Here is a 61047-nt window from a genome sequence, read left to right on the forward strand (position 1 = left end):
GGAGCACGTGCTCTGGGCCGTGCCGAACCCACACACTGAGCGTCTTTGTGGCCTTCACAAGCGCGCGCTGTTTCATCACACTTCAGTGGGGGGGGCTCTTCTTTGTGTCATTTGTCATTGGAGTTGACAGACTCTGGAACATGCATCAATTGAACGTCTAATTTGCCCAATGGGAGAAAAACTAAACCGTAAATGCTTCACTTTAGGCATCTGTTTCTAATTTGTATCGGGTCTGGATTGCCAAAACAGTGTAACCTGGTTAAAAAGGAAAGCTCAAGGTGAATTAAGGAGCTTTTCCAGGCTACACACTGTCTTCAAAGGCATTGCAACGCGTTCAAAGCCAGTAGGTCTGACCCTTTTAAGAAAGCGGCAGCTCTGGGAGAGATATGGATCCCACAGCCTCTGCCAGACGAAACACCACGCCTCCCTCCGGAGCGTCTGTGCAAAGCTAGTGGAAAAAGGCGGAGGCTGCTGCTGTACTCACACAAGCACAGCACATGGTTTCTGGGAGGATGCATAATTCGTTTGGCATTGGGAAAACCAGTCTAAAAAGAGGGGAAAAAAAAATAAAATTAGGAGAAACGGCTGGCTCAGATCGAGAGGGACAGTCCGAGCCCGGGGATGGAGGAAGGCTTTCTTCACCAACATCTGTGCGGGGGTAGGCAGGGCATCTGGCGTGTTCCAGAATAGTTTTATTATCCCCCACCCCCTCCTTTTATAAACAGTTGCAGCTGCTGCACATGTAACGCATCATAATGATATTCCTGCCACTGTAAATCGCAGTAGCGCCAGGGCTGTGACGAGCCTGACAGCAGCGCCTGCCTGAGAGCGAAGTCTATTCTAAGCTCAGCATACAAAACAGGCTGGACTTTGCCTCTAAAACCGCAAAAATAAAGGACACTTCCACATTCAGTTGCAGTTTAAGCAGCAGTCCGAGGATGACACACAGCAGCAGGGAGTTGGCTGCATGTTTAAGGTGCCCCCCTCCCCCTGGGATTCCCCAGTCCTCACTCAGGATGCAGGGATTCGGGGGGGGGGTATTCCAGTAACCTCTGGGGAGGAGGACCTGCCACGTCCCACAGCAGGACTGCGGGATTCCAGTTAAACCGAACGCCCTGAAGCGCCAGCCACAGAAACCGCAGCTCCTACACTATTTTTACATGGAAAGATATTGAATACAAGGGGTGTGCACGGGAGACCACAAAACTGTGACTAACTTCTTCGTCCTTCAAATGCCAGGCTAGCTTAAATCACATTCGCTCTAAGCTGAGGTTAGGGAATGTAATAAACACACTGCTAGTTAAAGTATAACAGTGTTCCAGATGGCAACGATTTACCAATGTGGAATTTCCCCAAAAACGCCAAAGCTGTGATCTGAAAGGTCCATACGGGGTCCCCCTTTGCACCACCTACTGGTCTTTCCAGGAAGACACACCAAGAGGACTGCGTTTGTCTGCCACCCCTGTGCAATATCCACCCACTCCCCTCCCACTTTATATCAGAATAAATCGGGTCTCCGGTTTCATTTGCTGCCGACCCTAAAGGAATGGACTCGGCGGACCCACTTCTCTGCTGGCTTTTATTCCAGCTGAGCTAAATTTCCTAAATCACAGCCTTTTTAATTATTTTAAACAGTAGGGGTTTTAAGTCAAGTTCCTTATAAACACGTTATACTTAACTTAAAACCCCTACAGTTTAAAATAATGAAAAGGCTGTGATTTAGGAAATTTAGCTCAATTGAGAGCTGGGCTGGAACAAAAGCCAGCAGAGAAGTGGGTCCTCGGGTGGGAGGCACTGCTCTACAAGGTTTGAGCCACAGTCTCGTGGGGTATAAAACCAGTTACTCCGAGGGACCGAGCTACAGCTGCTCTGGAAAAGTGAGTGCTTTTGACTGGAGCAAAAAGGACAAATAAAAGACACGTTTGCAATTTTAAATTACATTTACTTGTTCAAAAACATTCACACAAAAAAATATAACAGCAGAGTATTTCAGTGGAAAGTATACTATACACAAGAGCTGCACCACTTGATCCACACAACCCAGAGCAGGGGGAGGGGGATACAGAAGGGCAGGGAAATAAAGCCTGGTTTTTAAAACCACCACACCACGGAGAAAACCTGAGATGCCACCCGCCCCGCCTGCGTCCCAACTGCTGTGTGCGGTGCCACGCCTTACAGATTAAAAACGCTCGACAAGCACAAAAATCCCACGCATTGGAAATAAAGACTGGGACATTTCAAGCCTCCCCCCTTCCACCGGAGTTCACTTCCAGTGTCGTCCAAGAGGAAACTGCACAGAAAGGCGGGACCAGTGGGTCGGTCAAAAACTCCCATTTAAATCTGTGCGTTAATGGATCTGGGCGGACCAGTCGAGGAACACACAGCTGCGTTACTCATTGAGTGACAAAACAGGTTTAAAAGTTTCCCCAATAAAAACCCAGGGCCGGGATTTCTGAAAATCTAGATCGGCATTAAAGCAGCAGAGAGACTGGATATACACTGCTGTCAGGCAATACTGCTAAAGGAGGCAATAATGCCAGCCGGACAGCGCGATTAATGACCGGTCACTCCATGTTAATACCAGTCATAAGACGCTGGACGAGGATTGGGTGGAGGTCCAAGCATGGCTCAAGTCCGAGATGACAAATGATTCAAGTCTTTAAAGAAAAATTGCAGCACCATCTGAGTTTGGAAAGGTTTCATTCCAGTTAAATCTTAATTTCACCACTTGTAATAAAGTGCCAAGAACGACCCAAACGGGTGTACACGATCCATATAAAAGCACTTTGAATAGGACTGGCAACACTTAGTGAAGAGGAGCCAGATTTAAACTGAAGGCTAGCCATGGTTCAAGCATTGGGGGGTTGAACTCACCCTTGAGTCGTCGCTAATTTAACACCAAGTAGTCCTGAATTAGGTCTGACCTTAACAGCATCAATAATGCTCCCTTTGGAAAATCTAATGTGTACGAACAAAACCCGATCCACGCGAACACGGCACCGCAACTCAGGACCGTGTGCGTTTCTTCTACAAAGGCCTGCGAGTGAGGTGGAAAAAAGACTGAAGAGCGATGGACCGTGTCAGACAGAGGCTACAGGGAAGGAGGTGCAAGAGCAAAGAACAGGTGAAGTGATCTGAACACAGAGGGGAACGAAGGGAGGACTCGGCCCACTTGACCACACGCCCGATTGAGTGCAACTGAACCATCACCACCGGTGCCAGAGATTCAGAACGAAAGAACAAAAACAAGAACAGGACGTCATTTGCGCAAGTGATTTTTCACCTTTATTTGGGTTGTAAATGATGGCCTTTTAATTCTTCGCCCTCCGCTGCCTTGCATTACACTTACAGGATTCAGAAAGAAAATCCAGACACAGAGGAGCAATGTGGGGGGACATACAAAATGGTCTTGGGCACAAAGGGACAGAACAAAAATGACACTGGCCTCTGGAAATCAGACAAAGAGAGCAGTCACACTAAAACAAGACGAGAGGCGAGAGGCGAGCGCCGAGGCACCGAGAGACGGAGAAGAGGCCGGTCTCGCCGCGTCGACACAGGCACAGTCTGAAGAGCAGCAACCGAAATCCCTCGAACACCCCCCCGACCTGGGAATACTGCAGAGGTTTGGCAACGTTACGTTTCATATATGGAAGAAAGGCACGAGTAGGACCGGACCGCTGGCGAGAACGCGCTCCGGGACCGGCTGGTTACGGGTCTGAGGTAAAAGCCAGTTGTGTTCAGACGCGCACAACTGTAGGAAAGAGTCGGTGTCCAGAATTCACTTCCGTGGAAGAGACGGGGGGGAAAAGGCAAAACGACCCGCTTTCCTCTCCAACTTTTCCAGATCTCCGAATTCAGGAGAACGACTGCATCTTGAGGTTTATCAAATAAATTGTGTAAAAATAGAAATGTGTACCATTACTGCTGCACATGAATTAAAAAACTAAATCTAGACGAGACACTACATGCTGTACACTATACACGGCATTGTCACCCTGCGGAACAGAGTCAATAGGGGAGAAAATTAAAATAAGTGAACGAGTTGACTTAAATTTACAGAGACAGAACAACATACAAAATAAAAACGCTTCCTGTCATTAACTAAAAATTGTTAAATACAGGCAGCAAGAGATGGGAAGCAAAATAAAATAAAAATCCCCTATTTTCACACAAAGTAAAGCATCAAATATTAGGGTTTAGCCTAAAGGGGCATAAAATAAAACCCAGAAACTTCCAACACAAGTCAGTTTGGCGACAGCAAATATAACCAGAAATCCTGGATTAGATTTAGACCGCTTTCATTCAAAATAAAAATAAAAAATCCCTGCATAACATGAGGCAAATTGTAAAACAAAAAACATCAAAAATAAAACCCAACTTAAAATATACATGTACAAATAAAATTAAAGTTAAACCTCACATTACAAGGCAAGTGTCGAATTGAAACCTTACGCGTCCAAATGGAGAAGCGGGATTAGAGCCCGAGGGAGGAAAATCAATCGCATTAATACCAGTCTCCCAGTATATACACACACCTCACAACCAACTGGAGTCTAAACCCCCGCTGGGAAAAGCCCCCGAACCGAGACCACCACACAGCACTACCGCACTCGTGTCAGGATCACCGCTACGCCGCTGGGACGATCCTTACAAGGGAAAGCGTTCTCCGGTTCTTGTTGGTTTTCCTCCCTCTCCCTCGCTCTCCCGCTGCTGCCACCCCCGCCGCTCCCCTCGGAGGCTCAGTCCTCAGAATATCCGTTTCCGCTTCAGGTAGGAGTCGGCGTAGTGCCCCCCCAGGCCCTGCGAGTGCTGGCCCACGTACCCCCCCTCGGGGCTGGGCTCGGGCGACGGGATGAGGCGAGAGAAGACGCGCTTCTGGCCCCCGACCGGCGTCTGAAAACAAGAGGGTCTGGTTTAGAAAACTGCCACAGCCACCAGTCTGTCTACAGCAAAAGGGTACTAAATTGAAGTATTCTGCTTAGATTTGACTGAAGTATAAGGGATAGTTCTTTATACAATTCTATACTTAAAGCCCCTAGTTTAATATGAATAGGTTCCGATTTAGGAAATTAGTTCAATTAAGAGCTCCAGGACTAGGGTTGGGAATCACTGGTCTATAGTATGTCCTGTATCCGTCAGTCTTTATGGACACATTGTGGCTCAAATCATTACCGAGGGAGGTCAAAAGCACCCCCGCTTCAATTCCTCACACACAAAACCGCTTCGAGTCGAGGAAAGAAAACTGGCTCCCGAGAAAGACACCACAGATAGTTTCTCTAGCTGGAGCAGACCTCGACTGGCATCTTGGCACCATCAGCGGCCGCTTCCACTTTCACAGCCAGCCTGACACCCGCAGCAACCAGGAACCGAGTCCCGCAGGCCGTGAGCGACACGATCCTGAGAGCAGGCCCGTCTTAGAGCACCCGAGGGTGTTACGAGCTTCCCTTCGCGTTTGAGGAAACGGGGCTTTTGCCGCCTCCAGACCCTTACCGACACTCGTCTGATACAAAATAAAATTAGTTACCTTCAGCACGTTTCCGGGAGGCGAGGAGTAGCCGTACAGGCCCCCTGTATGGGACATGGGAGGCATTCCTACCGCCTGCAAGTGAAAGAGAAACTGGTTTTAATTCAGATTCACACAGACGAGTCAGTCAGTCAGTCCTGCTCTCCGTCCGACTCCGAATCAACAGGAGGGCTTGGTTTCAGCGACAGGAAACTGCAGTCCTGCTACGCTTCACACCGGTTCTCAAGTCCACGTGTTCGTACAGGATCAGAAAACGCCAGAAGAGTTTTTGTGTTGGTTACAAAGACAAAACCAGATACAAGAGCTAACGTGACTAGCGAGCACGAGACCCCCGTGACCCCAGACGAGACCCCTGACCTTGTTGAGATAGGGCGGCTCCAGGGCGGCGCCCACAGCGCTGCTGAAGTACGCCGGGGGGGAGCCTGGGTGCTGGGAGGACGCTGCCGGCAGCCCATAGCCACTCCTCTCGGCGTAGCCAGACTGGTACGGGTTCTGCAACCAAACAGAACACGAGGTTAGGGTTCCCCTCGTGTCCGAGACCAGCGATCATGTCCGCACCCCCCCACCCCCAGCGGGTTCAGGCTCCTACCTTCTGCCGGTGATGGCCGTAGCCTCTGGAAGCGCTCGGGTGCGTGGACTCGGGCTGCTGGTACGCGTGCGACACAGGGTCCTGCCAAGCAGACTATTTCCATTAGTTTATTTGTTTTAAAGTCAATCTGTATGTTTGAGATGCAAGAGTGACAGATTTAAATGTAACCCTGGCACGTCACAAAATAATGCGACTGCTAGGAATCTGGAGCCGATTTAGCTCCTAATTTGGGGATTTCGCTCGGGGCCGCTTTGCCACAACATCGACAGGAACGATGCGGACCTCGATCCGACTGGCTTGGCTCACTTGGGTCACAGGGGAGCAGGCTCAGCGATCGGAGGGGGGGGGGGGGGGGAAAGGTAAAATAGCGCACGCGCGCCACTGACCCATTTGTAGTCGCCGTACGAATAGGAGTCTTGGTACCGCACGCTGGCAGGGGGGGAGAAGTCCGAGTGGGAGTTCTGAGCATTCCTGGGATTGGACATGTTCCCCAAGACTGAGGGCTTTTTCCGGTAGGGATGGGGTCTGGAGTGGGCACCTGGGGCGGAGATTTAAAAGGTCAGTACACAATGGGTTGTCACACACGCCAATAATCCCCAGCATCCACAAGACCTCCGATCACCCGCAGGTTCCCGAGGCCGAGGGACGAGTCTGGTTGCATTTCCCACCTGAGCCCGACGAAGGGAATGCGCTGTAGAGGTTGAGGAAGGGGTTCTGGGGGATCTTCATGTCTTTCGGGGGCTCTCCCAGTATGGACACCTGACAGGAGAAGCGAGACAAGGATTTACGCAACTCATCGCACGGAAACAATTACACACTGAAACACACACACACGGCTGTGTCACAGTGTGGCAGTCACCCCCGCCCCGAGTTCTTACCCCCGGGATCAGAGAACCACTGTCCGCAGGCAGGCCGGCGCCGGGCTGCTGAGGGATGCCGCCAAGGATGGGGTTGGCGATGCCCTGGAGCACGGGGGGAGGGGTGGTCTGGGGGTAGTGCCCCCCCAAGCCAGCGGGAGACTCCCGGTCCAGAGACCCACCACCGAGAAGATGAGGAAGGCCGAGGCTCCCCCCTGGAGGTTTGATCGGGCCTGGGGGGGACAGGTCTGCGGGGAGGCCGACCGTAGACAGAGCCCCACCTGAGAACAGAGTGGCGGGGATTCGGGTCAGACCGCACAGGTTTGTATGTCACGTCAGATGTCATTGTCCATATACACGCGTGTGCGTGTAGAAGCATGGGGGTTTACTTTCAACAGCACGCAGCTTCTTCCAAATGCACGGTGTCTCGTGAAACTGTGCATGAAGTGAAGACCTTGGAAGCCATATTGGATTGATCAAAAATATTAATCACTGGGCAGAGTGGAGAGAAAGAGGCTCTAGCCAAGGTCATGTGTGCAAACTATCACCTGTTCAAGGTAGGTTAATAAAACAAGATGGCCACCACAAGCAAATCAAACCACACCCATTGTCACCAACTAACCTGGGGCCAGTTCTCCCAGCATCGCCATGCTCTGCTGAAGGGCCGTCTGAGCTGGTAACCCAGCGAGGGGATTCTCTCCCAGTATCCCAGTCTGCAGAGACAAACCGGACAGGCTTCACAATGCAGTCAGCTTTTAAAACACATGGGCGAGACGCACTGGGATTCTCATCAGATGCATTTAAAGTTAGATCTGTTAAACACCGCAAAATAAAAACCAAACTGTAGCGCACAGCACACACACTGACTTCAAACCACACAGCCCTGCGTCTCTGGCTGCCATTTCACACAGTGGAAAGGTCAGCTGCGATCTTACTATGGAATAACTGAAGTTTCACCGACTTGGCAGCTTTGGGAAAGTCTTACTTAAATCATGAAAGTGTAAACCCCGGGATTAGCCTTCCCAGCTCCAGAATAAACCTGGCAGAAGGAAGGTCTCCGCCCTCCGATGTTATTCAAAGTTATTTTGCATTCTTTATTAAAAATCGGTCAAAAACATCCTTCTTGCAAAAACACATCACATCTGTTACAGCTGCAGGACAGAGCTGCTCGTGTCACAGCATGTGCCCCCCACCCCAGTTCTTCACCCCCCCTCACAGGGACAATACTGCCATTGTGCTGAAGCAACACGTGATAACTGACCCTCTAGGAGGACAGCGGTGCTGAACACAGGGCTTGAGAGGAAGCACAGAAGTCGTCACACACACACACACACACAAGCCCTCTGGCCAACTCACACTCGGGCCCGCCTGGTTCTCTTTATTGTGCAGGAGCTGAGCCCACACAAGATTCTGCAGAAGCAGAGGGTTCCCAAGCAATGCATTCTGCAGAGGCGGCGTGAAGGGAAGGAAGAAAAAAAAAATATATATATATATATATAGATGTATAGAGAAAAGGCAGTCCATCTCACACTTCCAAGAAAAAGATCAGAAAAACAGAACCAAGAGGCCGGCAGTTCAGCTCTAAATCTGAGCGGTTAACCGGCCCACCCCAGGCGAGACCCGATCATCGTGTGCAGCCCGATGACAGCGGAGGGACAGGACTGAACCCCTCAAGGTCAACTTTCCTCACATTAAAAACTAAATGATGCAATAGCCTCCGCTGCCATGGGCACGGGCCCGAGACTTGGGGGGAGGTTTGCGTTCGACTGGCGGCGCAATGAATACCCGTACCTGCTGGAGCTGGGCCTGGTTCTGCAGCACCAGCTGCAACAAGGCGGCGGTGAGCGCAGGGTTGGCGAGGAGGGGCATGGAGGGGGCGGCTCCGAGGAGACCTGCACGAACACAAACACTTTAACACAAGGCCACAGCGGCCGACAAGCTGCTCTCAGTTCCTGTCTCGCTTCCGGTGAAGGAGCAGCGATGGGCTGTTCAGAAGACGCTGCAGCACATTTGGGGAACACTTTGGGGAACTGCATTCAAGAGGGGAGTGAGCGCCACCTAGTGGAGTTTAATAAACCAAGTCCTGCAACAAAGAGCTTTGTGGGGAGATTGGTAAAAAGCAACTAAACACTTCATGGGATCGATGCGTTTTAAATAAAAGCTTTTAGAACACATTGCGTCACAGGGCAGTGCAGCGCAGGGAGGCCCTCTGGCCCGGGGGCACCGGGGTCTCACCGTGCTTCCTGCCCTGTTGCAGGGGGTTGAGCAGTAGCTTCATGGTGGCTGGGTTGTTCAGGCTGGTGAGGATCTGCATGGCATTGGGCTCCGGGAGGAGACCCTTCCCCCGATTCAGGGCCTGCGGACAGACGGGCAAACTGGATCAAGACGGTGCAACAAGTGTTGACATGAGCAGACGGGCCACAATAATACAAAAAGTTAGAGAATGTATCCGTTTAAAAGAGAAGACTCCACTTCAGAGGAACATTAAAAAAAAAAAAAAAAAAAGTTTTAAAAGGAGCTTCCAGGATATCGGCGTTACAAAGTGCGTTAAGGTTGCCGTTCTGTGGGGAGCCAGGTCAGCCAGAGCCGTGCGGCGAGATTAACCGGGCAGCGGGTCCTACCATGGTCTGTGCGGCGATCAGCGCGGCCAGCATGCTCCTGCCCGGGGGGCCAGGGGCGCAGAAGGACACCCTGATGCGCGTCCGTCCCACTGCCAGCCCGTCGCTGCTCCTCTGCACCATCTCCGCCAACTCGGCCGTCTCGAACTCCAGCACCGCGAAGCGCCGGAAGCTGCCGTCCTGGCCCTGGGCTAGCTGGGGGACAGGGACAGGGATACAAATCTGGCGGTCAGGACTGGGGACATCCAACATGGGGGGGGGGGGGACTTTAGGGGCACGAGATGAAAATCTGACCAAGCAGGCCTGGTCTCCCACTGCCATCATGAGGCCCCATCTCTGCGCCCCTTATGCCAAGACCACACAGGTGGCGTTTTCCTGCAATGCCAGTCTGGGGCGATCAGGTGGCAAAGCTGAATGCAGAAAGAACCCAAATCGCACCACACTTTTTCTTGCCTGCAGGTTTCACAAAACAAGGAAGGTGAACATACTCTTGCCCCCCCCCACCAGTTAAAACAATATAAAAGATCCACACACAGCGCTCCCTATGCAGCGATCCATTATACCGGTTCCAGAAAGCCCCAGGTCACGCATCAAAGGAGGACAATGGGGCTGGACGGCCAGCTCCGGCCCCTCACCCACATGCCTGCAGGTCACCCTGCACCTGCGACATTGCCATAGAATCCTGACCCACACCCCCGCGGACAAGAAAGTGGGGGAAAGGTAAAGCCCTGCACCCCCCCCCAGGAAACAGTGGAAGTCCAAGCAGCTGCACAAAGCTGCTTCCATAGAGCAGGCATGAGGACAAAACACTGCACACAAAACACGAGTAACTGCACTCTAAACAACTACAAACAGCAGACACAGGAATCCCAAAGCGATTTCTTACTGTGACCTAATTACATACAAAAATGGCACATGTATAGGCTGGTGTCCCTATGACCCCTATGGGGTCCCACAGAGGGACCTTTTGCCATTTCATCGGTCTGTCACAACAATGGATACAAAACAAACTGAACAATGTAAAAGATCACAAACTACCAGGACTAGAATAAAGCACATCCCATCCACTGCATGAAGAGATCATTCCAAGAGCCAGATTAAAACATCACACATCGCAGAGGAGCCGAGTGAGCCCAGAGAGAAGGGCCGTGGGACGCCAGCCAAGCCCTCCTACAGGGGTCTTTTCTACAGGCGTGGGAAGCATTTCTAACAACTCTATGAAGAGAAATGGCAGGCATTTCAGGGTCTGCCATAAGGGACCTTCCAACTGCCGGGTCCGTGCCAAGGTCCATCAAGGGCAAGTGATAATTTTTCCTTAAATAGCAGATATTGACCAATATTTTCAGTAAAATTTGGCTACCGATATGTCCTCACGGAGGAATCGTTTACATCATAAACTGACATGTGACCATATTGGCACTTGGCAAGTTTCTGAATGAACTACCGGTCCATCTACCGATGTGGCCCATCAAAAGACCTCAAGCATGAGATCATGACATGGATAGATCCCAACAGATTCCTTATAATCTTAAGTAAAATTTAAGGCACCTCATGCTAGGCAACCAGATTTTAAATACGTCAGACCCTGCATTTTAAACTAAACCCACAGAATGAAGCCTCTGACCTAGACCTCAGTCTCGAGCGTCAGGGACCGGGCCTCGGTCTGAACACAATGCTCTAATCCTCCATCTCCACAATAGAAAAGCTGCCCTGGCTAGCAAGACCACTGCCCTTGCTTCCCCTCCCCCAGCCCCGGGAATGGGAGCAAAACAGTCACCTGACCAGTGGGGCCTCCAGACACCGATTCAGAGCACTGGAGAGAGAACCAATACCGGACCAGGTGTCTCACTGAAGCGGACGTGGGCAAACGGCTTCAACAGCGCAAGGCACTACGGATCTCACGACCGGTTAACCCAATACGGGAATCTATCAACGTCGCAGATATGCAGCAGCGGCCCTTGGGGACTTGGGTGGGCCCAGCAGACTGACTCACCTGGCAGAAGCTGGGCTGCTGGAAGTCGGTGAAGATGTCGCGGAGGTCCTCGGCGTGCTGCAGAGTGCAGGGCAGCCGGTCCACGCACAGGCAGCGCGAGTGCAGCAGGGGGTAGGTGAGCGAGTTGACCTCGGTCCAGTGCACGTACAGCATACGGGCGCCCAGCTGCTTGCCCAGGAGCTCCGACTTGGCGCGGGCGGCCGAGTCCTTCTTCATGTACTCCACGAAGCCGTAGCCCTTGGAGCGGCCCGTGCTCTCGCTGTACACCAGGAAGCAGCGCTCCAGGTTGCCGAAGGGCCGCACCAGGTCCTCAAACTGCTGCTGCGTGAAGGACAGGGGCAGGTTGGCGATGCACAGCAGCGCGTCCGTGGGCTGCAGCTGCACGGAGATCTCGCGCTCCCGCAGGCAGTGCTGGTGGTACTCCTTGATGGCAGACTTGGCTTGTTCACCGTTCAGTAGCGTCACGAAAGCTGGGAGAGGCAGAGAAGTGGGGGGGTTAGGAAATTCCATCTGCAGCAGTGGGTGTCCTGACCCCATTTTTCACAGACCAAGTCCGGCGGGCTTTTGCCAAATCTCTCAGTACCTCGTCCTCGTCTAGGACTGCAAGAGTTTTTCAATTAAGCAATTAAAGAGTTTAACGGCAACACAAGGAGCCCAACATCAGGTTTCCATATCCCTGGCTTAGACCACAGGTGCCCCGCAGAGGTCTGTCAGGTTACACAGTGTCCACAAGGTGGGATTTGATTCAGTTCCCCCAGAGTCAATACTGCAAACTGGTCACAATGCTTCAAGCAAATCAGTGACAACGGCCTTCTGACTGAAAAGGAACTAGCACCTGCCCTCAGCCATGAGGACCTGCTTTTGTGCAGCAGTTTTTCAATACAAGCGTTCAGAGGTTTTCCTCGAGGAACTTTATGTACAAAACACTGGAGTGTCAAAAATACTCACCCGTTCCTTTGTATTTGTCTACGAAGCAGTATTTCAAGTCGTAGTCACTCAGAAGATCATGGACCTCCTATGGGAGAAGAGGTGGGGGGGGGGGGGGGGGGGGTTGTTCCTGGATTATTTAATATTAAGCAAACTGGCATCTAACAATTTTAAAAGTTGCATGATACAAGTGTGAATGGAATTAGAGTGCAGGTGTATTCAACACTAATTATGAGGCAAATCTTTAAATCGTGAGCAGCCAATGACAGTGGAGAAACTGCATTACATCTTTTTCCATTAAATCATTAAATCCATGCTTTTTCAAAAATCAGGTTTCCCCAAGGCTTGCAAGCTAGAAGTAAAAATAAAATCAAAACGGGTCTGACTTTCCCTAAACAAAACTGGATGCTTCCAATGCACAACCTTGTAAGTGACCTTTGCATGCAATTTGCTTGGACTGGAAACTAGTTTGACCTTGCAGCGCCGTGGCGGCGCACACTGGTATTAGCAAACATGTCTGCAAACAGTCACTTATTAAGACAACGTTACCCAGCTGGATTTGTTTGCGTGACCTTTGAACAGTTTAGATGGTCTTTGAAAAAGTCAAAAGCAGAAGGGAGGGAGGGCAGGAAGTGGGACTACAGTTGAAGATGCAGAATAGATCTGGAATCTATAAAGGGATACCAGAGATCACAGGCCGATTCACTTTAAAACTATATAAAATGCTAGTGCAGTGGAAGGATATCCATTTTGTTTAGCACAACAGTTCTGAAGGACAAGGTGTCCCATAGGCAGCTATTATGAGGGAAGATCTGGGTGGTAGCACCACATTATTCTGACACTTTCTATCTTGGGTGCGGGGGAGAGGACCGCTTCCACAACAAGGCTGTTATTTTCGCAGGTTCGCAAGTGGATGGCGGTAAAAGGAAGCTAGAGTGATTGATGCATTTTCATTCAAATCAAAGCAAGCAAACTCATTGACTCATCAGCAGCTTTGGGTGACCCGATCCCACGCGACTCTGATGTGGATACAGCAGCTCGTAAGAGGGCGTCACGGCATGTGCCAAGGGGATTGATCCAAGATCACACGCTCCCAGCCAGGCCTTTTCTTGAACTCTCCATGCCCAGGCGCCCAGCTGACTGCCCACTATTATCACCGCCAGCCTTTGTTTCCTCATCCACTGAGTGAAAAGGACAACCCATCTATGCTGCCATGTGCAAGCTCGCATGGGGTCAGTTCATTGTGGAACCCTTGCCACCGCACAGATCACACAACATACATGTCTAGAACTTTCCAAGCTCATCTACAACAGTTTTGTCAGTTAACGCAAATGCCCTGATCTGGAATACCTGGCTTGTGCGTGCACTAACAATAGAAAAGCGCACACGAACTCATGCGTCACATTTGTATTTCAGTCACACTGTTTTTACAACAGCTGCTTCTATGACGTGAAAACCGACTACAAAACCGATGCAGTTCAGGGAGTGAAACTGCAGGGATGCGAAGCCGTTACAAAAGAAACACGTTCGAGAACACACGGTGGTTATTGTATTCCAGAAACACCGAATGCCTAATTAGAATAACAATGGAGGAGGTTACAGAAGACATCTCGCCCTTGTTTCGGGTCCTTGCCTTGGGTGTTAGGGTGGCTTTGTATTCGCACACCGAGTGGGAGAGACACTGACAGCAGACAGAAGTGCGTGGAAAGGAGCAGGACCGAGAGAAAGGAGCACAGTGACAACAAGAGGACCTGCGGGCCCGAGTCACAAACCACGCACGACCGAAGTGCATCAGACGTACGTTTAAAAAAGTCACAATAAAGCAAATGAATGACAATTGGGAGGAAACTGGATATTTGACACTGCACGACAGCGAGCAGTCCAATGCACGCAGCAAACCACATGCAAGAGTGGGACGGTCTGCAGGTGGGGCTTCGCAAAAACAAACCAAGCAATATGCGCAAACCCCAGCCGTGCCAGGGAGTCCTTTGCACTAGCCAACAAATATGCATCATCATCATCATCATCATCATCATCACAGGTCTAACTGACGCAGCCTTCCTCCCTGCGCCGAATAAAGCCGCTGGAGGGAAACTTGCAGAGCTGAAACTCGCCTGGTTGGTGACGTCGGGGGGCAGGTTCTTGATGATGATCTTGCGGCGGTTGTAGAACTCGCGGCGGGTCCTGTCCAGCCGGGTCTCCACCTCCGCCGGGCTCAACGCCGGCTGCTCCTCCTCGCCCCGCCGCGGCCCCTCCTCGCCCGCCCAGGCCTCCTCGTCGCCGGGCTCCGCGCCCTCCCCGGAGGCCCAGTCCTCGTACTCGGCGATGGGGTCGTAATCGTAGGGCGGACGGGTCTTGAAGCTGGCCCCGACGCTGGGGTTGTCTTCTCCGGCTGCGGCACTAACGGACACGGCGGCCGCCATCGCTGGAACTGGGAAAGGTTTCAATCTAGCAACAGCAACAGGCGGCTGCATTGGAGCAGTTTAAACAACACTGACGGGGCAGTAAGCGCGCCGCTCATTGGCTCAGGGCGAGGGGGCGTGGCGGTGCGGGATCACGTGTGATGCACCTTTTTGTGTTGGGGGCCCAGATGAGTCTGCAGGGCCTTGAGCCTGGCTGCTGTGTTGAGCGGTGTTGTGTTGTGTGGGGGTTCATTATAGAGGCAGTGAACCACCTTGAGATGTTGTAGAAGTGAGATCAGAGACAGGGCTTCATTTATTCACCCACACAGTCGGTGGTATTTTGAAAAGAGTGCAGCAGTTAAAAAAAGTGACTGTATTGAACATCATAAATGCTATGGACACTTGTCTCTTGTGTAACGAGTTATATATACCCTCCTAGAACAAGGAGACATGGATATTAAAAGTTGAATTGGGTTTATCAATGCACACTATGCATAGATATGATGCATTTATTTTTGCATGCATAAGATGAACAAACTGGGAAAGTTCTGTTTCATCAGTTGTCTGCACCTGTTGTGTGTGAAACGATCCCACCGAGTGGGCTCATGCCATCCTCGTGAAGTTGCTTTTGAACAAGTCTTCCTCGTCGGCAGACACAGCGGTTTATGAGGTCGGTGGGGTGAAGTCAGGGCTGGAATAATGCAGCCTTCTTTCAACTAATAACTGCCTTATTGTTAGGCTCGGCCTCTGAAGTGCCCTTGAGACACTTCTCTCAAAATTCCCCTTTTGGTGAATAAAAAATCCCCCAATTTAAAAATAAGGGGCTCGACAGGGTGCTGCCGATTTGTCGAGGGAGGGGGGGCACATTGATAGACTAGTAGTGTGTATGAAATGAGTTGCCAGGCCGTTTAAAAGACCCCACCATCAACTCATGTTTTTAAATCTGTCCTTAAAACACATTTGGGTTGTACGGCTTTTGTTGTCGTTTTATCTAGTTTTAGAATGGATTTGATGTTAGCGGTTTCTGGGACGTACTTTGTGCACTATGGAAATACAACTATTAAAGGCATTTAAAAGTGGGGACCACCACCCGCTCATGGCCCTAGTGCACAGCGGACACAAGACCCCCCCCACAGTGACTGTCGTCAGCTTGTCGACACCAGTGAAAGAGTGGAGTCTGCAGACAGTCACACACACACTTGCAACAATGTCCTGAGGACAACGTTCGTACAATGTCCCGTACGACGCACACAGAAATAGAATCGACCTTCAGATCCAAGTTTTTTTATGATGCATTTTATTTGTATTTTTTATTACTCATAGTAAACAATGTGGCTGAAAGACAAATAGAAACAAAAGGGGGAAATATGTACATACAGTTTGCCAAATGCATAAATTAAAAAAAAAATATGCAGAAGCCATCTGAGTGAAACCAAGTGAAATATATTAAAATTATATTACAATAACATTCGTCAGCAGACATCTGGTTAGTTAGCACTGACTTCACAAATACGTTGTGGTGAAAAGCAGGTGGAGCCGCAGTGGTTTGTGAGATTGCGTGCAGGCCCTCGACAGCAAACTCGAATGTCTATGAAAGCACTTTTCCATAATGCCAATCCCGGAATCCAGTCAAGACTCGCACTGAGTGCGTTTTAAACGTAGCTGTGTAATATTTACCAGACAAATAATTCACATTATGGAAGTGGAAAAAGTAAACCCACTTCATGTGAAATCCGTGATCATTTTCACCCATTTCACAAGTTAACATGTATATATATAATATTTGTGTATGTATAGTATGAAACTTATGTACATTTTAAAATGGGCGTCAATTTAAGAGTGCAACAAATGGCTGTCATATCGGTTGTAAAATAATTTGCAAAAGCAATGCTTCTGACATGCCTCAACCGTCGCTCACGCTTACTCCCCTCCATCTCTCATGTTCCTCCCTCACCCTCTCCTTTGCCAAGGTGAAACCCCTTCTCCACATTCCTCTTGTAAATGTGATCTATTAAGACGTGTGACCATTCAAGGACAGAATAAAAACATGACAAGACCTACAATCGAAAGAGAAAAGAAAGACCAAAGGATCAGGTCTTCTCTTTCTTCATCCTCCCATCCTTTTTTTTTCCTGAGCAGTAATACATTTTTTTGCATCAGTGATCGGTAAACACAGCTTTTGAATTGCCCTTGGTTTATATATATATATATATATATATATTACGGATTAAAGCTACAGAGAGACTCGTGTAACCTCACCCAGGACTGCGATTCACAAAGTCAAAATGCAGAGAAACAATGACAACATTTCTTACACCTGTAAGGTTTACAAATACTTGCCTTCAGACACGTATGCAAAATACATAATATATGTCATCTGAATATACCGGTGTAGCCCAAAAAATTGACGACACTATCCTCCCAAGATACTGACAGCGTAGGCCCCGGGAGCTGGGAACAGACCCTGTACGGTTTATAAATGCGTTTACAGGCACATTTATGAGCAAGCGTAAATAATCACCCTCAATTCTTCACGTAAACTCGATTATACTATTTTTCTCTAGCTGCGAAAAACACGAGTGCTATAGTATGCACACTGTGCCAGGTACTCTTGGGAGATGTAATCGGTGTAATTTTGTTATCTTGATTAGAGACCGTCTCTCTCCAAGCCCAGGGGCGGCTGCTCGTCTCCAGGCTGTGTTGAAGTAGACCTTTGCGTTTAAAACCCAGGAGAGACTGGTTCATAGCTCTCGTATTAGAGAACTGGCGCATTGGCGAAGGCCTCAAGTGCCTTTAATTAGAAAAACACTTCCGACAAGGCAGACGAAATCACTTAATAAGGAAGTAGAGAATAGAAGGCCATACATATGTGTATAAAAATAAAATAAAGGGCATAAACAACAAAAAAAAAGTTCTGGATGCTCAAAATCACGAGCAGTGGGTAGCATCCCCACACGTAAACACCCAAACTGACCTCCCGCCACCCCGCCTCGCGCTCCACACCCATGCAATGCGATTCACAGTCTTTAATAACAGTTCTCTTTCACAGAAGGCCATTGGCTGCTTTGAAGAGGCACATTATAATTATCTATATTCTGTATACAAAATTTATACATCTTACCATTGCGTGACAGTTGTAGTAATACTAGCGTCTGTCTAATGAAGAAATGGTATATTTAAGCTTGTGTACTGTGTGTTGAGCATCCGGGTCCAGGTGCTCACAGAGGTTTAAAGACGTCCCACCCCCGGGGGAGCGGGGCCGAAGAAAGAGCGAGGATGAATGTCGCATCGCTGCCCAAAGTCCGGATGCTCTCAGACACCCAATCCTCGAGTAGTCGCTGTGGATCCAGACGGACCGCACCCACCATCCTTTGCGTTCGAGTCCGTTCAGTTCATCCATCTTCTGTTCCTGAGAGCCGGGGGCCCTCGATCTGCGGGTTGACGTTCTGCATCGTCCGGGTCCCGATCGGACGTCAACAAACGCACAGACAGAAGTGAACCGACATCTTTAGGGAAATACAATAAAACGAAAGTAATCCTCCGGCACAGCGGTCTCTGTAGGAGGTTCCATCCTCCCGTTCCCCGTCCTCGTCTATGTACATGCAGGCAACTAGTGATAGTGTGTGAGTGTGTGAGAGAGAGAGGAGAGGACAGAACGTGCCTCCTCTGCTCCCCCGGGAGTCCCAGGGCCCGGCGCCGCCTCAGGCCTGGCTGATGAGGTTGAGCAGCACGGTGGGTGGCTGTTGGTACTGCGTGACGATGTCCTGGATCGTGGGGACGAGGTCACTGAAAGTCGGTCGCTTCTCGGGGTCATTTTCCCAGCATCTCTCAATCAACGAGTAGACCTAGAACACAATTGAAAGTAGAAATTAAAAACCAGTATACGTTAAATGAATAAAGACGGCATCAGTTTTTCCCCGTGCTTACAAACACGATGCGAGGGGCGGATTAAACCTGTTTAAGCAATACGAGGGGACATTCGAACTGAATTTGTTTAGTTTTTTTCCCCCATTTCCTTAAAGTGTTTCTGTTAGTGAAAGATTAAAAATATTTACCTGAAAGCATTTGTGGCACGATTACTCAAACAAGCTGGCAGCGGGTAATTGTGAACTGTTATGCAAACAATTAGATCCTCTCTGTGCCGTTTGCTCCGTGGTGCTCGTGTGTAGTTCTGCTAATGACCGGCAGGTGGAGACATCCCACAGAACGGCACGCACTCGGCCCAGAAGACACACAAGGTAATTAAGATCCTGTTTCGGATCAGGACCAGGGGAACGGCATCCGGGATGATCGCCCGCCGCTGCCGCCGTGATGAGACAAGACGGAGCGGTCGGGGTCTGTGCCGGGAGTGGGGGGGCTGTGGTCACATGTGGTTGGGCATGTTCAGATTTCAGAAAGGCGAATGTGGAACGGGCAAAATAATTGGCATGGCTGATCGGCATTGGCAGGGGCGTTGCACCAGGTAGTCGGACGCATCTGCAGCGCTGATACAGACAACACGACGCCCTCACCGCAGCCAGGCGTCAATTTAAAGCTTCCTGTTGCTTCCAGGGAGATCCCCAGAGCACCGTGGGTAAAGGAAGGAAACTGACGGACTGATCTTGAACCTGATGGACGAGTGACTGCGGGAAATAGAACTACGGATGCCTTTCATTGCATCTTCAATCCACTCACTGAAGAGACAAGATCAAAGCATGACGTCAGAGCGATGTTTTAACACTGAAAAACGCAGATGCTGCTATTCTTGATGGAAACTCTGTGCAGAAACCCTCGAGCTTAAAGCCGCTCAGATCTGGGCCTCAGAAAGAGCCGTCCGTCATCAGCCGCCTGTCTTGACGCACTGCTACCTCCCGCCTCCGGGGTGCGATCAGGCCGATAACAGACCCAGTAGGATCTGTGGTGTTCCAGACCTGCCAACACTGGACATCTGTTTCGAGTAGCACATCGGCACATGAGCTAAAGACGCTTAAAACTGCAGAGTGCGTCTGCACAACATTCCTCAACCTGTCCACCAGAAAACAATACAGTATGCATATACTTCAAATAACAACTGCTTTATTACTTTGTTTTTATGTTAACCTGGTGTCCTGTTATCGGGATAGTGCTCCCTCATAGGCTTCTTCTCCATATAAAGTGCCAGTAAATTATTAATAATTAGAAACAGATCATCTGTAGCTACCCAAAAACATAAGTGTATGTAGCTCATTGCTGTTTACTGTAGCTCACCATACAAAAGACAAGATTTAATGAATAAATAAAGTGAACAGCAGCACCGTCAATGAATAATACCTAAAATAATAGTGCACTTTTAAAATAATGCATTTTACACAAATAATTATGGTATGTTCTTATGTTCAGTATTCTAATACTCCATGTACACATGTAATTTCGATTTCCTATGATCTTGCGCAGTGGTGGTGTTGTGGTGCTTGCAATGAAACCATCTCTCAGCTTTCTAATATGTTATTATAAACCGATCAGCCATAACATTATGACCACCTGCCTAATATTGTGTAGGTCCCCCTTTTGCCACCAAAACAGCCCTGACCCGTCGAGGCATGGACTCCACTACACCTCTGAAGGTGTGCTGTGGTATCTGGCACCAAGACGTTAGCAGCAGATCCTTAAAGTCCTGTAAGTTGCGAGGTGGGGCCTCCATGGATCGGACTTGTTTGTCCAGCACATCCCACAGATGCTCGATTGGATTGAGATCTGGGGAATTTGGAGGCCAAGTCAACACCTTGAACTCATGATTCATCAGACCAGGCCACCTTCTTCTATTGCTCCGTGGTCCAGTTCTGATGCTCACGTGCCCATTGTAGGTGCTTTCGGCAGTGGACAGGGGTCAGCATGGGCACCCTGACTGGTCTGCGGCTACGCAGCCCCATACGCAACAAACTGCGATGCACTGTGTGTTCTGACACCTTTCTATCAGAACCAGCATTCACTTTTTCAGCAATTTGAGCTACAGTAGCTCGTCTGTTGGATCGGACCACACGGGCCAGCCTTCGCTCCCCACGTGCATCAATGAGCCTTGGCCGCCCATGACCCTGTCGCCGGTTCACCGCTTTTCCTTCCTTGGACCACTTTTGATAGGTACTGACCACTGCAGACCGGGAACACCCCACAAGAGCTGCAGTTTTGGAGATGCTCTGACCCAGTCGTCTAGCCATCACAATGTGGCCCTTGTCAAAGTCGCTCAGATCCTTACGCTGCACATTTTTCCTGCTTCTAACACGTCCTAATTTTTAATCAGTTGCCAAATTCACTGCAAGTGAATAAGTGCTTCATAATGTATAAACATTGAGATGCTTTATTTCAGGGGTAACGAATGTACATTCAGCCGAGACCGTTAGAGCAGCAGCAGGCGGGCGAGCACGTACCTCACGGGGGCAGTCCTTGGGGCAGGGCAGCCGGCGGCGCCTCTCCAGCAGCTCGATCAGCTTCATGACGGTCATCTGGCCCTGCACCGCCCCGATCATCTCGAAGAACTTCTGCAGGGGGGAGAGACGGGACAAGACAGCGGCTCACCGACACGTAGGCAACAGCTCGGAAATCAAACAATGCATCGGTGCCGCCCGTCTGCAGAGCGAGGGCCTGAGTCCCCCCATGGGAATCTTTACAGCTCGCTCCATGCTGATCCACACCTCAAAGACATCCTCCGGGAACAGCGTTTCGATATTTCCCACTATTGCACTAGATTTCATGTATAACTTGCCAGCCTTCACTTTTTCCAGGATGTTACGCAAGCTCTTCCGGAGCAGAACTCCCCAAAGCCCAGGACACTAATCCCGCCTCGCCCAAAACCGTAGCCTATTCTTCTACAACCTACAAAGCGTTGGTCTCACTGCATCGAGTTCTTTGGGTCTTTAACAGCCGTGATATGGGTCCATGTCTGACACACACAGCTCTAACACGGACCCTTTGTGCCGTGCTGTGCTAGTCCCGTGGCACAGAGGCCCCAGCCAACGAGGAATGATGATAAAAATGAGCTCATGTCTCTGGAGCACGGTTTCACTCTGCACAGAGGGGGTTCAGAGGCCCAGTGCCTTAAACTGAACTGAACTCCACGGCCGTGTGCTCAATCCCTCCCCCCAGCCCTAGGGCACGTCCCAAGACCCCCCAGTTCAGACTGTAACCGATGATACTGCCGTCGTTTTACTGCAATGTCTCCTACACCCATATCTTCCACACACACCCAGGACTGAACTGTACTAAACCTGTGTTTACTGTGCTTTGTAGTGATTGTGTCGGCTCAGAAACAATGTCTGTGGAAAGCGCTTACTGTGGGGGGGCTGTGGCGGTTCTCGCAGTAGCTCAGCAGTTCATACAGCGTGATGCCGAAGGACCAGACATCGGAGGCGAAGGAGAACTTGCTCTCCTTCAGGCACTCGATCGCATACCTAGAAGACAGAAGCCCGCGGCTAAGATGAGACGCACAGAATTGGCAGGAAGGAAAGGGCACAGGCGGGAACAACTGGGATGTGCAGGGTTTTACGGCAGCGGTGGAAAGAGCCGCCGTGAGCGCTCAACCTCTGCTGCCATCCCAGGCCTCCCTAAGGGGCTTCGTTTCAAGTCACCCCCCGCAGACCTCCTCGGACGTCTTACCAGAACACCGGGCTGTCCCCGTCCTCCTTGACCCGGTAGTACACGTTGCCCTCGGGGATGTACTTGCTCAGGCCGAAGTCGCCGATCTTCACCACGTTCTCGTTCTCCACCAGCACGTTACGCGCTGCCAGGTCGCGGTGGATGTAGCGCTTGGAGTGCAGGTAGTCCATTCCCTAAGCAGGGGACAGGGAAAAGAGGCAGTCAAACCACCGGACGCCGCGAGAGATTGGCGGACAAGCAGAAACCCACGGAAAACCTGAATGCAGATCTATGGCCCTCCCTGCTCTTTTCAACGCCACGTGATGACATGACTGACGCTGGGTTCAACGGGTTCCTCAGAGAATGCAGATAAATGTCACAATCTCAGTCTCGTCTTGCACCACAGTTTCTACCGTCAATCCAGATTGGACTGGAAAATGCTCAAGTGTAGCAACAAAAACAGTTCCCTATACATCTGTTTACGATGTAATTTTATAAAGACAGTTTTCAGAAATCACACCTCCAGGAGCCAGTGCATCAGTACGTGGGAAGACTTGCGTCTGGCTGAATCAACTTTGAATCAAAGCACAATGGACTGGAAAGACACTATAAAACCCAGCGAGGCACCGTACGGCAACTGGCCAAACAAGCCTGTACACCCAACCCAACCAAACAGCCGGTGTATAATGGGGCGGGTGTTCTTAATGACCTTATAAAAGCACTTTACCAGCAGTTACTGGCCGGGCACGTCGCCCTTTTACGATGCGTTCGTGTCAATGAAATGCATCCTTTTTCCTGCCCTGCTTCGCAAGCCACTATCAAAAGCAACGATTGGACGGACTACCTTTCGATCAACCGATCAAAATGACTGACATGTGCGTCTTCCAGGAAATGAAGGTGCTTTCAAATGAACGGGTCCGTTTACCAAGTCTACTCTTATTAAAAACATCCCACCGGAGCAAGGAAAAGTCCCTGAAGTCTCCACCTCCGTGCTGCGAAGCCTCGCTGTGCGCACTTCTCTGAGCAGGATATCCGCCGTGGAGCTACACCACCATAACGATCTTTCAATCCTTCTCATGGCAGGGCCTTCAAGGGGTACACGGGTCCTACACTCACACCAGAGGCGGGCAGGCGGGCGGACGGGCTTACCTCGCAGACCTGCTGGGCGAAGAGCATGATCTGCGCCACCCCCACCCGGTGCTTGGGCAGGTAGTCCCGCAGGCTCCCCAAGGGCAAGTACTCCATGATGAGCTGCACCATCTGACCCCCTGAGGACACAAGAGAGGGAAAAAGAGAGGGAGGGAGTGAGGGGCAGAGAGAGAGAGAGAGCTGGTGTTAATACAGAGTTCCTCTCCACTTCTCGGTATCTTCTGCTTTTCATTTGCGGGGCTGAACCAAGGTAATCCTCGGAGCCAGACCGGGTCAGCGCCAAGCTTTTTGGACAAAAAAATGATGGCAAGACCATAAAAACAAAATCAATTAAACCAAGTCAGGCCAAATCCCAGCCCTGCTGCCCAACACCTTACAGAAACGAAGGGGGCGGCCAATGTTCAACAAAAACCGCCTCCCCGCTGCCGCGTGGCACACGTACCCAGCTCGCTGCAGCAGCCCTTGTACTTGACGATGTTCTTGTGGTACAGCGATTTCAGGATCTCGATCTCCCGGATCCAGCCGGCCTGGAGCTGGCTGCTGCAGTCCTGCTTCAGGGACTTGACCGCCACGTACTCGCCCGTGCCGTCGTTGCTGGGGTCGTAGACGTACAGCATCACCTTCCCGAAGTGGCCCTGGGGGGACGAGCAGCGCAGACACCCTGGCGTCAGAATCTTATTATTCACGTCATATCTCCAAACCCACAGCGCAGATTTCACAGTCTTCCCATCGGGGCCTGATGTGTCTGCACTGCCGGCTGGGCCGAGGCAAGCGCCTACAGGCCTGCCTCTACACATGTAGCGTGGCCAGGCCGGTACCGTCCAGGGCCCACTTGCATAAACATAGACCAAGTAATTTTAAGTCTTCCTAACAATAGACACTCAGTTAAGACCGTTGCATAAAATTGGTCTAAGACTGGTCTTACTTGGTCAACTCCATTCTGGGAAATTTAAGACACATGAAGAAAAAAATGTCGGACGTTTATCTAACAGCGATCGCAGTTAACTGACAATCTACACCAGTTATAATGCAGAGAAATGTATAATTTGGTCGCCATTTTCGGAAACTTTCAGTAACGAATTCAAACACAAGCCGTGGGATAAAATGAAAAAGCTAACCTCGTCAAGCCTGTGTGTGCGCGCTGTGTGGTCTGTAAAAGACGGGTGAAACTAATAATATGCTAATTTAAGAGGAAATATCCGCGTACTACACTCAGCGCAGAGTTGATTTTTATTTATTCCTTTGCCAGACGCCCTTATCCAGGCTATAGGATACAATAGCAAAACAAAAGAGCTAAATACAGCACAAAATTACTAAATCAGTCATAATACAAATTAAAGTTTCGAAGTGACAGAAGTGCAGGTGAAATATACGGTTGATTATAGAAGTGAGTGGGGAGGCTCTCGTGTTTGTGGGGATCACGGTGTGCAGGGCAGCGGGGTGTGTGGGGCAGCGGGGGGCTCTCTCCACCAGACAGCATTAGTGACTGTCTGTAGACTTAAATCTTAATTTTTATGCAACTGACTAACTTGCATAGACTAGTCTGTCACATTAAGACCAGTTTAATATACTTTTATGTAACTGGCCCCAGGTTGTACGTTCAACCCACATACATTTAATTTCCTTCTCTCGCTGCCCCATGTCCTTAAAGACAAGACAAATCACGGCGCGGTTCTATGATTAAGAAGGTGGCTTGCGAGCTTTGCGTTCCGCCAGTTGTCTTTAAGATGAAGCCACACCCATAAAAAGACTGATATAAATAAAACAAACATCCTGGAAGTGAGAGTGCAGTCTTGTCAGTTGTTAGCAGCGCACTTTGCACAGGTTGTGGGACATTGTATTTAAGTGCTGGCCATTTCTTTGGTTAAGTCTTGTGCTTCTAGTGGACAACGCTGCCTCCTCCCCTGTGTGAGAGCGTAAGACACACAGTCTGCACACAGATCTGTCTGTTTTGTTTAAGCAAGTTGTTACTAATACTCCTGTTGTGGACGCAGCGGCCTGTTCACATCCCCTGAGCAGCGAAGGGTCGGCAGACACCACGCTGCCCCCCGGCACACGGGCTCACCTCTCCCAGGTCTCGGATCTTCTTGAGATAGCGCTTGAGGAACACCGTGGGGTCGGCGTCGTGCAGGACGTCACACTTGGAAGAGATGTCGGGGTCTGTAAGGCAGAGGGGTCAGAGCATTACCGAGGGTGACATCCACGGAGGGGACGGCTCGGCCCCGTTTTAATGCTTCAGTTTAACGCCGGAGCGAGAGAGACAGAGACAGAGCCAGAGCCAGAGGGGAGCGGGCGGGAGAGACACAGAGCCAGAGGGGAGCGGGAGAGATACAGACACAGAGCCAGAGGGGAGCGGGAGAGACACAGACACAGAGCCAGAGGGGAGCGGGAGAGATACAGACACAGAGCCAGGGGGGAGCGGGAGAGACACAGACACAGAGCCAGAGGGGAGCGGGAGAGACACAGACACAGAGCCAGAGGGGAGCGGGAGAGATACAGATACAGAGCCAGAGGGGAGCGGGCCGGAGAGACACAGAGCCAGAGGGGAGCGGGAGAGATACAGACACAGAGCCAGAGGGGAGCGGGCCGGAGAGACACAGAGCCAGAGGGGAGCGGGAGAGATACAGACACAGAGCCAGAGGGGAGCGGGCCGGAGAGACAGAGCCAGAGGGGAGCGGGAGAGATACAGACACAGAGCCAGAGGGGAGCGGGCCGGAGAGACACAGAGCCAGAGGGGAGCGGGAGAGATACAGACACAGAGCCAGGGGGGAGCGGGAGAGACACAGACACAGAGACAGAGGGGAGCGGGAGAGATACAGACACAGAGCCAGGGGGGAGCGGGAGAGACACAGACACAGAGCCAGAGGGGAGCGGGAGAGACACAGACACAGAGCCAGAGGGGAGCGGGAGAGACACAGACACAGAGCCAGAGGGGAGCGGGCCTGAGAGACACAGAGCCAGAGGGGAGCGGGAGAGATACAGACACAGAGCCAGAGGGGAGCGGGAGAGACACAGACACAGAGCCAGAGGGGAGCGGGAGAGATACAGATACAGAGCCAGAGGGGAGCGGGCCGGAGAGACACAGAGCCAGAGGGGAGCGGGAGAGATACAGACACAGAGCCAGAGGGGAGCGGGCCGGAGAGACACAGAGCCAGAGGGGAGCGGGAGAGATACAGACACAGAGCCAGGGGGGAGCGGGAGAGACACAGACACAGAGCCAGGGGGGAGCGGGAGAGACACAGACACAGAGCCAGGGGGGAGCGGGAGAGACACAGACACAGAGCCAGAGGGGAGCGGGAGAGACACAGACACAGAGCCAGAGGGGAGCGGGAGAGACACAGACACAGAGCCAGAGGGGAGCGGGAGAGATACAGATACAGAGGCGAGCAGGAGCATGAGTCTGTGTCCTCAGTGTGCCAGGGTCCGGGGGGGTGAGGAGCGGAGAGACTCACTCTTCTGCTGCAGCTCTGTCAGCTCGCGCAATATGGCCCTGAAGGAGGGCCGCCCGGCGGGGTCATAGTTCAGGCACTTGCTGATGAAGCTGGCCAGCTCCTTGGAGGACGGCTCCGGCAGGTGGGACTTGGTCTCGTAGAAACGCTCCTTCTGCAAAGAGGCAAGGGGGGGACTAGCGTTCAGTGCATCTCACAGGCAATTCACACAGCTTGGGAATGAGCCTGAACACTGTGCTAATGAACAAGCCGTTTTGCTTGCCTTTTTCCTGTGTGCGCACAAATTAACAGTATTTATACTCTACTAGGTATAAAGCATGTGCGCTTGGAGTCCATTTACCTGTCCAGCACTGAGTTTAAATGCCGTGGCCCTCTGACACGTTTACATATTATACTTACTGAGCCATGCAGCTCGTATACACTTATACTGGCCAAAGTATATGACCCCAGGCAGGACAATGCATTCTGCGGTTTGCCGCCGGGGGTCTCTCTCCCGGCGTCCGCCCGCCCCTACCTCGTTCAGCGTGCTCTCGTTCATGGGCAGGTCCCCGTTGTAGCAGATCTCCAGCAGGGTGGTCCCGAAGCTCCACTTGTCCGCCGCAATGCCCAGCCGGCTCACCATCTGCACGCACTCGGGCGCGATCCACGGGATGCGCTCCACGCGCTCTGCGGAGCCAAGAGGGGAGAGTGCGTCAACAAACGGCCCCTACGGCAAAGTGCGAACGACCCCAATGTAGCATTACTTCCCAGTTCCTTAGATTCTGAGGCCCTCATTAATAAATTTTAAGTGTCTCAAAAAAACACAAAGTTGACAAATCGAGAGGAGGCCATTCGCCCCATCGTGCTCGTTTGGTGTCCATTAATACCTAAGTGATCAAGGATCCTATCCAGTCTGTTTTTGAATGTTCCCACATTGTCTCTTCAGCCGCATCGCTGGGGAGTTTGTTCAGATTGTGACGCCTCTCTGTGTGAAGAAGTGTCTCCTGTTTTCCGTCTTGAATGCCCTGAAGCCCAATTTCCATTTGTGTCCCCGGGTGCGTGTGTCCCTGCTGATCTGGAAAAGCTCCTCTGGTTTGATGTGGTCGATGCCTTTCATGGTTTTGAAGACTTGGATCAAGTCCCCACGTAGTCTCCTCTGTTCCAGGGTGAAAAGGTTCAGTTCCTCAGTCTCTCAGTAGGACTTTCCCTTCAGACCTGGAATAAGTCTGGTTGCTCTCCTCTGATATCTTTCTTGAAGTGTGGAGCCCAGAACTGTCCACAGTATCCAGATGAGCTCTAACTAGTGCATTGTACAGTCTGAACATCACTGCCCTTGTTCTCAATTCTACACTTTTGACAATATACCCTAGCATTGTGTTTGCCTTTTTTATTGCTTCCCCACACTGTTTGGATGGAGAAAGTGAGGAGTCCACATAGACTCCTAGGTCTTTCTCATGCGTTACTTCATCTAGATCTGTTCCTCCCATAGTGTAATTATAGTGGACATTTTTGTTACCTGCATGTATTACCTTGCACTTGTCCACATTGAATTTCATCTGCCAGGTGTCACCCACAACTGAATATTATCTGAGTCCCTCTGAATATCCTGTGCTGCCGAGATTGTATCTGCTGAGCCGCCTATTTTAGTATCATCTGCAAATTTGACAAGTTTGCTAACTATCCCAGACTCTCGTCTTGACGCAATTCTGTTCCTTTGCCTTGCAATACATTTACCCACGTAAACCTGTCTGCTTTGCATTTTCATTAAACTGTTTCTTCAGTGCATGACTTCCCCCTCCCACCCCACCTGTTATTTTTCAATTGGAGGACTAGCACCAGATCAGAACATAACGTGACTGCCTGTCCCACTAAGATATCAGGATCAACAAGTCTGACAGGTGGTTTCTATGAAGGAGGAACTAAAACCTTATCTACCTTTTTTTTTTTTTCCCCAGTCAGGTGCTCCAGTTACTCGCATGCGAGGTTTAAAGATCACACGCATTGATTTTCATAGACGCTCACCACACTAATGGAAAGCATCAGTACTGTGCCCTGATAAAAGCACAATGCGAGACTTTCACAGTCGGCCGGCGGGGAAACGTTCTGGGCTCGGTCACGGTCACCTGTATCGAATAAGGAATCCGACCATCTTTTAAATGAAGTGTTTCACGGTTTTAGATTTTTTTACGTGACTCTTTTCTAGGTCAGCAAGTTTGTGAAATCAAGTTGACAGAATGCCAATATATAACCTAACAATAATATAACAACAATTGAGGACTATTTATATATAAATTGGATCCTAACTACACAGAGAAGGAAGACTTTTTATGTTTGTTCTACTTCACACAGTAAGAATGGGCTATGGTCTGAGAGAGTGTGTGTAATCTATATATATGACCACAGGACTGAAGCTGCTTTGCATACACAAATATCGTTGAGCAAAACAAACTTAACCCCATTTTGACCCGACAAACTGCCTTCCCCTGGCCCAAGCGGTCGCTTTCAGAGCTGGGTTCACAGGTGGTCTCCGCTGCGAAGATCGCAAAGACGCCTCTCTCGCCTCGAGTTAGAAAAGGTGACACGAGAGCCACCCGGCTCGACTTTCCGCAGAAGATCAGAACGGAAAGAGAAACACGCCCGTTGTCAAAAGCCCGTTTACTGAATGAACCGGGGCCGTGTCTGCGCTCGTACAGACTTCAAAGGCCATGACCTCTCACGTCATGTGGGTTAGAGCTTTCAAAGGATGTGGTAGGAGACTGCTGAATGACCTACTGATGCTTAAACACACAATACAGCGTAGGAGGGATCGAACAATATTCAGTTTGGGCTTCAGTTTCAAGATTTAGAAAAATATTGACATTTACTAACCTTATATGGTCCAAAATTTTATGAAAGACCTTATGACAAATCTGTGAATTCATCAGAGAGGTGTTTTTAACATTTAACTTTTTTTTTTTTTTTCTGGTGGAAAAAGGAGGAATTTAAACAGACAGAGGTGCGTAAATGACTGGGTAACGTCTCGGACAAGATAATCTCGGGTGCATTGGAAAACACTGTGTTTTTCCCCCACCCTCTTTTTGAAAACAGGCCTGGTTTTGCCAGGGCGGTGGGGCATTTACTGATGAGCGAGGACACTGTTACAGCTGTCTGGAACTGATATGTAAGCAGAGAGCTTGTCTACACGCACAAAACCCTGGCAAAACATCTCCCCTTGACGGTCTCAAATTGAAAACACGGAAGACGTCGAGAGGTGATTTAAAACTACCGATGCTCCTCCGCTCGTGAGAGAAACCCACGAGTGACAGCTCCTCGCCAGGAGAAAAAAAAAAAAAAAAAAAAGGTTTGAATCTGATTTCAAGGAGCCGAAGTTCCTTCGAGGAAGCCCTTTCTTCGAACCTCCTCCCTTGTAATTCAGGTTATGGCACGCTACAGGCTGGCGTGCAGTGCCGGGCAGAGCAGCCAAGAGGAATGCTAACAGCCACAGGCATGGGGCGGGACGCCAGCACGGGGCAAGGACACGCCCGTCCCCGCCGAGAGCATGAACAGCCGTTCCTGAGCGAGGCACGCACACACAGACGGCAGCTAGAACTGGAGACCGGCAGAGCAAATAAACAAAAACGCAGCAAGGAAAACAGCTGCGCTCTTGACTATTATTGTAGTCCCATCTCCAATTAGGGCGAGAGAAAGTGCCTAACAGTGCTGTGCTGAACCCCGAGGCCCTGCTCTCACGGCAGAGGAAGCTCAGGTTAAAAAACTAGCCAACTGTGAAACGGAAATCTGCCAAACAAAAGAGGAAGACCTTTCTTGTCATTGGTTTGTTTTTTCTACAGAGTGTGATGTACCAGCTGTCCCGATACCGGTCGGTTTGTTTACTAAGAAGCAAAAGGAATAGCAGGCATGCAGGCTGGCACCTTAAGTCAGAGCCTTCTGAAAGAATGACAGGAAACACGGGCACGAGCGAACAGGAAGTGACTGGTGCCCAGCTTCCTGTGCCGCTGCTCTGACAGTGAAAAACAAAACAAAGCCAAGCCCCACCTTCTCTGGAGAGTGCGGTGAAGCTGATGCCCGGGTCGCTGAGCTTGATGAAGGGGGAGGTGCCCTCCTCCAGCCCCTTGCGCACCACCAGGATATTCTTGGCACAGACGTTGCCATGGACCAGCTTCTTGTTCTCCTGCAGGACGACAAAGCGAGTGTTTGGGTTCACTAAACGGCGAGGGAAGATAAATGCCCTCCCACAAAAGGTAGACTCTGCAGCACTGCCACCGAAGAGCGGGAAGAAGAATGGACCAGGGCTCGGGGGACTCACCAGATAGCTCAGGGCGCTGGCCAGCTGTTTGGCTACAGTGAACTTCCACTGTGGCGTCACTTTCCCCCTCTCTTTGCGCAGAAACACATCCAGGGGCCCAAACTCGACGTACTCCTCCAGCATAATGTCTAGTGAAGGAACAGAGCATGAATAAGGTCTTAATAGGTCCAGTTCCAGCTCTTAGGACCAGGAAAAAGTTCAGGAATGTAAACGACACTGGGAGGAATTGAGGTTAAAGCAAACACAAGGAACCAAAAGGTTTTATTTTCAGAGGAATCCGTTTAAAAACCGGTGCCATTTAATGTCTATGTCAGCTGAGTCAGAGCTCCTGTTCATCTATTCATTCCTTTGTTTGCTTTTGTTTATCTGCAGATTATAGACCCAGGCAACCTCAACTGCATACTTGCATACCCGGGACAAAGCCAGAGGAAGGAGCAACTCTGTGGAAACTCACTTTCAGACCCCTTGACACAAACTCCGTGGACGAACACCAGGTGGATGTGGGACACCTGACTCATCAGACTGGCGGTTTCGAAGAAGGCCTGGTGGGGGGGGAGGGGGGAAGTGCGGCATCATTAGCATCCAGTCAAACACACAGCAACGAGAAACACGAAGACTGAGGCGTAAAGCCCTGCCCCGCGTCCGCACACACCAGGAGATCCTGTACGGATAAACGCTGGCAATAACCCTCATCTTCCAACAATGTCTTGAACTTAAACAAAACATCTGAAAAGGGACTCATTTAAATAGAACAGAACAAAAAAGAGGGAGTGGGGGAAGAAAAATGGCAGCCACAATCCAAGAAGAAGCAGGTTTTACAAGAAACTTCTACGATGATGTCTGATGTAGAAAACTTTTCAAATTGCAGAGCAGTCAAATGCCAGGCTGCGTCTTCCCTTCCAGCAGCTCTGGTCCAACAGGATTAGTTAGGAATCCAATTAGTCAACCACGCACACACACACACACACACACAGTGTCGTAAACCCAACCTCAACCATATTTTAATAACCAAGTTTTTTTGGTGGAACCACAATCTGATAGTTAACTTCAGCACTGCCTAATATCTAGTGCTGTTTTGCAAGATTACATTTAGGACTTCTGACTATTTTGGGTGGCCCTCTCCCCTGCCCAGGCTGCGCACACTCACCAGGGCGATGTCTTTGTGTGTCTGGTCCAGGATCTTTAGGACCACGCGGATGTCCTCGCTGTTGTTGTTGTTCCTCTCATTGTAGCCCTCGTCGTCCACGTCCTCGTCCAGACCCAGGCCCCCTCCCCGGACGTGCAGCTTGCCCAGGTAGATGTTCGTCCTGGTCCCCCGGCCCAGATGATGGTCCTAGAAAATCGACGGCACAACACCAAACACAGTCAAAGACACGGCTCGTGGCATCAAAACTTCAAAAGCCACAGTCCGGCAAGGCCCCAAGTGTGTGCATCAGTGAGCGATGAGGCCACAGACTGAGACGCTCCCGTCATCGGTGCCAGGTGAATTTATTAAACAAAAAACGCTCAAAACGGAAAACACAAGATAAACACCACATGCAGGTCAAGTCCAGGGCACCGTTCTCTGCGAGCGTGCTTCGCGGACGACCCCGTGGGTTCAAAACAAGATTTACAAGCCTTGGCCGCAGACCAAAGGCAGAAATTCAAAACAGAGGCGGCTGTTAGGAAAGTGCGGCAGGTTTGGCCTGCAGCAACGAGGTGTCGGGTTACACAACACAATCCTCCTCTGTGCCGGCAGAGGCACTTTCACCCCAATTAATCAGATAACAAACAAAACGGTCTGCAGCCGAGATGTGTCGTAGTTCAGTTGTTAGTCTGGGTCATAAAATGCAACAAGATGCAAAGCAAAAAACTTCTAAACCGACGCAGATAGAGATAATATTCTCTGGCACAGAGCGAGTGGATGGTGCTCTGGGCCTTGAAGACTTCAAGGCCCAGAGCGTCGTCCACTCTGGAACCCATCGGTAGCGTACAAAACCAAGACGGGCCTCACCTGGGTGATCTCTTTATCCCTGATCTGGTGGAAGCTCAGCTGGCTCAGGTTCAGGGTGTTGGATATGGGCCGGACGCTGCTGTCGGGCGTTTTCCTCACGATGACAAGATTGGACAGTTCTGCGATGGGGGGGAGAAGACAACACACATATCAAGTACATGTATACAGAGGACACACAGAAGAATAACAAAGAGATCGCATCCGGTCTACATCGAACAGGAAACGGGATGATGCTGTAAACCACACGAGGCGTCTTAATGATTTTAGCGCCGAGGAGAGCGGCAGGGCACTCGTGCATGTACAAACTGTTTTAATTATTTGGCAGATCTAAGTGCAACGGGCCAGACCATCCACAGGGACTTGAGGATTACAGAAAGACATTAATTCCGCTGTGCAGGACTGGGTGTGTCCCACTACAAGGCTAATTTTAACTTAATTTTATCTGACAAAGTAGAGAAAGCTTGTTGCACTTTTTGCAGTTGCGTACACCCACACACGCAAACACGTACACGGCACGCACACTGGCACGCACATGCAAAAAGCAACAAAGCCCGTTATATCCTACAGGACAGAAGGTGCCGCTCGCATGTGAAAGCTGGAGATAGCGATCGTATTGAACAACTCCAGCTCAACTCAACATATGGGTGTGTTTTGGTTGAGCTGAACGGCTCTCACTCTCCCCTAAGCATCGATTTGCATCGTTTTACATGTCGCCACTGAACAGATAGCGTCTCGACTAAAGAGCCAGTAAAGAGTTTCCAGCCAAGCAGAACGCTGTGAACAAAAGCTGGGTTTGTGTGTCACGGACCGCGGCATTCACGGTCCGCTGCCTGGTGCGATTGAAAACCCACAGACTGAGAGTCACTCTAGGCTTAGATCTGAACTCTTCCCTAGAACGACGCCACTGAGCTGACCCCGTGCCCGTCACACCGACTCCAGTCGACACATTTGACTTCTGCTGTCCACTTCATAAACAGGACACAGAAGCCAACATGTCCTGGGCAGCTACAGGGGCTACTGGGGGTCAATCCAAAACTGTTCATAATGACTACATCTGAGCAAATTCTCGTCGGCTAACGTAGATCTCAAGGCATCTCCAAAACCCGAAGCACTGGGGCCTCTCTGGCAGGGCTTCCCGTGTCCCCCTGGGTTTTTCCACCCAAATGATCGGCTCAGTGCAAGAGCCACAACCGCCGAGGTGAAAATAAGACCACTGGCTCGCTTTAAAGATTCGCGTAGGAATCGGATGGCGGTGTCGGGGACCACTACTCTACAGGAGTAACGACGACCCGCAGTGTCACTGGGTCTCGGGCCGGGCGGACGGCGGACCTCACCTCCGGTTCTGGGCAGGCAGCACTTCCTCACGGTGAAGCTCTCGTTGCCTGACTTGAGCACGCAGGTCTTCAGGTTGTCGGTCAGCTCCTTCACGCTACCAAACTGGCGGTCCCAGCCCTCCAGCATGAACACGTCCCCCTTCTGCTGGATGCGGAACTGCTTGTGCGTGACGCGGCCGTCGCTGCCCTGCGGAGCCGAGGAGAGACACGGGCGTTAGCGGAGCAAGAGGTGTGGCGGACTGCTTCCACCAACCACCGTCCTCATAAGACGTTGGGATGAGTAAATGTTTCTACAACAGGCTAGGCAGAGAGTGTCATCTTATCTAGGGCGACTGACCGGTTACACAAGAAACATGTTTGTTTTGTTCTGCTGTGCAGGAACCCCTCTGAACCAAAAAAGAACCCCCCCCTGCCCCGCCTCTGGCCGCTGGGCCACCGAGTAGCAAGTGGCATCCAATCAGGCAGCGCCACGTCTACCGGCTCGTCGTCCACTGACCTCCGCCTTGCTCAGCACGGTGAGGATGATGCGGTGGAAGTCGATGGCGCTCCAGCGCAGGATGAACAGGCCCTCCTCTCGCTCCTCCTTCTTCAGCTTGTGAATGGCGAACTCCTCTCTGAGGTGGGGGACAGAGACGGGTTTAATGATCGAGCACAACGGCAAAACCCCCGGACTAGACCAGGCATCGGTGGACCGACGGTCAGGCAGTGCTGGTTCGGTGCCGATGGGATTCGGGTGTATGCCGGTTTAGTCGTGTTGTTTACAGCACCCTTTTCACCAGCTGTGTTTGCATCTATTTATCAAACACGTTTAGCATTAAAAGTATTTGTGCATTTTCCAAGCCAAGGTGCATTTCCAACCCACCGAAATGCGTCAATTTCCTGCAAAAGCACTTAGTCACACATCACACGAGTGCAAACTGATTCGACGGGGCATTAGAGGTCTGTCTTTGAACTCCAGGCAGGTTTAAGACTATCTTGTTATTAAAGCCCATGTTGTTGTTCTAATAAGTGCTGTGTATTGGAAATGATCAGAGACATAAGGATGTCCTTGATCTGCTCTGCTGATCTTCCTTTAGCATTGCCATTGTCAGCATCTATTATTCTCCCAGTAGTAAAGCTGCAGTAATTATATCTAGCATTTCATCTGAATGCATTATTATTAATAACACAGGCTTTAATACAAAAAGTCTGATCTCTGTGCCTCCGGGCAGGTTTTAGGACAAACAGGGCATCCATCAGTGGGTAAAACCCGTTTCCACTGGCATTAGCCACATAACAAACGATATCGACGGAAGAAAAATCCACCCCCCTGTCGAACGTGAAACTTCTGGCACCGAACCTGTAACTGGAGAGCCTGCTTATTCATACAGGGCCACTCCACAGACGACAAGAAAACAAGAACAGCCGAGAGATTCTGCCCATTACGAGAGCACAGACAGCCCCCCCCAACCGCATACTCACTGCATGGGGCCGTGGAGCCCGTTGGAGCTGCTCAGCACCACCCTGGGAGGGGCCACTTCGTGGCAGAGGTAGTGGTGGGAGTCGGCCGTGAGGCGGAAGTAGCCGTCCAGCAGGGACACGAAGGAGCACGCCTCCAGGCCGGAGAGCAGGGTCAGCTCCTGGCGCGCGGGGGGAACACGAAGAGAGGGAGTCAGCGCGCAGCGGGGGCCATGGACGGACTGTACTGGGAAAATAGTCTGTGTATTGTTAGTGGTTTCATGTTAGTTCTGTTGGGTCTATAAAGCAGGTTGTGGGTCTGTAGTATGTGGTCTTTAGGTTAGTCAATCTGCACAGACTGCCCCGGGGCGTAAACTACTACGGGACGCTAACTTCACATCTTCACTCACGCCTTCACGGCTGTATTTTCATCGACGTCTCCAGCCGAGACCACAAACCTCGGGAGTCTGAAGCCTACCCCGACTTTCGTCTGAACTCAGCGTGTGCGCGCGTCCCCCCCCACCCCTCTCTTCATTTGCAGCGACGCTAAGTTGGCCTTCACACGCACACTGCTGGTTTCCTTCACCAAGATCTCTGCGGTTGACATTTATTCTTAACTACCTAAAAAAAAAAAAAAAAAATGAAAACGCCGCCACAGCCAGTCTGGGTCGAGCGCCGTGTCGAGGCGCGAGCAGGAAGCGACGCCTCGGGTGGCACGGGGCCCGAGCCGTCTGGCTGAGCTTTACCCGACTGAAAGGTCACCGGCCAAGCGCCTCTCCTCACCAGGGACTTGTTGTCCTGCCGGCTCACGCTCACTCGGTAGCCGTTGATGACGATGTGGGTGATCTCGGGGAAGTCGCAGAAGAAGTTCCACATGGGCTCGGTCCGGGCCTCCACCTGCAGGGGTGGCTTGTTCTTGCCCTTGGACTTTTTCCCTTTGCCGTAGTATGTGTTGCCGCTGTCCAAGACCTGCGTCACACATGGACGTGGGGGGGAAGAAACAACACCAGGAAAGGATGCATTAGTGAGAAGTGAGGGACGTTCCTCGTGAGGACGGCGATGAAGCCGGTTTCTACACGCACTTATGTACCTCAGGGGGAGTAAAAAGAACTTCAAGAAGAGAGAGAGAGTATGGGGGGGCGGGTGCATAAGGCCAAGCTTTTACTAAAGATCTGCTTGTGAAACCGATTCAAAGGGGCACAACAGGCATGTGAACAGCTGAATTCAAACCCTCTCTTAACCAAGACCTGAAGAGTGAAAGAGGATGTGGGACAAGTTAGCGAGAGAGAGAACGAGAGAGAACCAAACAGGAAACCCCCCAGCCCTCTTCTCCCACAGGCAACGTTCAGGGCCACCAAGAATCGAAGGACAGGCAGAGGAGAAGACACATGCCTCCGCGCCGATCAGCCTCCAGTGGATGCCCTCGGTGCCGGAGACCATGACCTCGTGCGTGGGACCGCCGTCCTGAGACTCGCCGCTCTCCGTGTCCTGCGGCCCCAGGCCCCAGAAGTCGCGCACGTAGAAGTTGGCGCGCTCGCCCTCGCTCTGGATCTCGAGGGACGACACCCGGAAGACCTCGCTGCCGAAGTGGGCCACCAGGTTCTCCAGCGTGGACAGGTACTTGTACATGATGTCCTGGACCCCCAGGCGGCCCGTGCTGACCGTGTGCTGGTGGAAGCCCCGGACGAACTGCCGGAAGACCCTCCGGATGCGCAGCTTGGTCAGGTAGTTGTTCTGCTGGATCTGGCGGCTGAAGGAGCGGGGGATGCAGCGCATGAAACTGTGGGAGGAGAATGGAGAGAGGACAGGACAGTGAGGACCAAAGAGTCAATTAACAATGTTTGGCAAAACCCACATGCTTGTCAGGCAGGGGAGGTTTTCAAACCGCAAGCCCTGCCCGGTGAGGTCTAAACACGCGATTCCGGCTCGTGAATTTCGAGAACGGATGACTCATCCAAAGACAACTGCCTTGAGCAATGAGCCGAGCTATGATTCTCTTTGTCTTTGGGGTGGTCCTGTACTTCACAAACAGGACTTTGTGCTCTAGGATACAATCGCCATGAACTCACATAGACGCACACACACAATGATATGCAAGAGTTGCGTTCCTAGAAACCTTCCCGTAGGCAAGAAGCATCACACAGTATCGCATCGCATCTCCATTGTTGGCTGTTTAATACATCTCTAATACACTCAGGGAAGCAAAATGAAAGAACTGTTGCTGCAGACAGGACACCTGGTAGTCATCAACATGGTGAGTTGAAACACAAGCCAGAGGCAAAGATGTTGCTTCATGAGGGGAAACCTCGGTTGGGCAAGAGTCCCTAGTTTTTCCCCAGAAACCCGATCTGCGCACAACTGCTTCCCGTCTGCACAGCTGGGGTTCAAGAGAGAGTGATCGTTGGAGACGCTTCAGACAGGTCTCGATTGCTCAGGGATGCTCTGACACAATCTTATTTTATATACATTCCTGACAACACAGAGAAATACATTTTAATACTGAATTATAAATGTTTAAATTCTTGGTCACGCGCTGTGCATTTGGGTTTCTCAGGATTTTCCCACATTCTCTCTCCATTTCCATGTTTTATTAGTCATACCTTTTAGCAGTGGAAATGTTACATTACATTTTAATTAATTACTCAACTTGACTTGTGCATAAACCATTCAAACATATGCTGTTTAAATGAAACCAAATGAGAAAAACGGTTGTCCCAGTAAACACATTGCTGGTTTAACTTTAGATTAAATCAACAAATGCCTGGTCGAGTATATACACGCATTTCTAAACTTAGATGTCCGTTTATAAATCACGTAACTCCGATTTGCAAATCTTGAGGGGTTACTGGAAATATATTTCTCATTATTTAAACAATCGCTCCCCTGTATGACAGTGCAGTAAGAGACAGATTTCACTTTCACGGCACCTCTCATTCAGAGTATCGCAATACGCCATAGAGTTTAAAGCACAGCAACGCATTCCCAGGCAGGGAAGGAAGATCCAATTACACCCAAACCTGCTGGCTGCTAACGACAAGGACGGCCTCTCACAACTGTCATCAGATGATTAATCTCTACCTGTCAGGGATGGTAGAAAGCTCAAATATTTTCCAAGCGATTAAACTAATTTAGTCAGCGGCTGGTAAAATACAAATATTTTGTCTGAGAGCTATTGGTGGACTTTGGCAAATACAATGCATGCAGAAATCAGTGACAAAAACAAAATGCCAACTGGGAAGGGCGATGCTGTGTTTGATTTTTGGATAAGCCGGAGTTTGAATGCAGCAACACGCCAGCAACAACAATTAAACACCATATATTGTTGTTTAGATTATTAACCTCTTAATTGCCTGGTGTGTGTGTCCAGGTGGTTTAAGTGCGGAATTGTTTTTTACCGAGAAAAAGACCCCCGTCTGCGTCGAGTAATAACAACGAAGTTTGTTGTGGTTAGTTTTCTGCGTTTGTTTCGTTTATTTGGCACACGAAACTGAATCTGGCCAGTAACACACGTCCTAAGCTGTAGCCAGTGCCGGTCAAGCGCACGAGAAAGCTAAAAGGCGGCACATCGAGCGCTGGCACACAAGCGAACATCCGCGGCCGTGAGAACGGGGAATTCCTGCACCGGCGCAGACCTGCTCTCTGCCGAAACCGGTACGATGAAGCCGAGAAATGAGTCACTCGTGGTGAATACCTAGAAGCTCTCTGCACACCACGGCACGTAGGTGTCCAACGAACACAAAGGTCATGTCATGAACTGTAATAAATTATACCTAGCACTTCAACCAACTGCTCACTCAAACACACCCTGAATAAAAATAAAAAAAAGATTCATCACTATTATCCTAAGAAATTATAATCAGTTAACCAGAATGATACTGAACCTGTTGAACTTTGAACCTGTTGATCTAACTCATCGCCAGAAATGCTGTGGACATGTGCTTCATTTGGTCCCAATAACAGAGCGATACTGTCAAGTCTTGACACACACAATAGGCCCTCCTGGTTGATATTTTTGCGTTCAGCTACAGAAATAGCCTCGTTAAATATAATAACCGATAAAGCTGTGGAATTTGGCAGAGCGCCCGGCCACTGCGACCGCGGCACGCCAACCAACTTTCCTGTGGATGGCTGCGCGTACGGCCACCCACCCTGGCGTAAAAAGGGGCCTCCTCGCGAAACAAAAACATACAACAAAGCCTCATGTGTTACAAAGTGCGGGACTCCAGGAGCGTTTGCAGCACCTGATCACAATCAGAGGAACGCAATAGCAGGTGTGCAACACCGGCGGATATTTTATGAAACAAAACAAGACTAAAGGACTAATTAAGCTCTATTCGGTAATTTGAATGAACACACAGACACACACGGCACTCATTGTTTTTGGTTTAGCAGCTGTAGGCACAAGAACAAAGCTCCAGGTTCAGCTCACTGGTCCGTTTTCATTTCCCTGAACGCCACCTGTCTCTCGAGCATCTTCCGTCATGCGGACAGAACCACTTCTCCTCCCTGCTTTTGGTTACTAACATTTCCTTTATTCCTCTGTTTTCGATTTGTAATATCAAAGCGAAGAGAACCGCGATCCCCCTCTCACCCTGCTCTGGTCCGGTGCAGAGAAGGAGGAGGATGTCAGCATCCCGCAGAAACAGGAAGTTACCTAATCTCTTTGGCCACTTCCTCCAGCGAGCGGCCCGACTGCAGCGCGACGTGCGAGAGGTGCAGCACCGCCATGCCCAGGCTCTCGTTCTTGAAGCGGCTCAGCTCCGCCTCGGTGTGCAGGTCCCTCATGGAGGCTGCGTCATTCACAAAGTCGAACTTGCCCTGAGGAGTACATGAATGCGAACAGAGAGCGGGTCGTGAGTGACCAGAGCGTTTCCTGGCTAAACACTCTACTGTCAGACTGAGGGGTATAGGGGTGTGGTCTTCCAAGATTAAAAAAAAAAAATGGGTAAAATGTTTCGCTTTTCCACGCATTAGTCATTTAGGTAACTTCCTGTTTTCTTTATCTTTACACTCGACTTCCTGGAAAAGAGGGAAGTGGGGGTGCAGTTACACTGCAGCGCTGATCAGACACTGGCAGTGGGAAAATGTACTTTCATTACTTTCTTTACATTAATGGTTTCATGCTGTTAATTCAGTGTTGTCTACATATCAATCATTCGTTTGTATTTACTTCTTCCTGGGGGATACTTTCTTGGATTGTATACTGCTAGTGTCTAAAGGAAATGCAATCAGATGAAACAGTTACGCAGTGTACAGGTTGTGCTCTATTCCAGATCAATCTGCGATAACCGGGGCTTCGGTAAATCATACCGGTCCGGTACAGTAACCGACTCCAGCTCGGCAATGGGAGCCTCCTCACCTGCGCGTAGAGATACTCCAGAGAGGGCTGGTCCAGGAGAGGGCTGCCATGCTCCATGCGAGGCTTGCCCCCGCTCGAGTCCCCGGTCCGGAGGCCGTACCGGTACACTGCCCGCTCTCTCTCGGCCATGCCGTGCCAATTCCGGAAGTAAAACCTGCGTGGATAAGAGGGAGGAAAAAGGGGAACAAATTAAGTGTCAATACAATAATACATTCAAATTGGGAAGAGGGGCAGCACTCATGGACAGCACTTCTGAGAGTGGACCCTCTTCCTAATTTGAAAGCATGATTCTTCTGGGTCTACGCACCGTAAGTGCTTTGTCTTTTCTTTCGTAGTGCAGAGCTCTACAGTGCAAGCGGTTTACTTGCATTTGCGAGTAGAAAATGTTGTGCAAATGTGAAATACAGTTTGGGCACACAGTGCCAACACAATGTTTGAACTGTATAGGAAACTCTAAAGCGGAAACGAAAACTACAAGTCCCGTGAACGACGTTCATGACCCAGTGTTGCAGCGGTTCATTTGGCACGATATCCAATCACCTGCTAGCTGGCGTTAGCCACCACGTCGTTAAAACACACTTACAGGTACAGAAGTACTCAGCGACAGCGGGGCTGCAACAACTTTGTGGTAATGTCAATTAAAACATCTAAAATGTAATGAATCGTTGATTAGTTGGGTCTAGTTGGGGCGCAGCTACTAAACAGGGCCTTGACAGACAGCAGAGGCAGCAGCTACACCCGTTGACAGTACAGCAGCACGTCACAATTTACACTGAAGACAGTTCGCTGCAACATGTGGAAAGCTGAACTCACTGGAGAGAGAGACACTGAGCTGATGACAGGATGGACACACTGCCTCTGGATCCGAAAAGCTGTCCATGAGTGCTGACCCTCTTCCCAATCTTTCCCGTTACTTGAACTCGTGTGTCTCGCCAGCTACGCCCGTTTCTTTACCTCCTCAACTACGTTATTAACATTTTATTTATAACGCGCTCTTATTATACCAATGCGCTACACTCAAGCGACAGTCAAAACAGACAGCACACAGATGCACCACAGCAGTGCAGTACAGACAGACAACAAAATAAGCAAGAAAACAAGCAGTTTGTGCCACTGTCCCCCACGAGACTCCACAGCACATTGTTGAACATTGTTGCATTTGTTTTTCATTTTAGCATTAAATATGAACCATATGATGTGCCACTAATTGTTTTTTTGTGCCCCTAAATTTTGGACTGTGCACAGTGCTTCTAAGGAAAAAAGTAGGCATAGAGCCCTGTAATACAATACAATCTTAACTGTAAAAGATTCACATTCGTCTTTCCAAACTCCTGGTTAACGCACGACCCGCGGGACACTAGTGAAAGTGTTGTGGTTTCATTCTCTGTGTGCTCAGACATGCATCACGTCTCGACATTTATCCAGAAGACAGGGCCACCAACTCCAGCAGGTCTCTGAGGAAGTCTTTGTTTGAAAGGCCGCGATGACCGCGAGACGGCGGCAGAGGGCCAGCCAGTGACCGACTCGTCACCGAGGCGAAGGACGTCAAATACAACATCTGAAAGTACCAGAAGATCCCAGAGAAATCCCCAGCTGAGATCATCAAGGCTTGTACAATTGTGAAAACATGCACTTGGCCACAGACTATTGTCTTACACTTCCTATACAGGATGCCGCTGAAGTCCCAAACGAGAGTTCTACAGTATGGAAACTAAATTAAAACGGACCCTGGAAGATCTAGCGCGTTGCTGTGTTTGTCCCCGTTTGTTTTTAATCGATGTACGAGACACACACTGTCTCCACGCCAAAGCTACACAATCTCACACGGCCGAAGATATGCTGGCTATTCTGAAGCTCTTTCTAAACTCGACACTCGGACCAGACTCGAGGCCAGGCGGTCGCGAATCGAGTGGAGCCGGAGCATCCGAGCGAGACGTGCTGATAAATAGTGTACAGAGAGAGGTCTGTCCTCCCCACTGCTCAGCCCTGAGAGAGAAGACTTTTTCTGGAATTGTACCAGAGCGAAAACAGAAAGTGTCCCTTGCGGTCACAGACTCTTCCAGACAGCAAAAAAAAAAAAAAAAAAGAGACCCACAGCAGCAAACGGGCTTTATAAGGCTACACTACAACTAATCTGATCGCCAAACAAAACAGTGTATCGCGAAGAGAAGATAAACCTAAACCGGACAGCCGTATGAAAGCAGGAACTCGAACGCCGATGCAGCAAAGCCATAGGATCAAAAGGCAGAAGAGGAATAAGATCAGGGGAGAAAAATAAACAAGGGCGTGCTGAACTCCTGGGTGAATGCACCAGGTAAAAAAGGAGCCCAACAACAATCGCACGGCATCATTAGATATGACATGAAAGCACACATTTGCTTTTCAAGGTTTTCAGCAGGGCTACCCAGAATCCCACGGGACGGAGGCTCGGCCAAGCCGGGACAGAGCTCTGAGGGGCTCGAGTTGCGCCACGGGGAGGAGGCGGCGGGGGAGAACCGATACCAGGACAGAAATTAAGAAACATTTAAAGTGGCTTATTGGCAATATCACGCGTTTTAAAATATTGGGTTTCGGAGCACAGTGCGAGAAACCCGATCGGCGGCCCGACTGCTCAGGGAAGATGCAAGAAGAGGCTTTTAACGCAGTCCCCGAAGATTTTAGGTCATGCTAATATTACCACATTATCACATTATTAATAATAAAACGGCCTTGGCGATATCTCGCGTTTTAGCTGAGTAAGTAGCAGCAGACTGCAGCTCTGGCAGGGGAGGGGCTCTGCTCTGTTTTCCTGTTTCGGGGCTAATCACCAGACTGCAGCTGATGGCGTGTTATTGATTTATCATTCGCTCCCCCAGGCAGCTCTGACTTTGAGTCTCCGGGCTCCTGTGACACCTCTGAGTATTCAAGAGCCAGCGCATAGAGATGGGTCTTCACCGAGTTTAATAACAAACCCGACTTCTCGCTCTTGGACGCTTGCGTTGCACTTCACATTTCCAAATCGGATTTAACGTCTCATTACTTGAGCACATTTACGGGAGATTAATCTAAAAATATATATATATATATATATATATATATATATATATATATATTTCAGATTGACTGCACAGGAGGACAATTTTAAGTTTAGTTTTTTTGGCACAAAAACACAAAAACAAAACTGTAGTCTGGGGATCTGCTAATAATTTGAACTGTGGAGCGAAACGGTCTTTGAAGAAAGTCACCACTCAACTAATTCGCCCCGCTTCCCACGAGGGATGTTTTAAACCATGTGCCTTTAAACAGAGCAAAATCTGACATCTAATATCGCACGTTTACTTATTTCTCCACTGTAAATCACTAACCGAGATTTGTTTTCATTGTTTTAATACAGATAACGGCAATTAAATTAAATAGCAATTGGAATCAAAACAAAGAAGGGTTGTTTGCCCTTTCACTCACTTATCAGGGTAAAATTATGATTAAGAGGAAGAAAACTGCAAAGCACACTTGTGTCAACATCGAGGACCCTGGGGTCCTGTGCCTTTCAACCCGGCTGCCAGAATCGGGCACTGTTACACATGGTGCTGCAATTTAATGAAGTGCAGTGATTCTGCAACAGGATGTTACAATTCTCAGAAGTTACAATTCTGAGAATAATTAAAAACACAAAACAAAGCAACAGGATAGGTCAGTTGGGCTCTGGATCAATTAGACGCTCAATTCACAGAGGAGCCGAGGACAGAGACGGCTAAAGCGCTGAACAGAGGACTAAATAGTCGTGTAAGAAATCAAAACGGGGGGGGGGGGGGGAAACATTGCTTTTAAGAGAAATGTGCCCATTTTCCTAGAATTGTATACAATTTTATAGTAGAATAAACAGTTAAAGAAATCTGTGTATTTAAAGTATTGTCCTGGGATCGGTGGCATGAAAAGGCCGTCTTCGTATGATAAGTCACTCTAACAATACTCTTTTTGCATAAAATGGTCTTTCCTTAGAGTGCTTGGACTTGCATGCATTCTGGGACATTTAAGACGCTTGAAAAGGATAGGAGGACCAGTCTCAAAACATAAACCGACCACAGGATTGGTTGCTGAACTTTTTGGGGAGGAGTCTGTTTTGGTGGGACAGAGGCATGAGAGGCAGTGGGAGGGGCCAGCAGCGACATGTGACCCAGTGGGAGGACTCGGCTTCAGTGGCAGTTTTGGTCTAGTCTCGGGCAAACAGTTCCATGGAAAGATACTTAAATCCTAAATTACCCTGGGAGGTGAGGAGGCTAACTTTTTAGATTATGTCTTAGTCAGTCTTAACTTGTATGCAACTGACTAACTTGCAGTCAGATACAGTATTATGCAGCCGCTACTCAGACCCCGATGCACACAAGCCCTTTGTACTGGGTGTGGAAGTAATCTCTGATTCGGCAGATTAACTCAGCAGCTGACCCCCACCCAACGGTTTCTCCTGACTAGTTTGATAATCATGTTATCAAGTCAATCGGCTCAGTGTTCTCATCACCAAGGGGCGGGGGTGCGGTAATTATAAATAGAAACAAAACAGAAACAAGCCCGAGTCATCCTGCAAGCTGCGGTCTCCACCGTCTTACTCAGCTGAACGGAGCCAGGACGACGTCATGCAGGCAAGGCCAGAGAACTGTGCTGCACAACAACTAAATCGAGACGTCTATTTTATTTATTTGGACGTCCCTGTTCTCGTTACAGTCTCTCAACATGCTCTCCCAAGCTACCAGAAGAGGTTGTGCCTTCTCCTTGTCATGCTCGGTGTTCGGTCTCTGTTCGAATTTTCTGCAGGTCGACATACACTAAATCGCAGGAGAGGATTGATCGCGATGCCAAAGACAAGGAGCCGGGCAGCTCCTGATGGGGGTCGGGGCTCAGGTGACACAAACCTACCTCATGCGGTAATGCAGGACCATGTTGAATTCGCACTCCACTGGGAATACGTGGTTAGGGCTGTACCAGCACTTGAGCTCAGGATTATAAAGTGCAAACAGGCTGTGACAGAGCGGCGTTATGCCTGCAGAGAGAAGAAAAACATTTTATAGGCAATTCGAGACCCGCCCACTGCCACGACAATGCACTTTGAGAGCGTTCTGGCCACTATTGAAGTTTGTTTCCCCACACCATAGAAAAACTGTTAAAAAAAACAAGAGGGAGGTTGTTAAACATGCAAGACAAGTCTCCCTTTCAGCTCGTGGTCCCACTGCGTCATAGGACCGTGCTGCGGAACCCATTGTGTCAGGGAAGTAAGAATGAATCACGGTTTCATAGCCGTTCCATTAGCGTGACAGTGACCTTTTCACGCACTGCAGCCTCCTGGAGGAGCTCTCCCGCTGAATCAGTAAAGCGAGTCGCTCTATGAACCTGCTGTACAAACACACTCGACCTGGTGATGTCAGAAATCTGCAGCAGCGGGTATCGGCCTGGCACGAGTCTGCAGCTCACACACTCTGCCAAGGGTCAAGAGGTCTCTGTAAACATTGAACATGCAAAACTAACAATACCACTTGCCAGGCTTTCACGGTAAATATGTTTTTTTTTTAATGTTATCTCCCAGTTCAGGCTGCCGGTGCATAAGAGGGACCTGTGAAACCCACCAGCCACCCCTCCGGCGCTTCTTACCAACGTGCATGGCGGCTTCGATACACATGTCCTCGGCGCACACCTTCCCCTCCTTGTACGGGAGGCATTTCTCCCCTTCCTTGGTCCAGAAGAGCAGCACCTGGACCCCCCTGCCCGGCTCTACCAGGCCGCGGCCCGCGTGCGAGTCGCCGGCGCTCTTCACCGAACCCAGGCACAGAGACATGATTTTCTCTTCTCTCGCTCTCTCTTCGTTGTCGTCTTTTAGTTTTGACCCCTCCCCCCCTCTGTCGCTCGCCCTCCTGTCTTTTTCACATCAGAAAGCGTCCTGTAAGGAGAAGAGGGGGAAGAAACATTAATGTCTCGACGCGTGGCGGAGCGCTGCCGAGACGGGGAGGCCATGCCGTGCCAGGTCTCCCCTCTCTGCTCCTGTGTACGACACGCTGGCAGGCAGCGGGCACCTGGCCAGCCTTCAGGCCTGCCCTCGGAGGAAGGCCAAGCTGACAAACAAAACAACGATGACTAATCAAAGCATCGGCATCATTTGCAAAGAAAAGGTCACAAAGCTGCAGCCAGATGTATTGACTTACCACGTATCCTAAACTTCCAACGAAACGCATGACACACTTTCATACAAGCCACAAAATAACTGAACACTCTGATAATACAGGACATACCCTTTCTGAAACAGGCCGACACACAGACCGCGCAGGAAAGGGAGATGGGGGAGGGGGGGTTTGGAGACGCACCCAGCGGCGCCTGCGTTGGGTTCCGCAAGTCTCTACAAGTGTCTTAGTTGCAGAGTGACAGGAAACCTCCCTGCCCTTTCGGGGTGTGCAAAGCCTGCCAGGCGAACTGTTCCCCTCACAGAACCCACAGAACGCCCTGGCAGACGGACGAGCCAATCTATAACAGCGGGAGCCTCATCACCAGCTGTGGACCATTGCACCGACAGGCTGAACGGCTCTCTAGCGAAGCCATGGCGTGCCACGGCAGAGACAAAGTGATCAGGAGCGACCAGGTCTCACGCCTGCGCCGGGCACGAGTCACCAGGTTCACCGCATTCGCAGCACCGCACGTCACACATCGACAGAGGAAGTGTCAAAAGGAAACCTCAACGTGACAATAGAACAATCACAGAGGGGGAGAGAGGAAAGAAAAAAAAAAAAAACACGTGTCAACAGCTGCCTCCAAGCAACTCGAACACGCAGACAAGAAACTGTTACTCTCAGCCTGCAGAGAATAAGAAACAGCTCAAGAATTAACAAATGAGAAAGTATATTAGCCCATCCTGTACACAGAAAAGCTGCTTTTTAAAGTGTTAGCTGAGGTCTGCCATTTCATCTCTCTCCCCTACACAAACACTACGGTATGAAAGAGTAAAACACAGTCTTACCTTGCAAGAATATACTGCTTGAAGCACACAACACTCACAACTGCAGGTGAAGACTTAAGACTAGGACCTCAAATGACTGACTGACTTGGCAAAGGGTTGGTGAAGCTGCTGTTTCTGCACAGTATCAAAGTGCAAATCCCTGTCGGAGGCATTCGGCGGCTGCAGGGCGAGCTGCCAGCCCTCTGTCCGAGCCACACAGCCGAGAGCAGCCCCTTTTAAAAGCCTGGGGTGTGACATCATCACTCAGCAGAGCAGTGACGCTTCAGGTGAGTCACGGACCCTTACAGCGATGATCTCACTCTCAGTACGGTGACATCACACCCCAGAGCAGGAGTGGCAAGAGCGAGAGCAGAAGGAGATTTTAAAAAGTAAGGAGAAAAAGATGGAGTGAGAGGATGAGGAGAGAAAGTGTGAGAAACAAAAGATCGGGGGGTGTGGGAGCCTTGAAACCAAGAGAAAAATCCTGATGCAGGGTGACAAAGAAAAGAGAATTACAGCAGAAGATTGAAGACAGGAAGAAAGTTACACAATCAAAGCCTAAAAGAGGAAGTGCCACAGCGAGGCACCAATCTCTGCGAAGGCCGTGTCGTGCCGTACTGAGGCAGATTTCCTCCGGCGAGTGTGGGTTCTCTGCTCCATAAAACTGTCTACTGGGGACCGGTCACGTTTCCAATACAAGATCAATATTAAGAGAAGCTTAAACTTGCAATAAATGTGACACGGTTGGTGAACAGATCATTGCAGAAACACTGTAGCTTTTACACAAAAATTGCAGATTACATACATTGTTTATACTTAATAAAGTACACATGAACACCGAGGATAAATAATACTTTTTCCACAGGTCTTGCACCCACGTACTGCCCTTTTAATTTTCCATTTACAACGAGCCTTTAATCACTTCTCTGATAGAGCTTTATCAGTAAAAGTGAGAAGATAAAAAGCAAAAGTTAAGAGTGCGCAGAACTGGAATTTCCTGAAACAAGGCACCTCGAACGGCAATGCAGCGGTAAACAAATTCCACAATGTACAACAAATAAGTACAGAGACACAGGGAATAAACTATTTATATAACGGGTGCTGAAAGCGGACACCAGGACTCCCACTCCCATTATTATTATTTATTTATTTCTTGGCAGACACCCTTACCCAGGGCAACTTACAAAACATGCATTGCACAGGAGTAGGCAAAGTGGCACGTGTGGAAAGGCTCAGGTATTCGAAGCAACAACTCCAACAAGCAATTTAAAAAGGTGGCACAGTAACTAATAAACAGCATAGCGCAGCCAACAACACACAGACATAAGAAATTATTTATACAAACTATTTTGTTTTTAATGTATTTTTGAATTCGTTCATTTGTTTTAAAACTTATGATTTGATTTGTGTTTTTTGTTTTGTTTTCTTTGGTTTATGAGTTATCTGTTGCATTGACCGTTTCAAAATGCATTAGACGGCTTCTGTTCTGTTCTTTCATCGCACTTAATCACTTTTTGTTTTGCGTTTGAATATGATTTTATTTTAATGTCTTAGAAATGATTTTAGAATTGAATTTTAACAAATTGTAATCATAAGTATTAAAATAGTTTTTAATTTGTAATGTAAAATACTCACTCTTAATAAACACACAGACTTATACAAAACTGAGAACGCAGTACTGTACACTGAATGAAGGAATGAAAGAAAACTATTCTGTTGTATATCACCATATGTAATATATAATGAGGAATAATTCAGATAATGGCAGGAAACCCAGCGCCTCTGCTAATGGAGAGACAGAGACAATGCCAATGTGTTTCAAGAGACAAGAATGTGTTTGGTTTTTGGCACCACGGTGGTGGAAAGCAAACGGAAGGACCGTTGTGGCAGGCGAGGAGGGGGTAAGTAATAGGAGTCGGGCTAGCGGGCACATTGCCCCCGCCACACAACAAACTCTCAAACCCGGCGTCAACAGAAGGCGAATAAATATCCCATTTCACAGCAGTGCGAGCCATTGCTGTTGTCATCGAGGAAGCAGCGGACGACCGTCGAGAGAGCAAGAAAAACAGACCGCACAGTTTCCCAACTCTGATTTCATCTGTCCTTTCCACAGCTGCTACAGAATAATGTAAAAGCAGGGAGAGCCCGCCAGACTGGAAATGTCTCCGGCTGCGGAAAAACAGGAGTCGTACCATTCCTGCCCAGCTCACCCGGTGTCATAGTGCAGTCACTCGTGACACAATCTCGAATTCACAGTATAATTCACACGTTGAACAATCACCACAGATTGTCACGAGACAGAGAAAAATATGTACAACTCAAATATAAATATACTGCCCTTCTATAGCCAGATTACCACTAACAGCTTTAAATCGATAGTCTCTACCTGCAGGAACCTCAAGAACACATGCCAGCTTCCTTCCGAAGTCCTCTCTCGTGGCATTTGTTTACTTTACGAATATGGTTTGCAATACAAAATTTTAATACAAAGACCTCTTTATCTGAGTGCATACAGACATGCTACTGTATCTTAACACATTTTATTATTCCACCTCCGATCGGTTTTTCTTGTACTGCATATGGCTCGGTGCCACAGTAACTTGTGTTTCTCCGTTCTTGATCGCTTCTTCATTATGTACCCGTTCATATTTCATTGTGTTGCTTCGAGGGCTTTCTGGGTCAATTTTGCATTTGTGAAACAGGTTTCAGAGTCCTAATCCAACACTGGCAGATTCCATTGGACAAAACCGTCCAATAAAATTGGCCTATAGACAGACTGCCTTCACCGAAATACATTGTAGCCCATTTTAAATCTGCGTTTAACATCTGCCACAACTCCCACTGCTCCGATGCATTGGCCAAGGTAAACATGACTTGAGTTCAGGTTTTTAATCTGCTCCAGCCTTCAATCGTTACAATGCTGCGGAAAATGACTCTGCAGCTTCGCAAGCATTACATGCTGTTATGGCCAAGACAATATCCCAAGCACTCAAAAACATCTGGCCAGTAGGGTAGGGTGGGAAAAGTCATTTTGAATCCTGTTTGAAGCAAAAACTCAAAAACAAAAAAAACTCAGGAGATTCCAAAGCCATGTGGCAAAACGTGTGGTCTGACAAAACTCAGACGGAATAAATACAAAGCGTATTAAATAAGCGTATACACGCACACTCGCCTTCTCATGCATTTTGATTCATTTTGCATTCAGCAGAAGAAAATGTTGGCCTTTGCATTTGTCCCTCAAGTGCTGCTCTGTTGTGACAGGCCTGGCATTGTTATTGATGTCACACTTCCCTAAGGTAAATGCCAGCAGCTCTTCACCAGGAACTGTCCGAGAGGCATTGAGCTCCCCGTCAAACACAAACGCACACACGGCTGCACTTCACACACAAACCATTACCACAGCTCGAGCCCCGTGCCCTGCCCCGGCTGTCTCAAGGGTCCGAATCACGTCTCACAAGCTCAAAAGCACCCGCCTCCGAACCAACAAAAGGGAGCCGTTCCCATGAGCGAGTGGATCCACTTTCTTGGCACGTCTGAGTGTCCTGGTCCAACGCAAAACAGAGACCGGACATCTCTCCAGCCTTACTTGGGGGAATTTTGGCAAAGCCGAGCAAAACAAAACCCTCAGAGATTCAAGACTTAGAAGACTCTTCGGTGAGAATGCGATCAAAGTCTAGACAGGGTCTGCAACAAACATGCAATATCAAAATATAGTTAATGAATTTCAGAGCCAAAAGAAGAGGCTTTACACTAATACATGAGCATGTTACTGGCGCATTTTAAACCCTAACAGCCTGCATCCCAGCTCTAGCCAATAGCTGAACTTCACGCGATTGACGATTCAGAAAACACGATTCAACACGAACAGCCTAAGTCCAGCCGGGACCCTAATTTAATCTCCTAACTTACTTCAATGCACCTCTTTGCTACAGTCTTTAAACTATCTTATCGTGAGGTAAAACATAAAGGAACATCAAAATCAACCTAACCTTCATCTGTGTCTCTAATTAACACTTCCCTGTGGAACAGTTTTTAATTTTGGCTCCTCCGTGTTCAATCTTTCATTTTTGATCTCACACACTTGACTTCTGCTCGGAGAAATGCTGACATCCACACTTTGCCGAAGAGGAGCCCACCGTAACTGAAGAAATCAGGGTTTTCCCCGGACAGCAACAGGGTTTCGGTTAGTTAGTTGAAAAGCTTCTCAAATGACAAATCGAGTGGGATTTCAACCACATCCAGTCAGTGTCTGTAGTAATGGATAAATTGATAAACTACTCAAACGACCTTGTTTAGCAAATACAGAGAGTAATCCGAGTAGTTCTTTAACTCCTGTACATCTTCAAAAACCATGCAACTCGTCAGACCCTAAAACTGCAGCAGAATGAGTGAGTTACCCCAACTTAAACGCCCCTTGACATTTAAATGCTAATTGGCTGCTCTTCTGGAGGAGTCATTTACAGATGCACGCTTTCATCAAATACCACACACAGCTTTTATTTATCACGCAAAACAAGATTTCACTTGATTAGCCCCGCTTGGTGTTAATTAGATGGCACTGTGCACGTTTCAATGATGTGGTGCTCGTGTATTTGGCCCACGTCTCTGCCCAACACACGCACGACTGAGACGGGCACCAGGGACGTGCCAGCTGGGCGAAGGGTACACAGCTGCAGACTGACGCCAGAGGGCAGGTGCCGGGGCAAAAGAAAGGCATGGGGCAACAGGGGTGACGTGTGGGGTGGAAATACTTTTCAAATAGAAAAGGGGTGATATTAAAGAGAACATAAGGTACTGAAAAGACAGCTGAAAACAGGGGGATCTGGTCGGTAAATCAATCCGCCGTATCAGTGGAGCAGGGCAGCCACTTCACACATAAACACACATCCAAGTCATTTAAAAATGAGCAGCTGCCTGAGCGCAAACTCTGCTCTCTCGTCGGGAAACGCAGCCCAGCGCAGCCGACTTCACCGACACTGTAACCCGCACTCAACACGATGTAAACAATCGCATTTCACACCACGGCCGAGCTGGGCCGGACCTCCGCTTCTGCCAAACCGGCTTTACAGCGCAACAGGTCCCGTGTCGCAGTCCGTCCACCGGGGCAGAGACAGAGAAGCCCCCGCAGTGACGCCCGGTGCGTGTGTCTGCGGTACCGCAACACCGGGGCTCCAGCCCGAGGCCTTCCGCAGAGCAGGAAGTGCACGCAGCCCAGCGCCGACGCCGCACAGTACCCGCCGCCAGGCCCGTCCCCGCCCGGCCCCACACGCACACAACCCCGCACACAACACGGACTCGTTACCGCACCGTGTCGCTGGCACCCCGCCGCCCCGACGTCACGCACGTACGGCGTGATTTTCGGACAGCTCGGCCCGCAGCAGGGGCCCGGCCGGGGCTCAGACGGCGCTGTCGCACTCACCTCCGCTGTGCAGGCTGCGCGACTCCGGCAGCAGTGAACCCTCGACCAGCCCGACACCGACTCCGGACCGCGGCGCTGTGTGCGGTTCCTGCGCGTCTCCCGGCCCACGCCCACGCAGCCAGGCGGGTCCGCGACGAATGCGCCTGCGCGGCCGAGCGAGCGCGACGAGGGCAGAGCGCCCCGCCGCAGGGGCTGCCGGGAGTTGTAGTGCCCGGCTTTCACAGCGCCTGCGTCGGGAGAAACGCACAAAACCGGGTCCAAACGCTTTCAGACGTCAAAGGGAAGAGCGAGCGCACACGAACACAGAGGGAGATATATCTGGGCACTGTGTGTGTGTGTGTGTGTGTGTGTGTGTGTGTTGAGTGTGTCTGTATCTGTGTGAGTGTGTGTGTTGTGTGAGTGTGAGTGTGTGTTGTGTGTTGAGTGAGTGTGTCTGTATCTGTGTGTGTGTTGAGTGTGTCTGTATCTGTGTGTGTGTTGAGTGTGTCTGTATCTGTGTGAGTGTGTATGTGTTGTGTGTGTGTTGTGTGAGTGTGTGTGTGTGTTGTGTGTTGAGTGTGTCTGTATCTGTGTGTGTGTTGAGTGTGTCTGTATCTGTGTGTGTGTTGAGTGTGTCTGTATCTGTGTGAGTGTGTATGTGTTGTGTGTGTGTTGTGTGAGTGTGTGTGTGTGTTGTGTGTTGAGTGAGTGTGTCTGTATCTGTGTGTGTGTTGAGTGTGTCTGTATCTGTGTGTGTTGAGTGTGTCTGTATCTGTGTGAGTGTGTATGTGTTGTGTGTGTGTTGTGTGAGTGTGTGTGTGTGTTGTGTGTTGAGTGTGTCTGTATCTGTGTGTGTGTTGAGTGTGTCTGTATCTGTGTGAGTGTGTGTGTGTTGTGTGAGTGTGAGTGTGTGTTGTGTGTTGAGTGTGTCTGTATCTGTGTGTGTGTTGTGTGTTGAGTGTGTCTGTATCTGTGTGTGTGTTGTGTGAGTGTGTGTGTGTGTTGTGTGTGTGTGTGTGTGTGTTGAGTGAGTGTGTATGTGTCTGTCTGTGTGTGTGTTGTGTGTTATGAGTGTGTGTTGTGTGTTGAGTGTGTCTGTATCTGTGTGTGTGTTGTGTGTTGAGTGAGTGTGTATGTGTCTGTCTCTGTGTGTGTTGTGTGTTGAGTGTGTCTGTATCTGTGTGTGTGTGTTGAGTGAGTGTGTATGTGTCTGTCTGTGTGTGTGTTGTGTGAGTGTGTCTGTATCTGTGTGTGTGTTGTGTGTGTCTGTATCTGTGTGAGTGTGTGTGTGTTGTGTGTTGAGTGTGTCTGTATCTGTGTGTGTTGTGTGAGTGTGTGTGTGTGTTGTGTGTGTGTGTGTTGAGTGAGTGTGTGTGTGTTGTGTGTTGAGTGTGAGTGTGTGTGTGTTGTGTGTGTGTTGTGTGTGTGTTGTGTGAGTGTGTGTGTGTGTTGAGTGAGTGTGTCTGTGTGTGTGTTGTGTGTGTGTGTGTGTTGAGTGAGTGTGTATGTGTCTGTCTGTGTGTGTGTTGTGTGTTGTGAGTGTGTGTTGTGTGTTGAGTGTGTCTGTATCTGTGTGTGTGTTGTGTGTTGAGTGAGTGTGTATGTGTCTGTCTGTGTGTGTGTTGTGTGTTGAGTGTGTTGAGTGAGTGTGTATGTGTCTGTCTGTGTGTGTGTTGTGTGAGTGTGTCTGTATCTGTGTGTGTGTTGTGTGTTGAGTGTGTCTGTATCTGTGTGAGTGTGTGTGTGTGTTGTGTGTTGAGTGTGTCTGTATCTGTGTGTGTGTTGTGTGTTGAGTGTGTCTGTATCTGTGTGTGTGTTGTGTGAGTGTGTGTGTGTGTTGAGTGAGTGTGTCTGTGTGTGTGTTGTGTGTGTGTGTGTGTGTGTTGAGTGAGTGTGTATGTGTCTGTCTGTGTTTGTGTTGTGTGTTGTGAGTGTGTGTTGTGTGTTGAGTGTGTCTGTATCTGTGTGTGTGTTGTGTGTTGTGTGTGTGTTGAGTGAGTGTGTGTGTGTTGTGTGTTGAGTGTGTCTGTATCTGTGTGTGTGTTGTGTGAGTGTATGTGTCTGTCTGTGTGTGTGTTGTGTGTTGAGTGTGTCTGTATCTGTGTGTGTGTTGTGTGTGTCTGTATCTGTGTGAGTGTGTGTGTGTGTGTGTGTTGTGTGAGTGTGTGTGTGTGTTGAGTGTGTCTGTATCTGTGTGAGTGTGTGTGTTGTGTGAGTGTGAGTGTGTGTTGTGTGTTGAGTGAGTGTGTCTGTATCTGTGTGTGTGTTGAGTGTGTCTGTATCTGTGTGTGTGTTGAGTGTGTCTGTATCTGTGTGAGTGTGTGTGTGTTGTGTGAGTGTGAGTGTGTGTTGTGTGTTGAGTGTGTCTGTATCTGTGTGTGTGTTGTGTGTTGAGTGTGTCTGTATCTGTGTGTGTGTTGTGTGAGTGTGTGTGTGTGTTGTGTGTGTGTGTGTGTGTGTGTGTGTGTGTTGAGTGAGTGTGTATGTGTCTGTCTGTGTGTGTGTTGTGTGAGTGTGTGTGTGTTGTGTGTGTGTTGTGTGAGTGTGTGTGTGTGTTGAGTGAGTGTGTCTGTGTGTGTGTTGTGTGTGTGTGTGTGTTGAGTGAGTGTGTATGTGTCTGTCTGTGTGTGTGTTGTGTGTTGTGAGTGTGTGTTGTGTGTTGAGTGTGTCTGTATCTGTGTGTGTGTTGTGTGTTGAGTGAGTGTGTATGTGTCTGTCTGTGTGTGTGTTGTGTGTTGAGTGTGTTGAGTGAGTGTGTATGTGTCTGTCTGTGTGTGTGTTGTGTGAGTGTGTCTGTATCTGTGTGTGTGTTGTGTGTTGAGTGAGTGTGTATGTGTCTGTCTCTGTGTGTGTTGTGTGTTGAGTGTGTCTGTATCTGTGTGTGTGTGTTGAGTGAGTGTCTATGTGTCTGTCTGTGTGTGTGTTGTGTGAGTGTGTCTGTATCTGTGTGTGTGTTGTGTGTGTCTGTATCTGTGTGAGTGTGTGTGTGTTGTGTGTTGAGTGTGTCTGTATCTGTGTGTGTTGTGTGAGTGTGTGTGTGTGTTGTGTGTGTGTGTGTTGAGTGAGTGTGTGTGTGTTGTGTGTTGAGTGTGTCTGTATCTGTGTGAGTGTGAGTGTGTGTGTGTTGTGTGTGTGTTGTGTGAGTGTGTGTGTGTGTTGAGTGAGTGTGTCTGTGTGTGTGTTGTGTGTGTGTGTGTGTTGAGTGAGTGTGTATGTGTCTGTCTGTGTGTGTGTTGTGTGTTGTGAGTGTGTGTTGTGTGTTGAGTGTGTCTGTATCTGTGTGTGTGTTGTGTGTTGAGTGAGTGTGTATGTGTCTGTCTGTGTGTGTGTTGTGTGTTGAGTGTGTTGAGTGAGTGTGTATGTGTCTGTCTGTGTGTGTGTTGTGTGAGTGTGTCTGTATCTGTGTGTGTGTTGTGTGTTGAGTGTGTCTGTATCTGTGTGAGTGTGTGTGTGTGTTGTGTGTTGAGTGTGTCTGTATCTGTGTGTGTGTTGTGTGTTGAGTGTGTCTGTATCTGTGTGTGTGTTGTGTGTTGTGTGAGTGTGTGTGTGTGTGTTGAGTGAGTGTGTCTGTGTGTGTGTTGTGTGTGTGTGTGTGTGTTGAGTGAGTGTGTATGTGTCTGTCTGTGTGTGTGTTGTGTGTTGTGAGTGTGTGTTGTGTGTTGAGTGTGTCTGTATCTGTGTGTGTGTTGTGTGTTGAGTGTGTCTGTATCTGTGTGTGTGTTGTGTGTTGTGTGTGTGTTGAGTGAGTGTGTGTGTGTTGTGTGTTGAGTGTGTCTGTATCTGTGTGTGTGTTGTGTGAGTGTATGTGTCTGTCTGTGTGTGTGTTGTGTGTTGAGTGTGTCTGTATCTGTGTGTGTGTTGTGTGTGTCTGTATCTGTGTGAGTGTGTGTGTGTGTGTGTTGTGTGAGTGTGTGTGTGTGTTGAGTGTGTCTGTATCTGTGTGTGTGTTGTGTGAGTGTGTGTGTGTGTGTGTGTGTGTGTTGAGTGAGTGTGTATGTGTCTGTCTGTGTGTGTGTTGTGTGTTGAGTGTGTCTGTATCTGTGTGTGTGTTGTGTGTTGAGTGTGTCTGTATCTGTGTGTGTGTTGTGTGTTGAGTGAGTGTGTATGTGTCTGTCTGTGTGTGTGTTGTGTGTTGAGTGTGTCTGTATCTGTGTGTGTGTGTGTGTGTTGAGTGAGTGTGTATGTGTCTGTCTGTGTGTGTGTTGTGTGAGTGTGTCTGTATCTGTGTGTGTGTTGTGTGTTGAGTGTGTGTGTCTGTGTGTGTGTTGTGTGAGTGTATGTGTCTGTCTGTGTGTGTGTGTTGTGTGTTGAGTGTGTCTGTATCTGTGTGAGTGTGAGTGAGTGTGTGTGTGTTGTGTGTGTGTTGTGTGAGTGTGAGTGTGTGTTGTGTGTTGAGTGTGTCTGTATCTGTGTGTGTGTTGTGTGTTGAGTGAGTGTGTATGTGTCTGTCTGTGTGTGTGTTGTGTGTTGAGTGTGTCTGTATCTGTGTGAGTGTGAGTGAGTGTGTGTGTGTTGTGTGTTGAGTGTGTCTGTATCTGTGTGTGTGTTGTGTGTTGTGTGAGTGTGTGTGTGTGTGTTGAGTGAGTGTGTCTGTGTGTGTGTTGTGTGTGTGTGTGTGTTGAGTGAGTGTGTATGTGTCTGTCTGTGTGTGTGTTGTGTGTTGAGTGAGTGTGTATGTGTCTGTCTGTGTGTGTGTTGTGTGTTGAGTGTGTCTGTATCTGTGTGTGTGTGTGTGTGTGTGTGTGTGTTGAGTGAGTGTGTATGTGTCTGTCTGTGTGTGTGTTGTGTGAGTGTGTCTGTATCTGTGTGTGTGTTGTGTGTGTCTGTATCTGTGTGAGTGTGTGTGTGTTGTGTGTTGAGTGTGTCTGTATCTGTGTGTGTTGTGTGTTGAGTGTGTCTGTATCTGTGTGTGTGTTGTGTGTTGTGTGAGTGTGTGTGTGTGTTGTGTGTGTGTGTGTGTTGAGTGAGTGTGTGTGTGTTGTGTGTTGAGTGTGTCTGTATCTGTGTGTGTGTTGTGTGAGTGTATGTGTCTGTGTGTGTGTTGTGTGTTGAGTGTGTCTGTATCTGTGTGTGTGTTGAGTGTGTCTGTATCTGTGTGAGTGTGTATGTGTTGTGTGTGTGTTGTGTGAGTGTGAGTGTGTGTGTGTGTTGTGTGTTGAGTGTGTCTGTATCTGTGTGTGTGTTGTGTGAGTGTGTGTGTGTGTGTTAAGTGAGTGTGTCTGTGTGTGTGTGTGTGTGTGTGTGTTGAGTGAGTGTGTATGTGTCTGTCTGTGTGTGTGTTGTGAGTGTGTGTTGTGTGTTGAGTGTGTCTGTATCTGTGTGTGTATTGTGTGTTGAGTGAGTGTGTATGTGTCTGTCTGTGTGTGTGTTGTGTGTTGAGTGTGTCTGTATCTGTGTGTGTGTGTGTGTGTGTGTGTGTTGAGTGAGTGTGTATGTGTCTGTCTGTGTGTGTGTTGTGTGAGTGTGTCTGTATCTGTGTGTGTTGTGTGTGTCTGTATCTGTGTGAGTGTGTGTGTGTTGTGTGTTGAGTGTGTCTGTATCTGTGTGTGTGTTGTGTGTTGTGTGTTGAGTGTGTCTGTATCTGTGTGTTTGTGTGTGTGTGTGTGTTGAGTGAGTGTGTATATGTCTGTCTGTGTGTGTGTGTGTGTTGTGTGTTGAGTGTGTCTGTGTGAGTGTGTGTGTCTGTGTGTGTGTTGTGTGAGTGTATGTGTCTGTCTGTGTGTGTGTGTTGTGTGTTGAGTGTGTCTGTATCTGTGTGAGTGTGAGTGAGTGTGTGTGTGTTGTGTGTGTGTTGTGTGAGTGTGAGTGTGTGTGTGTTGTGTGTTGAGTGTGTCTGTATCTGTGTGTGTGTTGTGTGTTGTGTGAGTGTGTGTGTGTGTTGAGTGAGTGTGTCTGTGTGTGTGTTGTGTGTGTGTGTGTGTGTTGAGTGAGTGTGTATGTGTCTGTCTGTGTGTGTGTTGTGTGTTGTGAGTGTGTGTTGTGTGTTGAGTGTGTCTGTATCTGTGTGTGTGTTGTGTGTTGAGTGAGTGTGTATGTGTCTGTCTGTGTGTGTGTTGTGTGTTGAGTGTGTCTGTATCTGTGTGTGTGTGTGTGTGTGTGTTGAGTGAGTGTGTATGTGTCTGTCTGTGTGTGTGTTGTGTGAGTGTGTCTGTATCTGTGTGTGTGTTGTGTGTGTCTGTATCTGTGTGAGTGTGTGTGTGTTGTGTGTTGAGTGTGTCTGTATCTGTGTGTGTTGTGTGTTGAGTGTGTCTGTATCTGTGTGTGTGTTGTGTGAGTGTGTGTGTGTGTTGTGTGTGTGTGTGTGTGTTGAGTGAGTGTGTGTGTGTTGAGTGTGTCTGTATCTGTGTGTGTGTTGTGTGAGTGTATGTGTCTGTGTGTGTGTTGAGTGTGTCTGTATCTGTGTGAGTGTGTATGTGTTGTGTGTGTGTTGTGTGAGTGTGTGTGTGTGTGTTGTGTGTTGAGTGTGTCTGTATCTGTGTGTGTGTTGTGTGAGTGTGTGTTGTGTGTTGAGTGTGTCTGTATCTGTGTGTGTATTGTGTGTTGAGTGAGTGTGTATGTGTCTGTCTGTGTGTGTGTTGTGTGTTGAGTGTGTCTGTATCTGTGTGTGTGTGTGTGTGTGTGTTGAGTGAGTGTGTATGTGTCTGTCTGTGTGTGTGTTGTGTGAGTGTGTCTGTATCTGTGTGTGTTGTGTGTGTCTGTATCTGTGTGAGTGTGTGTGTGTTGTGTGTTGAGTGTGTCTGTATCTGTGTGTGTGTTGTGTGTTGTGTGTTGAGTGTGTCTGTATCTGTGTGTGTGTGTGTGTGTTGTGTGTGTGTGTGTTGAGTGAGTGTGTATGTGTCTGTCTGTGTGTGTGTTGTGTGTGTGTGTGTTGAGTGAGTGTGTATGTGTCTGTGTGTGTGTGTGTTGTGTGTTGAGTGTGTCTGTATCTGTGTGTGTGTGTGTGTGTTGTGTGTGTGTGTGTTGAGTGAGTGTGTATGTGTCTGTCTGTGTGTGTGTTGTGTGTGTGTGTGTTGTGTGTTGAGTGTGTCTGTATCTGTGTGTGTGTGTGTGTTGTGTGTGTGTGTTGAGTGAGTGTGTATGTGTCTGTCTGTGTGTGTGTTGTGTGTGTGTTGTGTGAGTGTGTGTGTGTTGTGTGTGTGTGAGTGTGTTGAGTGTGTCTGTATCTGTGTGAGTGTGTGTGTGTGTGTGTGTGTG

At 49.3% G+C, this 61047-nt stretch overlaps 2 protein-coding genes across 4 annotated transcripts; both read right to left on the reverse strand.

The window, feature by feature from the left end:
- Positions 1-1921: 1921 nt before the first annotated feature.
- On the reverse strand, positions 1922-14974 carry raver1 (ribonucleoprotein, PTB-binding 1). 2 transcript variants are annotated; one of them, XM_066707870.1, is made up of 14 exons: positions 14623-14974; positions 12530-12596; positions 11582-12051; positions 9592-9783; positions 9206-9326; positions 8762-8862; positions 7593-7683; positions 6992-7251; positions 6782-6872; positions 6500-6651; positions 6114-6206; positions 5882-6016; positions 5525-5599; positions 1922-4893 (listed from the first exon to the last, which is right to left on the reverse strand). In XM_066707870.1, the coding sequence occupies exons 1-14, from the start codon at positions 14929-14931 to the stop codon at positions 4747-4749; spliced, it is 2304 nt and encodes a 767-aa protein (XP_066563967.1). In that variant the 5' UTR covers positions 14932-14974; the 3' UTR covers positions 1922-4746. The 2 variants fall into 2 exon arrangements, with proteins under 2 accessions (XP_066563967.1, XP_066563968.1); XM_066707871.1 differs by having other exon boundaries at positions 6114-6194; positions 14623-14973.
- Positions 14975-16186: 1212 nt separating this feature from the next.
- Positions 16187-53993, reverse strand: tyk2 (tyrosine kinase 2). Of its 2 annotated transcripts, XM_066707872.1 has the most exons (24): positions 53875-53993; positions 47123-47408; positions 46394-46517; positions 41504-41657; positions 40799-40962; positions 37537-37924; positions 36928-37113; positions 36169-36326; positions 35204-35321; positions 34708-34894; positions 33374-33492; positions 32528-32713; positions 31835-31922; positions 31381-31508; positions 31110-31245; positions 27610-27761; positions 27099-27249; positions 25712-25806; positions 24089-24281; positions 23647-23765; positions 22519-22691; positions 22196-22313; positions 21294-21404; positions 16187-18755 (listed from the first exon to the last, which is right to left on the reverse strand). In XM_066707872.1, exons 2-24 carry the CDS (start codon positions 47304-47306, stop codon positions 18612-18614), a joined length of 3576 nt encoding a protein of 1191 aa, XP_066563969.1. In that variant the 5' UTR covers positions 47307-47408; positions 53875-53993; the 3' UTR covers positions 16187-18611. The 2 variants fall into 2 exon arrangements, with proteins under 2 accessions (XP_066563969.1, XP_066563970.1); XM_066707873.1 differs by lacking the exons at positions 16187-18755; positions 21294-21404; positions 22196-22313; positions 22519-22691; positions 23647-23765 and adding an exon at positions 23792-23930.
- Positions 53994-61047: the final 7054 nt, after the last annotated feature.

The sequence above is a fragment of the Amia ocellicauda genome, chromosome 7 (genome assembly GCF_036373705.1).
Source record: "Amia ocellicauda isolate fAmiCal2 chromosome 7, fAmiCal2.hap1, whole genome shotgun sequence".
Lineage (NCBI taxonomy): Eukaryota > Metazoa > Chordata > Actinopteri > Amiiformes > Amiidae > Amia > Amia ocellicauda.

Excerpts from the sequence above, each read along its gene's own strand:
- tyk2 (XM_066707872.1), bottom strand. The coding sequence starts at position 47,306 with ATGTCTCTGTGCCTGGGTTCGGTGAAGAGCGCCGGCGACTCGCACGCG. Across the intron at positions 33,493-34,707 it reads CTGCCTGCCCAGAACCGGAG|AACTGTCCAATCTTGTCATC; the intron begins GTGAGGTCCGCC and ends CCCCCATCGCAG. Across the intron at positions 31,509-31,834 it reads TTGTGTCAAGGGGTCTGAAA|ACATTATGCTGGAGGAGTAC; the intron begins GTGAGTTTCCAC and ends TTCCTTCACTAG.
- raver1 (XM_066707870.1), bottom strand. The coding sequence starts at position 14,931 with ATGGCGGCCGCCGTGTCCGTTAGTGCCGCAGCCGGAGAAGACAACCCC. Across the intron at positions 12,597-14,622 it reads CCCCCGACGTCACCAACCAG|GAGGTCCATGATCTTCTGAG; the intron begins GCGAGTTTCAGC and ends CTTCTCCCATAG. Across the intron at positions 8,863-9,205 it reads GCAACAGGGCAGGAAGCACG|GTCTCCTCGGAGCCGCCCCC; the intron begins GTGAGACCCCGG and ends GTGTTCGTGCAG.